The sequence below is a fragment of the Eucyclogobius newberryi genome, unplaced genomic scaffold, assembly GCF_026437365.1.
Source record: "Eucyclogobius newberryi isolate DKJ021-1_F unplaced genomic scaffold, fEucNew1.0.hap1 SCAF_15, whole genome shotgun sequence".
Lineage (NCBI taxonomy): Eukaryota > Metazoa > Chordata > Actinopteri > Gobiiformes > Gobiidae > Eucyclogobius > Eucyclogobius newberryi.
Window position 1 is genome coordinate 33,628,127 of NW_027315779.1, and position 70,805 is coordinate 33,698,931.

The 70,805-nt window shown below is 47.1% G+C and overlaps 3 protein-coding genes across 3 annotated transcripts in view; 1 reads left to right on the plus strand and 2 right to left on the minus strand.

The window, feature by feature from the left end:
- Positions 1-5,701: 5,701 nt before the first annotated feature.
- Positions 5,702-26,574, minus strand: rcc1l (RCC1 like). Its single transcript, XM_072447012.1, has 12 exons — positions 26,450-26,574; positions 24,003-24,334; positions 21,838-21,967; positions 21,627-21,755; positions 21,067-21,133; positions 20,944-20,995; positions 19,260-19,344; positions 18,147-18,328; positions 16,507-16,594; positions 11,915-12,088; positions 8,487-8,572; positions 5,702-6,674 (listed from the first exon to the last, which is right to left on the minus strand). The coding sequence occupies exons 2-12, from the start codon at positions 24,315-24,317 to the stop codon at positions 6,597-6,599; spliced, it is 1,386 nt and encodes a 461-aa protein (XP_072303113.1). The 5' UTR covers positions 24,318-24,334; positions 26,450-26,574; the 3' UTR covers positions 5,702-6,596.
- Positions 26,575-47,708: 21,134 nt separating this feature from the next.
- tlcd5b (TLC domain containing 5b) lies at positions 47,709-51,305 on the plus strand. The gene is made up of 2 exons (XM_072445598.1): positions 47,709-47,898; positions 50,794-51,305. Exons 1-2 carry the CDS (start codon positions 47,709-47,711, stop codon positions 51,303-51,305), a joined length of 702 nt encoding a protein of 233 aa, XP_072301699.1.
- Positions 51,306-51,674: 369 nt separating this feature from the next.
- Positions 51,675-70,805, minus strand: part of arhgef12b (Rho guanine nucleotide exchange factor (GEF) 12b) — a 121,164-nt gene continuing 102,033 nt past the window's right edge. Inside the window, exons 24-36 of the mRNA XM_072445465.1 lie at positions 70,550-70,664; positions 66,257-66,357; positions 66,097-66,174; positions 64,915-64,990; positions 64,668-64,832; positions 64,153-64,240; positions 63,998-64,078; positions 63,861-63,922; positions 62,959-63,201; positions 61,561-61,905; positions 57,556-57,815; positions 53,500-53,569; positions 51,675-52,307 (exon numbers count right to left, since the gene is read on the minus strand). Coding sequence (XP_072301566.1) covers positions 52,294-52,307; positions 53,500-53,569; positions 57,556-57,815; positions 61,561-61,905; positions 62,959-63,201; positions 63,861-63,922; positions 63,998-64,078; positions 64,153-64,240; positions 64,668-64,832; positions 64,915-64,990; positions 66,097-66,174; positions 66,257-66,357; positions 70,550-70,664 — 1,698 coding nt within the window. The 3' untranslated portion in view covers positions 51,675-52,293. The remainder of the gene's footprint in view (positions 52,308-53,499; positions 53,570-57,555; positions 57,816-61,560; positions 61,906-62,958; positions 63,202-63,860; positions 63,923-63,997; positions 64,079-64,152; positions 64,241-64,667; positions 64,833-64,914; positions 64,991-66,096; positions 66,175-66,256; positions 66,358-70,549; positions 70,665-70,805) is intronic.

Below are 70,805 nucleotides of genomic sequence, written 5' to 3' on the forward strand. Positions count from 1 at the left end.
GAGGAACTCCCCCCATGAGCAGGAGGAACTCCCCCCATGAGCTGGAGGAACTCCCATGAGCAGGAGGAACTCCCCCCATGAGCAGGAGGAACTCCCCCCATGAGCTGGAGGAACTCCCATGAGCTGGAGGAACTCCCCCCATGAGCAGGAGGAACTCCCCCCATGAGCTGGAGGAACTCCCACCATGAGCAGGAGGAACTCCCATGAGCTGGAGGAACTCCCCCCCATGAGCTGGAGGAACTCCCCCCATGAGCTGGAGGAACTCCCACCATGAGCAGGAGGAACTCCCCCCATGAGCAGGAGGAACTCCCCCCATGAGCTGGAGGAACTCCCACCATGAGCAGGAGGAACTCCCATGAGCTGGAGGAACTCCCCCCCATGAGCTGGAGGAACTCCCCCCATGAGCAGGAGGAACTCCCCCCATGAGCAGGAGGAACTCCCCCCATGAGGGAAGTCTGCGCCTCTCCAGAATGATGTGGACGAAAATGGATGGAAACAGTCATTGGTCAATAATAGAGAAGAGGAACATTAAAGGTCCCATATCATGCTATCTTTCCCATTCCGTAGTCCACTCTAAGAGCATATCTGATAATAATAAGTGTTGTGCAACATCCATAACATAATAGTTATGAAATTTCACCCATATCTTGGACCCGCCCACAAACCCGGAAATGCAGACTGCTTAGTTTGAGCTTCGTCCCCTCCCCCGCCCAACCTGTGACGTAGCCTAAGGTGGAGATGGTGGTGGTGTAAACAGAGGCTGAGGCGGCACATGTCAGCAGCAGCGTTGGAACAAAAGAAGTAGCGTTTGAAGCTAACTGAGCGTAAATAGCTGTGGTTCCTCTCGAGCGCGGGGGGGAGGGGTGCGTGTTACAGGTACAGAATGTTTCCTGGAGGAGGAGCTGCGGCACTCACCAGGCTGACTCATCCTGGTGAGCAGCCCCTGTACGTCTGCTCATCCGAGGAGAAGGAGAGAGACTGCAGGAATCAATCAAAACACTACTTTGGGCACATATAGCACTGTAAGAAGGTTAAAAGCTCTGAAAAGTTGATTTTGCATATGTGCCCTTTAAACGAATGGCTAATGTCGCAGAACATTCCCTGTCCGTTGACCAGTGGTCCCCAAACTACGGCCCGTTGGGCCTTTCAATCCGGCCCGCCAAGCTTTTTTGCCATAGGCTTTATTAGACAGTAGATGGAATGAGAAAGAAAGGAAGGGAATGATGAGAGAGAAAGGAGGACATGCAGCAAATGTCGGAGTCGGGATTCAAACTCACGATACTGTGGCTGGCATTTTACCTTTTGCCTGTAATGCCCACATTTCCCCAAGAGATGGCACTGTTCCCTCTAAGCTGCGCCTGCGCAGATAGTGCACTGCTCGCACATAGTGCACAGCTCATGGGAGTTCCTCCTGCTCATGGTGGGAGTTCCTCCTGCTCATGGTGGGAGTTCCTCCTGCTCATGGGGGGAGTTCCTCCTGCTCATGGTGGGAGTTCCTCCTGCTCATGGGGGGAGTTCCTCCTGCTCATGGTGGGAGTTCCTCCTGCTCATGGGGGGAGTTCCTCCTGCTCGCACAAGAAAATCGATGGTGCGCAGATAATAAAATTCACCACAAACATCCACCGGGGCCAATCAAGCAGGAAGCGCAAGTGTTTGACACTGAAGAAGACTCTTGTGGACAGTAGAAGACTCTTGCGGACAGTAGAAGACTCTTGCGGACAGTAGAAGACTCTTGTGGACAGTAGAAGACTCTTGTGGACAGTAGAAGACTCTTGCGGACAGTAGAAGACTCTTGCGGACAGTAGAAGACTCTTGTGGACAGTAGAAGACTCTTGTGGACAGTAGAAGACTCTAGTGGACAGTAGAAGACTCTTGTGGACAGTAGAAGACTCTTGCGGACAGTAGAAGACTCTTGCGGACAGTAGAAGACTCTAGTGGACAGTAGAAGACTCTTGTGGACTGTAGAAGACTCTAGTGGACAGTAGAAGACTCTTGTGGACAGTAGAAGACTCTTGCGGACAGTAGAAGACTCTTGCGGACAGTAGAAGACTCTAGTGGACAGTAGAAGACTCTTGTGGACTGTAGAAGACTCTAGTGGACAGTAGAAGACTCTTGTGGACAGTAGAAGACTCTTGCGGACAGTAGAAGACTCTTGCGGACAGTAGAAGACTCTTGCGGACTGTAGAAGACTCTAGTGGACAGTAGAAGACTCTTGTGGACTGTAGAAGACTCATGTGGACAGTAGAAGACTCTAGTGGACAGTAGAAGACTCTTGTGGACTGTAGAAGACTCTAGTGGACAGTAGAAGACTCTTGCGGACAGTAGAAGACTCTTGCGGACAGTAGAAGACTCTTGCGGACAGTAGAAGACTCTTGCGGACAGTAGAAGACTCTAGTGGACAGTAGAAGACTCATGTGGACAGTAGAAGACTCTAGTGGACAGTAGAAGACTCATGTGGACAGTAGAAGACTCTTGTGGACAGTAGAAGACTCTTGCGGACAGTAGAAGACTCTTGTGGACAGTAGAAGACTCTTGTGGACAGTAGAAGACAGTAGATAATGAATCATTATTTAATGCATTTGTTGCTTTGTTACAAGTTACAGGTCAAATCTTGTGTGTTATTTATAGTAACTCATGATGTAGCAGTGTAGCCGGCAGGCGGGCTCTACTGCTAAGCAGAATCTCTATTGGCTGACGGTGACGTCAACCACTCTTAAAAGCGCTTCCGCGCTTACCTTGCGCCCTCTGACCTCGCGCTCTTGCTTCCGGGTTCCCGGTGTTTGCGCCGCACACGCCACTCTCAGGTAGTATTCCCTATATTCAGATGTGAGACCGTTGGCGTCCTTTAACGCTGATTGTAACTTTAATTCAGTGCTTGCTGCCATAGGCCCGCGCGCTCTGTATGCCGCCCATTATGCCGGCTAACGGGCGTGCTATTTAGTCTGTCCAGTCCTCATTTATCCAGCTGCAGGTGCGTGGCCTAGCGGGTAATTCAAATAATAGTTGTACATTTAGTGACCATGTTGTCTTTTATAGATCTGAACCATGGAGCTAGGGTGCACTGTCGCCGCCTTGCCTACTTGCTGCCTTCTTTGTCTTCTTGCCTTGCAGTTGTGTCCTTCCTGCTTGGAGCTGAACACTGAACCACGCGTAATTTATGCAAACTGTAATGTCCGATTAATTTATTGAACATGTACGAATAAACATTTATTTTTGCTAAACCTCAAGTCTCTGCTTATCACGAGGAACCTACGTGCCTTATATTTCGCTGGTCCTGGGCCAACTCCCAGGTGGCGTTGTTGGCTTTTATCAAAACATGAGATGGTTTAGTCTGGTTTAGCCACTGGACAGAGGGCTAAGCTGAACGACCCTCGGAACGCCACAATTAGTTCACACAAACACACCATATTTTCCTGGCCCCGCCCCTCGGCCACATTTTAGAACCCAATGTGGCCCTTGAGTCAAAAAGTTTGGGGACCACTGTCGTAGACCCTCCTTTGGTGAGAAAAAAAAAGTACAAAATCCTGTGGGAGAAAGTACAAAAGTACAAACTTTGGGGAGAACCACAGTGATGGAAAGACTCACGGTTTCCATCCCCAACCGGGTTTGATGAATGGACTAAACAATCTCAGGATTTGTATGACAGGGCAAGAAACCTCGAATCCAATTAAAAACTTTACAATTATCAAAAGAAAAAGGCTTACATTGTTTGAAAAATGACTTTATTTCAGGTGAAATCAGAGCGTTGCTGGTGTGACCAGGAATCTGAAGCTCAATGGAAACATACTGAGGTATGTCATGTACGTCATGTTGTGCCGGGGGTTCCTGTACAGGTCTTATACTGAGAGTAATGTGGTGCCGGGGGTTCCTGTACAGGTCTTATACTGAGAGTAATGTGGTTCGGGGGTTCCTGTACAGGTCTTATACTGAGAGTAATGTGGTGCCGGGGGTTCCTGTACAGGTCTTATACTGAGAGTAATGTTGTGCCGGGGGTTCCTGTACAGGTCTTATACTGAGAGTCATGTGGTGCTGGGGGTTCCTGTACAGGTCTTATACTGAGAGTCATGTGGTGCCTGAAGTTCCTGTACAGGTCTTATACTGAGAGTCATGTGGTGCCGGGGGTTCCTGTACAGGTCTTATACTGAGAGTCATGTGGTGCCGGGGGTTCCTGTACAGGTCTTATACTGAGAGTAATGTGGTGCCGGGGGTTCCTGTACAGGTCTTATACTGAGAGTCATGTGGTGCCGGGGGTTCCTGTACAGGTCTTATACTGAGAGTCATGTGGTGCTGGGGGTTCCTGTACAGGTCTTATACTGAGAGTCATGTGGTGCCTGAAGTTCCTGTACAGGTCTTATACTGAGTCATGTGGTGCCGGGGGTTCCTGTACAGGTCTTATACTGAGAGTCATGTGGTGCCGGGGGTTCCTGTACAGGTCTTATACTGAGAGTCATGTGGTGCCGGGGGTTCCTGTACAGGTCTTATACTGAGAGTCATGTGGTGCCGGGGGTTCCTGTACAGGTCTTATACTGAGAGTTATGTGGTGCCGGGGGTTCCTGTGCAGGTCTCATACCGAGAGTAATGTGGTGCTGGGGGTTCCTGTACAGGTCTTATACTGAGAGTCATGTGGTGCCTGAAGTTCCTGTACAGGTCTTATACTGAGAGTCATGTGGTGCCGGGGGTTCCTGTACAGGTCTTATACTGAGAGTCATGTGGTGCCGGGGGTTCCTGTACAGGTCTTATACTGAGAGTCATGTGGTGCCTGAGGTTCCTGTACAAGTCTTATACTGAGAGTCATGTGGTGCCGGGGGTTCCTGTGCAGGTCTCATACTGAGAGTAATGTGGTGCCGGGGGTTCCTGTACAGGTCTTATACTGAGAGTCATGTGGTGCCTGGAGTTCCTGTAAAGGTCTTATACTGAGAGTCATGTGGTGCCGGGGGTTCCTGTACAGGTCTCATACTGAGAGTCATGTGGTGCCTGAGGTTCCTGTACAGGTCTTATACTGAGAGTCATGTGGTGCCTGAGGTTCCTGTACAGGTCTTATACTGAGAGTCATGTGGTGCCGGGGGTTCCTGTGCAGGTCTTATACTGAGTGTAATGTGGTGCCGGGGGTTCCTGTACAGGTCTTATACTGAGAGTAATGTGGTGCCTGAGGTTCCTGTACAGGTCTTATACTGAGAGTCATGTGGTGCCGGGGGTTCCTGTGCAGGTCTTATACTGAGTGTAATGTGGTGCCGGGGGTTCCTGTACAGGTCTTATACTGAGAGTAATGTGGTGCCTGAGGTTCCTGTACAGGTCTTATACTGAGAGTCATGTGGTGCCGGAGGTTCCTGTGCAGGCCGCACTGGCAGATGACAGACGCTTGAGTCATTTGGAGGAGGAGAATCCCTGGGTCAAATCTGTTCTTACAACATGGAAGGAGCTGAGCAGAACAAACTAAACAAAGATGTTACAATCTTAAACTGGTAAAGTTTTATGACCAAAGGTTTTGAACCAAACAGCACAGATTTGAGATCTAAAGTCTGGATAACTAAAGGAATAACATCTATCACTGGGTTAAAAAAAAGTTTGAGTTGAAAGAATCCTTTGGCTTAAGATAAACAGGACTTTTATAGGTTTTTACAAATAGTAAGTAATTATAATCAAGAAATTAAAGAAAGCACCAACCACCAAAAATGTAAAACTTAAAACAAATGTTCTTGTGTTATTTGTGTTTTATGTATTTTAATTTAGAAAAAAGGAAAATGATCCATAAAGATCCTTTCCTGTTCAACTTTGTTCCATTCTCCTGAAGCAGCTCCAAACCTAATACACCCACGTCACACTTTTATCACATTATGAGCATGTGGCTGAGATCCTGCTCGGTCCTCTCTGCTCGGTCCTCTCTGCTCGGTCCTCTCTGCTCGGTCCTCTCTGCTCGGTCCTCTCTGCTCGGTCCTCTCTGCTCGGTCCTCTCTGCTCGGTCCTCTCTGCTCGGTCCTCTCTGCTCGGTCCTCTCTGCTCGGTCTCTGCTCGGTCCTCACATCGTCACATGACACAAATTCTAAATCTTCCGTCAGCATAAATCACATCACAATGACTTTGCACCATCTTCAGACTTTAAAATATCCTTGTCATTAGAGCTTTTCCCCCTAAAAGGCCGGACTAAAATGACTTTAGTTCAAAGTGAAACTGTTCCTGTATCTGAGTATAAGTATCTGAGTATAAGTTCTGTTCACGCTCTGCACTAAGGAACATCAGATGTATGTGTTTGTGTAAATATAAGTAGTAGTAATGCTGCTGCTGCTGCTGCTTATTTATGAAGACAATATTCAAGACAAAATGACAAGGTTCAACACTTGTGAATCATCAGTTTGAAGATTGTGACCCGCCCACAGTTACACAAGCCCCTCCTTCTGACATGATGACATAATTCCATTGTCCACTCAGGATGTCTTTGTCCATCTCATAGACAGAGGTCCTCCACTGTCCCTGGTTTGACGTCACGGACACAGTCGGGGGCCGTGTGGGAGCAGGTCGCACTGCCCTGTCCATGAAAAGGCCCCTGGGTCAGTGTGAGGGGCCCAGACAAACATTCTGTCTCTTGGTCTCACCAGAGCTTAGATCAAGGATTTGACCAGTGCCACCATGTGGTCAACGCCGCATGCTACATCCACCACCAGCCCAGGAACTGTGACCTGGAACACAAGAGACGAGAAGAGCGGTAACCTTTAGAAACACTCTAGTATCTCACATTCTGTAACGAGCAGCGACAGCTTCTGTGCACTCCAGCTTTCTAATGATGGGCCTTATCCTTCCTCTGAGGCAGAACTGTGGGCAGCACCGAAGAAGAGGACCAGGGAACCCAGCGAAGAAAAGGACCAGGGAACCCGGCGAAGAAGAGGACCAGGGAACCCAGCGAAGAAGAGGACCAGGGAACCCAGCGAAGAAGAGGACCAGGGAACCCATCAAAGAAGAGGACCAGGGAATCGAGAGAAGAAGAGGACCAGGGAACCCAGCAAAGAAGAGGACCAGGGAACCCGGCGAAGAAGAGGACCAGGGAACCCAGAGAAGAAGAGGACCAGGGAACCCAGCGAAGAAGAGGACCAGGGAATCGAGAGAAGAAGAGGACCAGGGAACCCAGCGAAGAAGAGGACCAGGGAACCCAGCGAAGAAGAGGACCAGGGAATCGAGAGAAGAAGAGGACCAGGGAACCCAGCAAAGAAGAGGACCAGGGAACCCGGCGAAGAAGAGAACCAGGGAACCCAGCGAAGAAGAGGACCAGGGAACCCGGCGAAGAAGAGGACCAGGGAACCCAGCGAAGAAGAGGACCAGGGAATCGAGAGAAGAAGAGGACCAGGGAACCCAGCAAAGAAGAGGACCAGGGAACCCGGCGAAGAAGAGGACCAGGGAACCCAGCGAAGAAGAGGACCAGGGAACCCAGCAAAGAAGAGGACCAGGGAACCCGGCGAAGAAGAGGACCAGGGAACCCGGCGAAGAAGACCAGGGAACCCGGCGAAGAAGACCAGGGAACCCGGCGAAGAAGAGAACCAGGGAACCCGGCGAAGAAGAAGACCAGGGAACCCGGCGAAGAAGAGGACCAGGGAACCCAGTGAAGAAGAGAACCAGGGAACCCAGCGAAGAAGAGGACCAGGGAACCCAGCGAAGAAGAGGACCAGGGAACCCAGCAAAGAAGAGGACCAGGGAATCGAGAGAAGAAGAGGACCAGGGAACCCGGCGAAGAAGAGGACCAGGGAACCCAGCAAAGAAGAGGACCAGGGAACCCGGCAAAGAAGAGGACCAGGGAACCTGGCGAAGAAGAGGACCAGGGAACCCAGCGAAGAAGAGGACCAGGGAACCCAGCGAAGAAGAGAACCAAGGAACCCAGCGAAGAAGAGGACCAGGGAACCCAGTGAAGAAGAGGACCAGGGAACCGAAGCGAAGTACAACCGTGGCTCATAGCCCATTGACACAGAAATAAGTGGTTTTGTTGCTGCTGCCTCTGGTGTTTGGGGGATGACAAGCGCTGCATGTGATCAAGATCCACCAAATGTGAAGGAGCTGAACTCGAGTGCACGGAGGCCGCTGCAGGGGGCGCTCTAACACGCACCATTAGATGTCAGGTCCAAACTAAAGAAAAGGCGGAGTTGCAAACCTTTTTATTTGTTATCAGACTGTAGCAGGTCTTTCATCGAGTTCTTACAGGAGAACTTTTCCTCACTCACATTGACACTCAAGAGTTTTGCTAAAATTGCTAAAATTCCGAATGTCATGACATCATCTTCAGAAGCTCTACACGACGTTCACATGCGCTCAGAGAAACCCACCTACTCATGTCTGGGTTTACAGTTATATACACTCGATCATGTTTTCATAGTGCTTTGATTTGGAATGTTATATTTGAACATGGGGGTCCGACACCTTCCCCTCTGACTTGGCCTTGGCCACATGTCACACACAAAAGAAGCACAAGAGTTCATGAAAACTTTAGCTAATAGAAATAGTGTTACCCTCCAGGGGAAGTACTGGTCGTCCCTCTTGCCGATGCCCAGGCAGCCCCTCACGTTCTTGCCCCACACGAACAGCTCCCGTCGCTCTGTGGAGAACACACACTAACATCAGGAACAAATAAATGTTTAAACTGTTCAAAAGTGTTCTTTGTGCATACATAGACTAACAAAGATGGACTTTCTACTTGTGTCATCAATATGTTTGTCTACACATGACCTGCTATAGTTTTATGTTCTTTTTTAACTTGACACGTTGCTGGTGTTAAACTATTTTAGTCGTTTGGGATTATTGCACCAAAAGAAGCATTTTATTTGTAAAGGATTTGGACCATAGGCTTTATTAGAGAGGGCAGCTGTGACATGGGGATGAGAGAGAAGGGAGGACATGCAGCAAACTGTCTGAGCCAGGATTCAAACTCACGACACTGCGGCCGGCTGTACATAGAGAGTGGCATATGTGCTGCCGCCCTAACCACCACCTACTGGGCAGCACAAGGCCTCATTTTTAAAGCTAGCTTGCACACTCTTCAGTGCGTCGGCCGCACAGGGCCATTTGTGGCATTTAGAAAACGTCCACTAGGGGCAGGACTTCTCTGCACAAACTGAGACACTTTAAAGGTCCCATAACATGCAAAATCGACTTTTCAGAGCTTTTAACCTTCTTACATTGCTATTTGTGCTTCATATATGTCCAGAGTGTTTTTTTGATTGATTCCGGCAGTTTTTAGCTATAGTACAGACTATCTCCTTTCCTCCAATCTCCAAACTGACGGGCAGTGGAGACCGCGTCATATGGGCAAGCACGCGTCATCATCCTCCCTCACCCTCCCTCCCTCACCCTCCCTCTGAGGGTGAGGGAGGGAAGGAGACGCTGAGACTACGTCACGGGTTGGGCGGGGCACACACACGCTCTGAGACTACGTCACGGGTTGGGCGGGGGAGCCAGATGGCTCTTCACAAGGGTGGGGGCGAATATCAAACCAAGCCGTCTGCATTTCCGGGTTGGTGAGGGGGTCCAAGGTCTGGGTGATATTTCTTAACTATTATGTTAAGGGTGTTGCACAACCCTTATTATTATCAATTATACACTTAGGATAGACTATGAAATGTGAAAAAAAGCACGTTATGGCACCTTTAAATCAGTGGTCCCCAAACTACGGCCCGCGGGCCACATCCGGCCCGCTGGGCCTTTCAATCCGGCCCGCCAAGCTTGTCCAAGTTATATAAAAAAAATTAAAATAAAAAAAAATGTATATATATATATATATATATATATATATATATTTATTTATTTTTTGCCATAGGCTTTATTAGACAGTAGATGGAATGAGAAAGAAAAGAAGGGGAATGATGAGAAAGAAAGGAGGACATGCAGCAAATGTCGGAGTCGGGATTCAAACTCACGATACTGTGGCTGGCATTTTACCTTTCGCCTGTAATGCCCACATCTTGCGGACAGTAGAAGACTCTTGCGGACTGTAGAAGACTCTTGCGGACTGTAGAAGACTCTTGCGGACAGTAGAAGACTCTTGCGGACAGTAGAAGACTCTTGCGGACAGTAGAAGACTCTTGCGGACAGTAGAAGACTCTTGCGGACAGTAGAAGACTCTTGCGGACAGTAGAAGACTCTTGCGGACAGTAGAAGACTCTTGCGGACAGTAGAAGACTCTTGCGGACAGTAGAAGACTCTTGCGGACTGTAGAAGACTCTTGCGGACTGTAGAAGACTCTTGCGGACAGTAGAAGACTCTTGCGGACAGTAGAAGACTCTTGCGGACAGTAGAAGACTCTTGCGGACAGTAGAAGACTCTTGCGGACAGTAGAAGACTCTTGCGGACTGTAGAAGACTCTTGCGGACTGTAGAAGACTCTTGCGGACAGTAGAAGACTCTTGCGGACAGTAGAAGACTCTTGCGGACAGTAGAAGACTCTTGCGGACAGTAGAAGACTCTTGCGGACAGTAGAAGACTCTTGCGGACTGTAGAAGACTCTTGCGGACAGTAGAAGACTCTTGTGGACTGTAGAAGACTCTTGTAGACAGTAGAAGACTCTTGTGGACAGTAGAAGACTCTTGCGGACAGTAGAAGACTCTTGCGGACAGTAGAAGACTCTTGCGGACAGTAGAAGACTCTTGTGGACAGTAGAAGACTCTTGTGGACAGTAGAAGACTCTTGCGGACAGTAGAAGACTCTTGCGGACAGTAGAAGACTCTTGCGGACAGTAGAAGACTCTTGCGGACAGTAGAAGACTCTTGTGGACAGTAGAAGACTCTTGTGGACAGTAGAAGACTCTTGTGGACAGTAGAAGACTCTTGCGGACAGTAGAAGACTCTTGCGGACAGTAGAAGACTCTTGCGGACAGTAGAAGACTCTTGTGGACAGTAGAAGACTCTTGCGGACAGTAGAAGACTCTTGCGGACAGTAGAAGACTCTTGTGGACAGTAGAAGACAGTAGATAATGAATCATTATTTAATGCATTTGTTGCTTTGTTACAAGTTACAGGTCAAATCTTGCGTGTCATTTATAGTGATTCATTCGTTCACACAAACACACCATATTTTCCTGGCCCCGCCCCTCGGCCACATTTTAGAACCCAATGTGGCCCTCGAGTCAAAAAGTTTGGGGACCACTGCTTTAAATGAATCCTGTTAATGAGTCAGTACAGACACAGCCCCACATCAGTCTCTGCGCTTAAGCCAAAACGGACCTGGTCAACACAATCGTCCTCCTCGCTCCAGGTAAATGTGGCGTGGTTCAAATCCAGTGAGAAGACGCATCCAATCAGAGTCCACGTAAAGTTCAGCCAAAACAGATACTGTCCCGTCTGCCATAACCCTGTCCTCCAGAGACGTGCTGTTCATCTGTGGCGGACACGCATGAAACTTACCAAACTTACCATGTTTGTTCGGAGTTACAATCATAGAAGTATGAGCGCTTTTCAAGATGCTCCTTTTTGCATAATATTGTCCATTGATGTACAAACTGTCACTTAAGCCTGCTGCTATTTGATGTAATATGGTATTACGTGCATTACTATGGGCCTCACTGCAAATACTGCATTCCACGGTGCTGACGCACGCCAAGTTACTGCGAGGGAAATAGTTTAACAGATGCAGATGTAACTTTCTGTAGATGCAAAGTCACCTCCATGATTCCAGAGAAGTAGGGTTCTATGGAAGTAGAAGTATAGGGTTCTAGTTTGGGCCATACTGAAGGAACAACGCTTCCTTGGAAACAAGAGGAGGCTCCTCCAGGCCAAGTATGAGTCAGGTTTGTGGAGATGCAAGCCGCTCAGCGTAAAGATGCATGTTTTATACGATTTCAAGATGAAAAACAAAACCACCCTTTCTGTCTTTTTTTAGCAAGTTATAAATAAATATGAGCGACTACATTTTGGCAGTGAAACATTGAACTGATCCAAGAGTCTGACCTGTGACGGCGGCGAAGTGGTTGAGTCCACAGCTGATCCTGGACACTGCAGCTGAAGGGTTAAAGTCGCTGCGTCCGAACAGTGAGGGGGGGATGTGCTCGGGGACGGAGGACTCGCTCAGGCGGGGGCCCTTACCCAGAATGCCGTAGCCCCACACAAACACCTCGCCCTGGTCTGAGGAGGAACACCAGAAACACATGATCCACACACAAGTTAGAGAGAGCATTCTTCTGCAGACCCCGCCGTCCCAAACAGACCACATCTGTCAATCATGCTCGTCAATCACAAAATGATGTCATTATTTCAGCAGATCAAACGTTCTGTCGGTTGTAGCCTTAGTTCCGGTGGTTTAAACTGTGACAGGTTAGACACATTTCACATTCCATGATTACAGTGCATCTGAGAAGTATCCACAATCATCTTTTTCAACTTTTTGTTATATAGCAGCCTTAGCCCAAAATGATGAAATAAATACATTATTTGCCTCAAAATTCCCCATATTGACAATGTGAAAGAAGCCTTTGCTCAAGCACAGCCTTAAGCCTTTTTGAGTCTAATGCTACAAGCTCTCACACCTATTCAGGACCTATTCACCTATTCAGTTCTTCTGCAGAGCCTCCAAACCTCTGGGCCATTTAAGGACATTCACAGAGTTGTGCAGTAACCACTCATTTGTTCTCCTGCTGTGTGCTGAGGGTCATTGTCCTGGCTGTGTGCTGAGGGTCATTGTCCTGGCTGTGTGCTGAGGGTCATTGTCCTGGCTGTGTGCTGAGGGTCATTGTCCTGGCTGTGTGCTGAGGGTCATTGTCCTGGCTGTGTGCTGAGGGTCATTGTCCTGGCTGTGTGCTGAGGGTCATTGTCCTGGCTGTGTGCTGAGGGTCATTGTCCTGGCTGTGTGCTGAGGGTCATTGTCCTGGCTGTGTGCTGAGGGTCATTGTCCTGGCTGTGTGCTGAGGGTCATTGTCCTGGCTGTGTGCTGAGGGTCATTGTCCTGGCTGTGTGCTGAGGGTCATTGTCCTGGCTGTGTGCTGAGGGTCATTGTCTTGTTGAACATGACCCTTGGCCCCAGTCCCAGGTCCAGAGCCTCTGGAGCAGGACGTCTCTGTAACTGCTGCATTCATCTCTCTGTTGATCCTGACTCCCAGTTCCTCCTGAAGAACACGCCCACAGCTGGTGCTGCCTCCACCACGCTTCACTGTAGTGATGGTGCTGCCTCCACCACGCTTCACTGTAGTGATGGTGCTGCCTCCACCACGCTTCACTGTAGTGATGGTGCTGCCTCCACCACGCTTCACTGTAGTGATGGTGCTGCCTCCACCACGCTTCACTGTAGTGATGGTGCAGCCTCCACCACGCTTCACTGTAGTGATGGTGCAGCCTCCACCATGCTTCACTGTAGTGATGGTGCTGCCTCCACCATGCTTCACTGTAGCGATGGTGCTGCCTCCACCACGCTTCACTGTAGTGATGGTGCAGCCTCCACCACGCTTCACTGTAGTGATGGTGCTGCCTCCACCACGCTTCACTGTAGTGATGGTGCTGCCTCCACCACGCTTCACTGTAGTGATGGTGCTGCCTCCACCACGCTTCACTGTAGTGATGGTGCTGCCTCCACCACGCTTCACTGTAGCGATGGTGCTGCCTCCACCATGCTTCACTGTAGTGATGGTGCTGCCTCCACCACGCTTCACTGTAGTGATGGTGCTGCCTCCACCACGCTTCACTGTAGTGATGGTGCAGCCTCCACCATGCTTCACTGTAGTGATGGTGCTGCCTCCACCATGCTTCACTGTAGCGATGGTGCTGCCTCCACCATGCTTCACTGTAGTGATGGTGCTGCCTCCACCACGCTTCACTGTAGTGATGGTGCTGCCTCCACCACGCTTCACTGTAGTGATGGTGCTGCCTCCACCACGCTTCACTGTAGTGATGGTGCTGCCTCCACCATGCTTCACTGTAGCGATGGTGCTGCCTCCACCACGCTTCACTGTAGTGATGGTGCTGCCTCCACCACGCTTCACTGTAGTGATGGTGCTGCCTCCACCATGCTTCACTGTAGCGATGGTGCTGCCTCCACCACGCTTCACTGTAGTGATGGTGCTGCCTCCACCATGCTTCACTGTAGTGATGGTGCTGCCTCCACCATGCTTCACTGTAGTGATGGTGCTGCCTCCACCACGCTTCACTGTAGTGATGGTGCTGCCTCCACCATGCTTCACTGTAGCGATGGTGCTGCCTCCACCATGCTTCACTGTAGTGATGGTGCTGCCTCCACCACGCTTCACTGTAGTGATGGTGCTGCCTCCACCACGCTTCACTGTAGTGATGGTGCTGCCTCCACCACGCTTCACTGTAGTGATGGTGCAGCCTCCACCACGCTTCACTGTAGTGATGGTGCTGCCTCCACCATGCTTCACTGTAGTGATGGTGCTGCCTCCACCATGCTTCACTGTAGTGATGGTGCTGCCTCCACCACGCTTCACTGTAGTGATGGTGCTGCCTCCACCACGCTTCACTGTAGTGATGGTGCTGCCTCCACCATGCTTCACTGTAGTGATGGTGCTGCCTCCACCACGCTTCACTGTAGTGAAGTTTCATTCCATGTTATTGGAGCTCGTTTCTCACACTCACTCATATTCACACTTTGTCTTTCCTTTGAACCCTCCATTAACAGCTCCTTCATAAGTACATATCTGCCCTCCTTGTCCCCACATTCAACACGTTGTTCAGAAGCCACTCAATTCGAGATCAACACTGCAACTCCCCTCTTGTGATTGCCCCGTATGATGAATACCAGGAATTTCCATTACAAAATATGGTCAGTCGCTCAAATGGGTCTCTTGTAAATATAAAATGTCTATTCTTTTGTTATTTTGGTTACAATCTTTGATTGCTTAATTGTGTTCTAAATGCCGTTAACTTTAAACACTTGTTAACCTCCCAATGCTGATGGGTTGATTTAGCCAATAATCATTTTTTTATGTCTTTACACTCTCTGGTCAAAACATAACATACAAACACAAGACCTGGTACCAGATGAAAGGAGAACATAGAAAACAAAAACGTTCATGCTGAAAACGTGCACCAAACCCAAAACTTGATCATGTAACTCATCAAAAAGTCATCATTCTGGACTCCAGGATCTTGCTTTTCATATTCTTGTTCTCTGCAGCATCATCAGCTGGGCCCCCATCACATCCCTCTCGGCCCCATCACATCCCTCTCGGCCCCATCACATCCCTCTCGGCCCCCCTCTCGGCCCCCATCACATCCCTCTCGGCCCCCATCACATCCCTCTCGGCCCCCATCACATCCCTCTCGGCCCCCATCACATCCCTCTCGGCCCCATCACATCCCTCTCGGCCCCATCACATCCCTCTCGGCCCCCATCACATCCCTCTCGGCCCCCCATCACATCCCTCTCGGCCCCCATCACATCCCTCTCGGCCCCATCACATCCCTCTCGGCCCCATCACATCCCTCTCGGCTCCCCATCACATCCCTCTCGACCCCATCACATCCCTCTCGGCCCCCATCACATCCCTCTCGGCCCCCATCACATCCCTCTCGGCCCCCATCACATCCCTCTCGGCCCCATCACATCCCTCTCGGCCCCCATCACATCCCTCTCGGCCCTCAGTGTCAGCTTCATCTATACGTGCTTCATTTCCTCCATCCTCTTTCAGCTCCCTTATGTCGCTTTCAAACTGGTCAAGTCGGGTCGCTCCGATTGCTGCTCTCACTTTCCTTCTGAGTGATGCCATATCATGCTGCAATTTGCTTTAATGTCACACATCATGAGTAGTGACCGGTGCAGCCTCACCTCTTCTCCTTCCTCCAGCAGTATTATACCGTGAGGCTCTTTATCCGGGCTGGCAGAACCCGTCTCTCTGTGGGTGAAGAGTTGCAGTCTGACCCGCTAGCAATAATAGCCTCGTTAGCTTGTGAGGCGGGCCGTTATTTAATGGGGGCCGTGGGTCGATAGCTTTGTTTGTCTTGATCCCGTAGTTTTACCAGGCTTGTGTTTTCCTTGTCCACTCATTTCTTGTTCGTCTTTGTCTTGTTCGTTTCTGTTACGTGTAAGCACTGAAACTATAAACACTGTAGTCTGACCGGCTGAGATGTGCCACTGACCGGCTGAGATGTGCCACTGACCAGCTGAGATGTGCAACAGTCCCTGACACATGACACATGACACATGAGACACGGCTGCACAATAGATCATCAAATCAAAAATGCAATTTGAATGGATGCAATTAGCAAATCGCCAATACTGCACCACCATTTCCTCCACAAACCACAAAACATACCATTTTATGCTATTCTAAGACCTCCAGCCCTTCAGTATGTGCTAAAATACATGTGATTATTGTAGTAGTTTGTCAGTTCAAAGGCTTATTTCCTGTACGTGTTATCAAAATTAACCTTGAATAGACATTGGCAATTTGATATTTTTCGAGGCTCACGACGTTCACCTGCATCTTATTGCACCACAAGGTGGCGCCACTGATAAAAAAATACACGTGCCGTTTATGCTAGGTATGTTTTTGAGAAGCTAAATGAAGAAAGAAGCATGTTTTGTGTTGACTGACCGTTGAGCACTGCGACCTGGGAGCCTCCACACGCCGCCTGCACCACCCTGCCACAGCCTGTCAGGGGCAGCCTCCGCGGAGAGGTCACCTCAAACACACAAACACAGCACTTCACTTCATCCGGCTCCAGAACCTCATGTGGGTGAGTTAACTGTCATTACCAAGAATCATTAAGAGCACGTCGTCTCTCATTAGTGTCTTCTATAAGTTGAAGTTATTAATAATGAGAGAAAACATGAGGCCCAGATTCTACTTTAGTCTTGTTGGGATGGGCAAGAATGTAAGAAATCAGGAAAGTTTTGGCCCAAACTTTATGCAATTTCAGGTATTTAAATCTATTGCATTTGAACAAATTCCAAGATAATTATTATCATTATCATTATCATTATCATTATTAATAATAATAATAACAATAATAATATTATTATTATTATTATTATTATTAGGCCCGAGCGCCACAAGCTGCGAAAGTGCGCAAAGCGCTCGCCCACTTCCAAACACTCACTAACGCACTCCTCCCTCATGCACGCCCCGTGCAAAAGTGCGCACTAAACAAGCGCTTTACATTGGGATGACGAGCGCGAAAAGCACTCGTTTGCGCAAAGTAGCTCACAAATTGCATGTTCCATGCATATAAACATGTAATGCAAAAATTTAACATTATAACTGTTTAGAGGGCCAAAAACACAAAGTGGGCGGAGCCCACTCTAAATTAACAAAAGTACCCGTCAGTGACCAGGGACCCACACCATGAGGTAGGAGAGCGCGAGCTTTTTGCACACCTCTAAAAATCGTGCCTCTCTACATTCTGGCTATCTCCCTTTTCTAAAATTAAAAAATATTGGCGCGTCAGCGCCCCCAAATGTACCAAAAATGCATTGAGAGATTGGAAATGACCCAAAAAAAATCTGATCGTAGAATCAGGAAATTTGGCGCAGAGGTAGATGGTGACAAGAGAAGTAAAAAAATATTATTACGGCAACGCCGTCTGCCTTTTTCCAAACGTCGTACTTTTACGAACTCCTCCCAGGGCGTTAGACCTATTGACCTGAAATTTGGTGAGACTCATCTTCAGGACCATCAAAAGTTATCCACATTTTTATTCAAAGAGTCACAGTCTCTGAGCGGCGAAGCTGCACATTTTGCCAAGAATTCAAAATAAAATTGCTTTTTGATGGTAAAACAAAGGGTGGAAGATGTGACAGCGTCACAGATTCAGCAGTAGATGTAATAAAAGAACAATTGGGGCGCGTTAGCGCCTCCTCCTCTTGCAGCGTGGCGGCGGCGTGGTGAGGGCCGATCATTGCCGCTTACGGCTATATTTCTTCTTCTTATTACTTAAAAAAAATATGTTTTCATTATTTGCACAAATCAGTTCAGAATCATGTTGCAGGAGCAGGCAGGTGGCAAAAGGAGAAATGATGTTGTTGACTTAAGTAAATTGCACTAACACAAAATTATATTTTGGTTTGTAAAAATAATAATTGTATAAAAAAAACATTGATAATTTAAATGTAAAGCATGACAGCATGTGCCGGGGCCTCAGGAGGGGTGCAGCTGGGTAACCTACACTAAACCATGGGTAACCTGGGTAACCTACACTAAACCATGGTAACCATGGTAACCCTACACTGAAGTACCTGTGTTCGGTCTGTGGCCAGGGCCAGCTGCATGTACTCGGAGTTGCCCCAGCCGAAGAGCTCTCCGTCCTGGGACAGAGCCAGGCTGCAGTCTGCGTACGTGCTGACCTGCTGCACGTGAACCCCAGTGAGTGCCCCCCCCAGCTCCACGGGACAAGGGCTCATGTGGTGGTGTCCAAGGCCTGAGGGGACAGAGACGTGAGGCTAGGGTGGACGTCAAATTGTTCAAGGGTCAAAGGTTATGCAGACGACATCACATTCAATTCAACATTCGGAATATTAGCCATGAGACGCTGACTGCCAGAGGCGGAGCTTCCAGCACTGGATCGTCCCTGTGTAAGCCCAATCACACCTCTCCTACTGCGTTATCACATGGTCTCAAGCTAACAAAACTGACCTAAGGCCATTCGAGTCGATTTACAAGCACATTCTTAAATATCATAACTGTAACATACTAAACAAATATAAAATGCTGTACTTTGATCATTTTGCCTCTTTTTCGGACGGCCAATTGGTCTTTAAGATCGACCACAACCTGGCCCCACCTCCCCTCAAACACTTCATCCATTTGAAGCAGATACTATGTTAAAGTAAGCAGAGCTATCACTAGAGGGCAGTGTAACATCCCTCACAGTCCGCTCTTCTCCTTTAGGACTGTTAAACTTTGAAATGACCTCCATCTGAACTGCTGAGCTGAAATAACATGATTTAGAGAAGTGTTTTTTACAAAACCAGAGACTTAAAATACATTAAATGAGTTTCCTCCGCCGGTTGGCTGGCTTAAAGATAGGGGGAGGAGCTCAGTCACACAGGAGGAGCTCGGAGTAGAGCCCTGACCCTTAAATCTCAGCTCAGTGCAGTTATTGTGGATCATGAGAGAACCAATCATTTGTAATCTCTCATTAAAGACTTCATTTTCTGGGTCTCACCAATACAGCAACGCTCTGATTTGAGCTGAAATAAACCAATCCCCAACCTAATTATTGTCGAGTTTTGAACCAGATATGAATGTTATTACACCTTTTATTTGTATTTAAAGTAATTGTCACACTATATAATCCCCCATCTGAAGGACAGTTGACATTTGAACATAATGTATGGCAGAGTTCTGACCGGTCTGTCCGTCTGCGCCCCAGCCACAGGAGTAGACCTTTCCCTGGTCAGTGAGGAACAGGCTGTGGTCCTGCCCACACGCCACCTGACACAACACAACACGGTTACAAACACAGAGACTGGATTATTTGTTTATCAAGCTTTCAGACGGACACATTACATAATAGTCTTGAGTTAAATGCCTGGAAATCATGGCGGCTAAATTGTGTAGTGTAAAATTGGCACTAAAAATAGATGCTTTTTAGAGAAAGCTACTGTCTCTGTGCATAAAGTCGTCTGGCGAGCTCAGTTATTGATCTAAACCTCTCTGTTTCACCTACATAACTCCAAGAAATGAGAAAACACAAGACGGGTAATGCTTCAGGAGCTAAACAATCACAGCTTACAGGCCTGTGGCAGGAGAACTGGAGGAGAACGTCCGCTTCTCATCGCGGACAAAGTTCCCAGTCTCACAAGCTAACGAGACGATCTATCGCCAAAGTGACTTTAAATGGACTTGAATTTTGCACTTTCCTTCTTTTTATTACTTGGTTGAGTTGTTACTGTAATATTCTTGTGATATTTGTCCTTGGTTGCACTTGACTGTTCACTTGTAGCTCTGCTCGTGTGCTGCTGTTTCACTTGTAGCTCTGTGAACCTGCTCGTGTGCTGCTGTTTCACTTGTAGCTCTGTGAACCTGCTCGTGTGCTGCTGTTTCACTTGTAGCTCTGTGAACCTGCTCGTGTGCTGCTGTTGAGCGTCTGATGTTTTGGATGATTTGAGCCCTTTCTTGGTTGTATTGTTTGAATTGTTTGATTTGTTACAGTTCATAATGTATTGCTCATAGTTTTTTCTAAACACTGAAACACAGACATTCTGAGAAAACGTCTATCCAAGTTCCGAGCTCCGAGGACAATTGGAGTGCAGCATAAGAGTGAGGCAAGAGTGAGCCAAGAGTGAGCCAAGAGTGAGCCAAGAGTGAGTGAAGAGTGAGCCAAGAGTGAGCCAAGAGTGAACCAAGAGTGAACCAAGAGTGAGTCAAGAGTGAGCCAAGAGTGAGCCAAGAGTGAGCCAAGAGTGAGCCAAGAGTGAACCAAGAGTGAGCCAAGAGTGAGCCAAGAGTGAGCCAAGAGTGAGCCAAGAGTGAGTCAAGAGTGAGTCAAGAGTGAGCCAAGAGTGAGTCAAGAGTGAGCCAAGAGTGAGCCAAGAGTGAACCAAGAATGAACCAAGAGTGAGTCAAGAGTGAGCCAAGAGTGAGCCAAGAGTGAGCCAAGAGTGAACCAAGAGTGAGCCAAGAGTGAGCCAAGAGTGAGCCAAGAGTGAGCCAAGAGTGAGTCAAGAGTGAGTCAAGAGTGAGTCAAGAGTGAGCCAAGAGTGAGCCAAGAGTGAGCCAAGAGTGAGCCAAGAGTGAGTCAAGAGTGAGCCAAGAGTGAGCCAAGAGTGAGCCAAGAGTGAACCAAGAGTGAGCCAAGAGTGAGCCAAGAGTGAGCTAGCTAGACGCCATTGTGCAAAAAGCCCATTTCTGTGATTTGATGATGGTGACTGAACAGGCTTTAAAAAAACACCGGTCTGTATAATAATGAATCGCTCTTAAACCCTTGATGCATTGACATGATTATACCATGTTAAATACTCAGGACAAGTAAATACATATAACCCAGACCCCTATTTGTTGAGAGTTGTTTCACTCTAAAGATCGTGGTACCTGGACGACTCTTCCGCTGAAGCCTTTTATATTATGAATGGTGTGACTCCCACTGTGAACACGATAAACACAGTTATTGTCATGTGACTGGGGACAGAGCATATGAATGTACAGCAGACACACCTGTAGACCTCGTCCTCCACGATGGGCCTCCCACACTGGCCATACGCATTGTTCCCCATACTGAAGACTTCAGACAAAAGAAAGAATTACAAGTGACAAACAAGCATCAGTACATCAATCTACACAGGAAAAAACACTGGATCACTCTAGCCTCAAACAGCATCAGTGTATTCTGGTTGAGACAGTGCATGGTAACATGGTAGTGAACATACATAATACACATGTTGTCTGTTGTCCCACAATCTCTCATCCAAGTACTAACCAGGTCCATCCCTGCTCATCCCGGGCACTGACAAGTGTGTCCACATCTGTGACAAATATTGTAAAACATCTCATATTTGTGGCCGTTGACTAATTGAAAGGAAAATCGATCAACACAAAAATCTTCAATTGCAGAACCTACTGTACCGATTATCATCATAATATCCCCATCAGATATTGTATCTGACTTATACAGTATCCCCACCTTCTCCCCTTTGGTAGTCTGTGTCCTCCAACACATCTGTCACTGATCAGAAGGTTCAGACAACAGTCCCACAGTATCAGGATGAGGTCCTTACCTCCCTCGAGGTCGGTGAGCACCAGTGAGTGAGCGCGACCACAGGCCACCTGCAGTACCCGGGTCTGCAGGGGGGAGGTCAGAGGGAGGGCCACGGGGGACGGCTCCAACACGTACTCATAACTCTGCACTGAGGAGGCGCAGAAACAACACGTCAGGTACAGAGAGGAAGGGTCTGCAGGTTCACACTGGCTGGAGAGGATTCTTCTTACAGCGGTCGTGTTGGCTGCGCTGAAAGCCGAGCTGAGAGTCCTTGTTCAGGCCCATCCCCCACACTTTGGAGGCGTCTCTGGTGGAGGAAGCCAGCAGGGTGAAGCCATAGCCACAAGCAGCAGACGTGATCTGGGGAGGAGGGAATATACATACAGAGTCCATTAAAGCACAAGTGGAACTGGGCAATTCCCCGTGTGTCCAGTCGTTAACAGAGCACTTTGCTCTGGACTTCTGGTCCCAAACGTCTCTAAAAGCGCAGTAGGAGGTAAATTGGCTCACACCAGATTGATCTGTGTCTGTACGGTCCAGTCTGGTCCAGTCTGGTCCAGTCTGGTCCAGTCTGGTCCAGTCTGGTCCAGTCTGGTCCAGTCTGGTCCAGTCTGGTCCAGTCTGGTCCAGTCTGGTCCAGTCTGGTCCAGGTCCAGTCTGGTCCAGGTCCAGTCTGGTCCAGGTCCAGTCTGGTCCAGGTCCAGTCTGGGCAGTAAAATTAGTCCAATGCAACACAAAGAGCTTTAAAGGCCAATTCATACTTCATAAGAAGCAAGAGGTTAGTTCGTTTACCTAGAACGTTTGTTTCGGCTCTGGCATTCATATTTCAACAGAAGTCGCTCACTTTTCTTTTTTCAGGCCTGTTTTGTCTTCTCCCTCCTCTCCTTAAACCCTGTGCAGGTGCCACACACTTTCAGTCATAAGCATCTTACCCTCCCATTGCACAGTGAACCGCTTTATTAACTTGGGAGTTTAATGTTTTGTCTTAAGAGAAAGGCCAAGTCTGTGATGTGGTGGTGGAGGGATACAGTCACAGGTGGAGGGATACAGTCACAGGTGGAGGGATACCGTCACAGGTGGAGGGATACAGTCACAGGTGGTGGAGGGATACAGTCACAGGTGGAGGGGGATACAGTCACAGGTGGAGGGATACAGTCACAGGTGGAGGGATACAGTCACAGGTGGAGGGATACAGTCACAGGTGGAGGGATGCAGTCACAGGTGGAGGGATACAGTCACAGGTGGAGGGATGCAGTCACAGGTGGAGGGATACAGTCACAGGTGGAGGGATACAGTCACAGGTGGAGGGATGCAGTCACAGGTGGAGGGATACAGTCACAGGTGGAGGGATGCAGTCACAGGTGGAGGGATACAGTCACAGGTGGAGGGATGCAGTCACAGGTGGAGGGATGCAGTCACAGGTGGAGGGATACAGTCACAGGTGGAGGGATGCAGTCACAGGTGGAGGGATACAGTCACAGGTGGAGGGATACAGTCACAGGTGGAGGGATACAGTCACAGGTGGAGGGATACAGTCACAGGTGGAGGGATGCAGTCACAGGTGGAGGGATGCAGTCACAGGTGGAGGGATACAGTCACAGGTGGAGGGATGCAGTCACAGGTGGAGGGATACAGTCACAGGTGGAGGGATACAGTCACAGGTGGAGGGATGCAGTCACAGGTGGAGGGATACAGTCACAGGTGGAGGGATACAGTCACAGGTGGAGGGATACAGTCACAGGTGGAGGGATACAGTCACAGGTGGAGGGATACAGTCACAGGTGGAGGGATACAGTCACAGGTGGAGGGATACAGTCACAGGTGGAGGGATACAGTCACAGGTGGAGGGATACAGTCACAGGTGGAGGGATACAGTCACAGGTGGAGGGATACAGTCACAGGTGGAGGGATATAGTCACAGGTGGCGGGATACAGTCACAGGTGGCGGGATACAGTCACAGGTGGAGGGATACAGTCACAGGTGGAGGGATGCAGTCACAGGTGGAGGGATACAGTCACAGGTGGAGGGATACAGTCACAGGTGGAGGGATACAGTCACAGGTGGAGGGATACAGTCACAGGTGGAGGGATACAGTCACAGGTGGAGGGATGCAGTCACAGGTGGAGGGATACAGTCACAGGTGGAGGGATGCAGTCACAGGTGGAGGGATACAGTCACAGGTGAATACACACTCTGAATGTGGATAAGGCATTAATAGTCTTTAAACACATTGCGGGTTAACGGAAATGGTTCTCCAATTTCTCCAATAGACAGTCACAGCAGCAGAAAACTTTAAGCCCTGTAGTAGTAGTACTTTGAATTCATGCATTATTTAAATCTTCATAATTGCTTAAATTGGGGCCTCATGAAAAAGGAGAGACTCCGTGTGTGTACCTGGTCTGCAGTCTCGAGGCGGTATGGCGTGAGCTGGTACTTGCGAGGTCTCTTCCTCCCGCTGTCCGGCACCACGAAGCTGGGGATGCCCAGGGCCCCGCTGAAGCTGAAGCCCCACACAAACACTTTGTGGCTGGGCTTTTTGTTGTGGCCCACGAACTGGAACACTGGCTCTCCACTCCGGTCTTTCAGCTTTGACTTGTGCGGTACCTGCGCTGTAGCATATCCACACACCCCAACCAGCCGTGAGGAGAGCGAGGAGCAGAGCGAGGAGGAGCAGAGCGAGGAGGAGCGGCGGAGATGGGCCACAAACATCCTGACACCAACCGCTACTGCAAACAGACAAGACACAATCGCTGTTAGTGAGTGTAACCCTTTGATTAGCCCAATGCACACAAGATCGGGCTAATTGTGAATTAATATTCTGAAGGAAGGACGCAGTGGTCCGCGCCGTGGTCCGCGCCGTGGTCCGCGCCGTGGTCCGCGCCGTGGTCCGCGCCGTGGTCCGCGCCGTGGTCCGCGCCGTGGTCCGCGCCGTGGTCCGCGCCGTGGTCCGCGCCGTGGTCCGCGCCGTGGTCCGCGCCGTGGTCCGCGCCGTGGTCCGCGCCGTGGTCCGCGTCTGTTCGATGAGCTGCAGATCCACTACTCCCAAAATGTTTTCCAAAGCAACGTTGCTTGTAAGTGCCAGCCGTACTTTGGAGTCTCGTTGACCACATGGATCACTTGCTAAAGGCGTTTCCAGCAGCAGTTTGAACTTTGAAAGTGGCGATTGAACCCGTGACAGGCTTTGCAGTGTCGGCGTCGCACTCTTTTTCTCATTGTCACTACGTGATGTGAGCACTTTTCGACCGTCACGCAAAACATCTTCACCTCTGCTACACCGGGCGTGCCTGTCGCCATGGCAGCCAGTGGGTCGGCACTAGATCATACACTCCTAACTCATTCTGACTTCCGTGAGTTAGGAGTGTATGAACTAGTGCAGACCCACCCGGTCTGCACGCTGACCAAAAATGAACATCTGCAAACATGGACACGCCCATAGGTAAAACGACACTGCAGTGATTTTCATATCTTACGATGTCCACAGATGATGCTGTTCATGTGTCATGCAGCTGTGTGAATCTGGCGCCGTGCGCTGCCCAACAGAGGATAAAGGAGCAGGCTTTCATCCTCTGAGCAGTTTGGACAGTTTGAGGAAGGAAACGGTGCAGAAGAGCGCTGCGAGCACGACTACAGTGTTTGTGAGGTGCCCCTTTCAAACTTTGACAAAAACATGCAGTGCTTTTCACTTTCCATACGCAGCAGCGTAACTGTGCAGTTTCAAAAAGCACATTTTCTCAGCAAAATAAGACATGACAGGTTTCACAGGGCCATGGCTCTTTTTATATTCAAGGCACGTGTGAAATTAAATCACCAGCGTTTGTACCTGTAAACAAGTGAAGAGCGTTCTGTGGATGCAATGGGAAACCCTTTCTCTTATTACGGCTGATGGACGACACATTTGGCTCTGAACCTCTATTATGTTTTTAACTAATCAAGGGGCCGTGGCTGCAGAGCCGCGGCGCGGTCAAATAACCCAGCAGCTTCAGGAGCCGCGGCACGGCCATATAGCCTCATGGCTAAACCTAACCCGGCGCGGTCAAATAGCCCAGCAGTTTCAGTAGCCGCGGCACAAAAAACCCATGCAGTTTCGGCCGCGCGCCGCGGCTTTGTAGACACTCCCTAAAATATGTAAACGCACCAGACAAAAAATGTAACATGCATTACTTTGGAGTGAGTGAATCACAAAATCTAAACGTTATTGAACAAAAGCCTTTTTTGTTTCTCATTGAAAATGCTTTTTTATATATAATATAATATAATATAATATATATATATATATATATATATATATATATATATATATATTGCAGTATTCGATATCCCTCATTGTGTAGATCTATTTTACTGAAGAAAAACACATTTCTGACCAAAAACATTTAAAAAAAACTGCAAATGGCGGCATATTCAGAAAAAGGATTCTCATTATGTAAAGATGTTCAGAAATCCTTCATTTTGAATGAGTTACAAAATCTAAAAGTTGTAGGAAGAACATTATTTTTTTCCAGCCCAAAAAATATTTCTACAAAATTGAAAATGCATGTAGTGCAAATATAATTTCTCTGTACCTGATCTCGTATGATTTTTCTGGATTAATTTAGCACGAATGCATCACAAACGAACATGTGCCGCGTTCCGTGCATCTAATCTTGCACAATCGTCTGTGCCAATCGTTAATATATTCTTATATATATTTTGGTGCCAGTAACTACTTCACCGCTGTAGTAATGTTTGCTATGTTCCTTTTCTACGGACTTGTAAGAAACACTTGCCCTTCAATGGATAGTTTCATTTAGCACATTTAGACACGTGCAAATGCAGCTTTAAAACAAAACTGATGAACGCACCTGTTTTTATTGTCCTTTGTCCATTTGTATCACGTTTAAAGTCTTCATTTCACGTAAAGCGCAAACAAACTGCTACAACTGTCTCAATGACAGACTCACGCGGTGTGGGTGTAAACCGGATGTAAACAAACGGACACTTCCGTTATCTCTTCTTCGACGTTCTGTATTTGGCTGCTGCAGCGCCACAAACCCCCGCGGAGCCAGACGGTCCTGAAGTCACGTGTAACTGAAAATATCCAATAGAAAACTCTCGTCAAGAGGAAAACTTTTCAAGGCAAAATCATTACATGTCAAATAATCAAATAATCAATATTAATAATCATATATTATGAAGCAATAAGTAACAAACCAGTCAAGTAATTTCAGTTTAACAACTTAAGGCATAAAGAATACAATGTTTAGAATAAATAACATTTCAAATTCATTTTTAAATCACATAAAATGCTTTTTGTTTTTTTTCATTCGTCATATCCATATAATAGCTGTAAATAATTAGGCCGTGGCTGCCGAGCCGCGGCGCGGTCAAATGGCCCAGCAGTTTCAGGAACCGTGGCACTGCCATAATATAGCCTCATGGCTAACCCTAACCCTGACCCTGACCCTGACCCTGACCCTGACCCTAACCCTGACCCTGACCCTAACCCTAACCCTGACCCTAACCCTAACCCTGACCCTGACCCTAACCCTAACCCTGACCCTGACCCTAACCCTGACCCTGACCCTGACCCTAACCCTGACCCTGACCCTAACCCTAACCCTGACCCTGACCCTAACCCTGACCCTGACCCTAACCCTAACCCTGACCCTGACCCTAACCCTGACCCTAACCCTAACCTTAACCTTAACCTTGACCCTGACCCTAACCCTGACCCTGACCCTAACCCTAACTCTAACCCTGACCCTGACCCTGACCTTAACCCTAACCCTAACCCTAACCCTGACCCTGACCCTGACCCTGACCCTAACCCTAACCCTGACCCTGACCCTGACCCTAACCCTAACCCTAACCCTGACCCTGACCCTGACCCTGACCCTGACCTTAACCCTAACCCTAACCCTGACCCTGACCCTAACCCTAACCCTAACATTAACCCTAACCCTAACCTTAACCCTGACCCTGACCTTGACCTTGACCTTAACCTTAACCTTAACCTTAACCTTAACCTTAACCTTGACCCTGACCCTAACCCTGACCCTAACCTTAGGCCGCGCGCCGCGGCTCTGTAGACACTCCCATAAAAATTATTATAAAGATTATGAGAGTAATTTCTAAGTTATCTGTTTTTATTATTATTATAATAATTATTATTATTATTATAATTATTATATCTCTTATTATCTCTGTGCCGCGCCACTGGAATTGTCCCATTGTGGGACAAATAAAGGTTGATAAGACAAACCTTTTACTTTGCACTTACTTATTACTTAATATGAGATTTACTCAAAATGTTTATGATGTTTACCAAGTTAAAGGTCTCTTTTGTACAGAATACAGAGCTGCCAATGGTGCTTCAATCAGCCAATATCACGTCTTCACTATTGTGATGGTTAAAAATGTATTTAAAAAATAACATGAACAATAAATATTAACAGCAAAAATAAAAAAAAATGACTACAAGAAAAATAAAATAAAATAACAACCAAAAAATCTTGTCCCAGTGGATGCTGCAGATCCCGGTTTGATGGAACCAACAGCAGAGATGAGATCCTGTGGTCCCCAAACCGGACACCCTCTGACCCCTGACCACACCCTCTGACCCCTGACCACACCCTCCGACCCCTGACCAGACCCTCCGACCCCTGACCACACCCTCCGACCCCTGACCACACCCTCCGACCCCTGACCACACCCTCCGACCCCTGACCAGACCACACCCTCCGACCCCTGACCACACCCTCCGACCCCTGACCAGTCCGACCCCTGACCACACCCTCTGACCCCTGACCACACCCTCAGACCCCTGACCACACCCTCTGACCCCTGACTGTGACTAGAAATTCTGTTCATAAAAACTATGAACAGAACCGGTGACAAAGCACAGCCCTGAGGAGCCCCTCATGCACTGGGAACAGGTCTGACTCACTGCAGTGAACACAGCTCCTGCTCCGGTCATACAGGGACCGGACAGCCCTGAGCAAAGGGCCCCGGACCCCGTACTCCAGGAGAACCCCCCACAGGGGATGGGAATCAGCTCCTCCAAATCCGAGGTCATGGTTCTCGACCGGAAAAAGGTGTCTTGCCCTCTCCAGGTGGGTGGGGTGTCCTTGCCCCAAGTGGAGGAGTTCAAGTATCTCGGGGTCTTGTTCACGAGTGAGGGAAGGATGGAGCGTGAGATCGACAGTTGGATCGGTGCAGCGGCTGCAGTGATGCAGTCGCTGCACCGACTGTTGTGGTGAAGAAGGAGCTGAGTCAAAAGACAAAGCTCTCGATTTACCGGTCGGTCTAGGTTCCTACCCTCACCTATGGTCATGAGCTTTGGGTAGTGACCGAAAGAACAAGATCACGGATACAAGCGGTCGAAATGAGTTTCCTCTTCAGGGTGGCTGGGCGCTCCCTTAGAGATAAGGTGAGTAGCTCAGTGACACGGGAGGAGCTTGGAGTAGAGCCTCCAGCTCCTCCAGCTGAGGTGGCTCGGGCATCTGTTCCGGAGCCTCCTGGGCTCCTCCCTCGGGAGGTGTTTCAGGCATGTCCCACCGGGAAGAGGCCCCGTGGAAGACCCAGGACACGCTGGAGGGACTATGTCTCTCAGTTGGCCTGGGAACACCTCGGGATCCCCCCGGAGGAGTTGGAGGAAGTGTCTGGGGAGGAGGAAGTCTGGGAGTTCACAAGAGTCTGTTTCCCTTCTTCTCCCGGACATGTCGCTTGTCGCTGGCTCGTCAGATATGGTGTTAAAACTGTAAAAAAATAATAATACTTGTTTTTATGGAAGACAAAAACTGATTAAAATGCTAAATAAAGAGGGGAGCAGCTATGTGTGGCAAGACGAGTGTTTTTGTATTGTTTTATTATATATATATATATATATATATATATATATATATATATATATATATATATATATATATATATAACAAATCAAAAAAGATCAACAACGCCAATGGAGATGAATCCAGAAAAATAATTCAAATAAAAGGAGACACAGGTGAACGAGGCAGCGCTGGAGGAAAAAGTTACATCATTTATTTTCACTTTGCTGAGGTTTATCTGAGGTTTAACTGAGGTTTAACTGAGGTTTAATTGAGGTTTAACTGAGGTTTATCTGAGGTTTATCTGAGGTTTAACTGAGGTTTAACTGAGGTTTAACTGAGGTTTAATTGAGGTTTAATTGAGGTTTAACTGAGGTTTAATTGAGGTTTAACTGAGGTTTATCTGAGGTTTATCTGAGGTTTAACTAAGGTTTAACTGAGGTTTATCTGAGGTTTAACTGAGGTTTATCTGAGGTTTATCTGAGGTTTAACTGAGGTTTATCTGTCTCTATGTATAAGCTCTATGTATAGCTCTATGTATAAGCTCTATGTATAGCTCTATGTATAGCTCTATGTATAGCTCTATGTATAGCTCTATGTATAGCTCTATGTATAAGCTCTATGTATAGCTCTATGTATAGCTCTATGTATAACTCTATGTATAGCTCTATGTATAGCTCTATGTATAAGCTCTATGTATAAGCTCTATGTATAGCTCTATGTATAGCTCTATGTATAACTCTATGTATAGCTCTATGTATAGCTCTATGTATAGCTCTATGTATAGCTCTATGTATAAGCTCTATGTATAGCTCTATGTATAGCTCTATGTATAAGCTCTATGTATAGCTCTATGTATAGCTCTATGTATAAGCTCTATGTATAGCTCTATGTATAACTCTATGTATAGCTCTATGTATAAGCTCTATGTATAGCTCTATGTATAGCTCTATGTATAACTCTATGTATAGCTCTATGTATAGCTCTATGTATAAGCTCTATGTATAGCTCTATGTATAGCTCTATGTATAAGCTCTATGTATAGCTCTATGTATAAGCTCTATGTATAAGCTCTATGTATAGCTCTATGTATAGCTCTATGTATAACTCTATGTATAGCTCTATGTATAACTCTATGTATAGCTCTATGTATAGCTCTATGTATAAGCTCTATGTATAGCTCTATGTATAACTCTATGTATAAGCTCTATGTATAGCTCTATGTATAACTCTATGTATGGCTCTATGTATAACTCTATGTATAGCTCTATGTATAGCTCTATGTATAGCTCTATGTATAAGCTCTATGTATAGCTCTATGTATAAGCTCTATGTATAGCTCTATGTATAGCTCTATGTATAAGCTCTATGTATAGCTCTATGTATAAGCTCTATGTATAACTCTATGTATAGCTCTATGTATAGCTCTATGTATAAGCTCTATGTATAGCTCTATGTATAACTCTATGTATGGCTCTATGTATAGCTCTATGTATAACTCTATGTATAGCTCTATGTATAGCTCTATGTATAAGCTCTATGTATAGCTCTATGTATAGCTCTATGTATAAGCTCTATGTATAGCTCTATGTATAAGCTCTATGTATAGCTCTATGTATAGCTCTATGTATAGCTCTATGTATAGCTCTATGTATAAGCTCTATGTATAGCTCTATGTATAGCTCTATGTATAACTCTATGTATAGCTCTATGTATAGCTCTATGTATAAGCTCTATGTATAAGCTCTATGTATAGCTCTATGTATAGCTCTATGTGTAGCTCTATGTATAACTCTATGTATAGCTCTATGTATAGCTCTATGTATAGCTCTATGTATAGCTCTATGTATAAGCTCTATGTATAGCTCTATGTATAGCTCTATGTATAAGCTCTATGTATAGCTCTATGTATAGCTCTATGTATAAGCTCTATGTATAGCTCTATGTATAACTCTATGTATAGCTCTATGTATAAGCTCTATGTATAGCTCTATGTATAGCTCTATGTATAACTCTATGTATAGCTCTATGTATAGCTCTATGTATAACTCTATGTATAGCTCTATGTATAGCTCTATGTATAAGCTCTATGTATAGCTCTATGTATAGCTCTATGTATAAGCTCTATGTATAGCTCTATGTATAAGCTCTATGTATAAGCTCTATGTATAGCTCTATGTATAGCTCTATGTATAACTCTATGTATAGCTCTATGTATAACTCTATGTATAGCTCTATGTATAGCTCTATGTATAAGCTCTATGTATAGCTCTATGTATAACTCTATGTATAAGCTCTATGTATAAGCTCTATGTATAGCTCTATGTATAACTCTATGTATGGCTCTATGTATAGCTCTATGTATAGCTCTATGTATAAGCTCTATGTATAGCTCTATGTATAGCTCTATGTATAAGCTCTATGTATAGCTCTATGTATAAGCTCTATGTATAAGCTCTATGTATAGCTCTATGTATAGCTCTATGTATAACTCTATGTATAGCTCTATGTATAACTCTATGTATAGCTCTATGTATAGCTCTATGTATAAGCTCTATGTATAGCTCTATGTATAACTCTATGTATGGCTCTATGTATAGCTCTATGTATAACTCTATGTATAGCTCTATGTATAGCTCTATGTATAAGCTCTATGTATAGCTCTATGTATAGCTCTATGTATAACTCTATGTATAGCTCTATGTATAGCTCTATGTATAAGCTCTATGTATAAGCTCTATGTATAGCTCTATGTATAGCTCTATGTATAGCTCTATGTATAACTCTATGTATAGCTCTATGTATAGCTCTATGTATAGCTCTATGTATAGCTCTATGTATAAGCTCTATGTATAGCTCTATGTATAGCTCTATGTATAAGCTCTATGTATAGCTCTATGTATAGCTCTATGTATAAGCTCTATGTATAGCTCTATGTATAACTCTATGTATAGCTCTATGTATAAGCTCTATGTATAGCTCTATGTATAGCTCTATGTATAACTCTATGTATAGCTCTATGTATAGCTCTATGTATAACTCTATGTATAGCTCTATGTATAGCTCTATGTATAAGCTCTATGTATAGCTCTATGTATAGCTCTATGTATAAGCTCTATGTATAGCTCTATGTATAAGCTCTATGTATAAGCTCTATGTATAGCTCTATGTATAGCTCTATGTATAACTCTATGTATAGCTCTATGTATAACTCTATGTATAGCTCTATGTATAGCTCTATGTATAAGCTCTATGTATAGCTCTATGTATAACTCTATGTATAAGCTCTATGTATAAGCTCTATGTATAGCTCTATGTATAACTCTATGTATGGCTCTATGTATAGCTCTATGTATAACTCTATGTATAGCTCTATGTATAGCTCTATGTATAAGCTCTATGTATAGCTCTATGTATAGCTCTATGTATAACTGTATGTATAGCTCTATGTATAGCTCTATGTATAGCTCTATGTATAGCTCTATGTATAACTCTATGTATAGCTCTATGTATAGCTCTATGTATAGCTCTATGTATAGCTCTATGTATAGCTCTATGTATAAGCTCTATGTATAGCTCTATGTATAAGCTCTATGTATAGCTCTATGTATAGCTCTATGTAAAAGCTCTATGTATAAGCTCTATGTATAGCTCTATGTATAGCTCTATGTATAGCTCTATGTATAACTCTATGTATAGCTCTATGTATAGCTCTATGTATAGCTCTATGTATAGCTCTATGTATAAGCTCTATGTATAGCTCTATGTATAGCTCTATGTATAGCTCTATGTATAGCTCTATGTATAAGCTCTATGTATAGCTCTATGTATAACTCTATGTATAGCTCTATGTATAAGCTCTATGTATAGCTCTATGTATAGCTCTATGTATAACTCTATGTATAGCTCTATGTATAGCTCTATGTATAACTCTATGTATAGCTCTATGTATAGCTCTATGTATAAGCTCTATGCATAGCTCTATGTATAGCTCTATGTATAAGCTCTATGTATAGCTCTATGTATAAGCTCTATGTATAAGCTCTACGTATAGCTCTATGTATAGCTCTATGTATAACTCTATGTATAGCTCTATGTATAACTCTATGTATAGCTCTATGTATAGCTCTATGTATAAGCTCTATGTATAGCTCTATGTATAACTCTATGTATAAGCTCTATGTATAAGCTCTATGTATAGCTCTATGTATAACTCTATGTATGGCTCTATGTATAGCTCTATGTATAACTCTATGTATAGCTCTATGTATAGCTCTATGTATAAGCTCTATGTATAGCTCTATGTATAGCTCTATGTATAACTGTATGTATAGCTCTATGTATAGCTCTATGTATAGCTCTATGTATAGCTCTATGTATAACTCTATGTATAGCTCTATGTATAGCTCTATGTATAGCTCTATGTATAGCTCTATGTATAGCTCTATGTATAAGCTCTATGTATAGCTCTATGTATAGCTCTATGTATAAGCTCTATGTATAGCTCTATGTATAGCTCTATGTATAAGCTCTATGTATAGCTCTATGTATAACTCTATGTATAGCTCTATATATAAGCTCTATGTATAGCTCTATGTTTAGCTCTATGTATAACTCTATGTATAGCTCTATGTATAGCTCTATGTATAACTCTATGTATAGCTCTATGTATAGCTCTATGTATAACTCTATGTATAAGCTCTATGTATATATGTATAGCTCTATGTATAAGCTCTATGTATAGCTCTATGTATAGCTCTATGTATAAGCTCTATGTATAGCTCTATATATAGCTCTATGTATAAGCTCTATGTATAGCTCTATGTGTAGCTCTATGTATAGCTCTATGTATAGCTCTATGTATAAGCTCTATGTATAAGCTCTATGTATAGCTCTATGTATAGCTCTATGTGTAGCTCTATGTATAAGCTCTATGTATAAGCTCTATGTATAGCTCTATGTATAGCTCTATGTATAACTCTATGTATAGCTCTATGTATAGCTCTATGTATAAGCTCTATGTATAGCTCTATGTATAGCTCTATGTATAGCTCTATGTGTAGTTCTATGTATAAGCTTTATGTATAAGCTCTATGTATAGCTCTATGTATAGCTCTATGTATAACTCTATGTATAGCTCTATTTATAGCTCTATGTATAACTCTATGTATAGCTCTATGTATAGCTCTATGTATAAGCTCTATGTATAGCTCTATGTATAGCTCTATGTATAGCTCTATGTATAAGCTCTATGTATAGCTCTATGTATAGCTCTATGTATAAGCTCTATGTATAGCTCTATGTGTAGCTCTATGTATAAGCTCTATGTATAGCTCTATGTATAGGTCTATGTATAAGCTCTATGTATAGCTCTATGTGTAGCTCTATGTATAAGCTCTATGTATAGCTCTATGTATAAGCTCTATGTATAGCTCTATGTATAAGCTCTATGGATAGCTCTATGTATAGCTCTATGTATAGCTCTATGTATAAGCTCTATGTATAGCTCTATGTATAGCTCTATGTATAGCTCGATGTATAAGCTCTATGGATAGCTCTATGTATAGCTCTATGTATAGCTCTATGTATAAGCTCTATGGATAGCTCTATGTATAGCTCTATGTATAGCTCTATGTATAAGCTCTATGTATAGCTCTATGTATAGCTCTATGTATAAGCTCTATGTATAGCTCTATGTATAAGCTCTATGTATAAGCTCTATGTATAGCTCTATGTATAGCTCTATGTATAACTCTATGTATAGCTCTATGTATAACTCTATGTATAGCTCTATGTATAGCTCTATGTATAAGCTCTATGTATAGCTCTATGTATAACTCTATGTATGGCTCTATGTATAGCTCTATGTATAACTCTATGTATAGCTCTATGTATAGCTCTATGTATAAGCTCTATGTATAGCTCTATGTATAGCTCTATGTATAACTCTATGTATAGCTCTATGTATAGCTCTATGTATAAGCTCTATGTATAAGCTCTATGTATAGCTCTATGTATAGCTCTATGTATAGCTCTATGTATAACTCTATGTATAGCTCTATGTATAGCTCTATGTATAGCTCTATGTATAAGCTCTATGTATAGCTCTATGTATAGCTCTATGTATAAGCTCTATGTATAGCTCTATGTATAGCTCTATGTATAAGCTCTATGTATAGCTCTATGTATAACTCTATGTATAGCTCTATGTATAAGCTCTATGTATAGCTCTATGTATAGCTCTATGTATAACTCTATGTATAGCTCTATGTATAGCTCTATGTATAACTCTATGTATAGCTCTATGTATAGCTCTATGTATAAGCTCTATGTATAGCTCTATGTATAGCTCTATGTATAAGCTCTATGTATAGCTCTATGTATAAGCTCTATGTATAAGCTCTATGTATAGCTCTATGTATAGCTCTATGTATAACTCTATGTATAGCTCTATGTATAACTCTATGTATAGCTCTATGTATAGCTCTATGTATAAGCTCTATGTATAGCTCTATGTATAACTCTATGTATAAGCTCTATGTATAAGCTCTATGTATAGCTCTAAGTATAACTTTATGTATGGCTCTATGTATAGCTCTATGTATAACTCTATGTATAGCTCTATGTATAGCTCTATGTATAAGCTCTATGTATAGCTCTATGTATAGCTCTATGTATAACTGTATGTATAGCTCTATGTATAGCTCTATGTATAGCTCTATGTATAGCTCTATGTATAACTCTATGTATAGCTCTATGTATAGCTCTATGTATAGCTCTATGTATAGCTCTATGTATAAGCTCTATGTATAGCTCTATGTATAGCTCTATGTATAAGCTCTATGTATAGCTCTATGTATAACTCTATGTATAGCTCTATATATAAGCTCTATGTATAGCTCTATGTTTAGCTCTATGTATAACTCTATGTATAGCTCTATGTATAGCTCTATGTATAACTCTATGTATAGCTCTATGTATAGCTCTATGTATAACTCTATGTATAAGCTCTATGTATATATGTATAGCTCTATGTATAAGCTCTATGTATAGCTCTATGTATAGCTCTATGTATAAGCTCTATGTATAGCTCTATGTATAGCTCTATGTATAAGCTCTATGTATAGCTCTATGTGTAGCTCTATGTATAGCTCTATGTATAGCTCTATGTATAAGCTCTATGTATAAGCTCTATGTATAGCTCTATGTATAGCTCTATGTGTAGCTCTATGTATAAGCTCTATGTATAAGCTCTATGTATAGCTCTATGTATAGCTCTATGTATAACTCTATGTATAGCTCTATGTATAGCTCTATGTATAACTCTATGTATAGCTCTATGTATAGCTCTATGTATAGCTCTATGTGTAGTTCTATGTATAAGCTTTATGTATAAGCTCTATGTATAGCTCTATGTATAGCTCTATGTATAACTCTATGTATAGCTCTATTTATAGCTCTATGTATAACTCTATGTATAGCTCTATGTATAGCTCTATGTATAAGCTCTATGTATAGCTCTATGTATAGCTCTATGTATAACTCTATGTATAGCTCTATGTATAGCTCTATGTATAAGCTCTATGTATAAGCTCTATGTATAGCTCTATGTATAGCTCTATGTATAGCTCTATGTATAGCTCTATGTATAACTCTATGTATAGCTCTATGTATAGCTCTATGTATAAGCTCTATGTATAGCTCTATGTATAGCTCTATGTATAAGCTCTATGTATAGCTCTATGTATAAGCTCTATGTATAGCTCTATGTATAACTCTATGTATAGCTCTATGTATAAGCTCTATGTATAGCTCTATGTATAGCTCTATGTATAACTCTATGTATAGCTCTATGTATAGCTCTATGTATAACTCTATGTATAGCTCTATGTATAGCTCTATGTATAACTCTATGTATAGCTCTATGTATAAGCTCTATGTATAGCTCTATGTATAGCTCTATGTATAACTCTATGTATAGCTCTATGTATAGCTCTATGTATAACTCTATGTATAGCTCTATGTATAGCTCTATGTATAACTCTATGTATAAGCTCTATGTAAAGGCTCTATGTATAAGCTCTATGTATAGCTCTATGTATAGCTCTATGTATAAGCTCTATGTATAGCTCTATGTATAGCTCTATGTATAAGCTCTATGTATAGCTCTATGTGTAGCTCTATGTATAAGCTCTATGTATAGCTCTATGTATAGGTCTATGTATAAGCTCTATGTATAGCTCTATGTGTAGCTCTATGTATAAGCTCTATGTATAGCTCTATGTATAAGCTCTATGTATAGCTCTATGTATAAGCTCTATGTATAGCTCTATGTATAGCTCTATGTATAAGCTCTATGTATAGCTCTATGTATAGCTCTATGTATAAGCTCTATGTATAGCTCTATGTATAAGCTCTATGTATAAGCTCTATGTATAGCTCTATGTATAAGCTCTATGGATAGCTCTATGTATAGCTCTATGTATAGCTCTATGTATAGCTCTATGTATAAGCTCTATGTATAGCTCTATGTATAGCTCTATGTATAGCTCTATGTATAAGCTCTATGGATAGCTCTATGTATAGCTCTATGTATAGCTCTATGTATAAGCTCTATGGATAGCTCTATGTATAGCTCTATGTATAGCTCTATGTATAAGCTCTATCTATAGCTCTATGAATAGCTCTATGTATAGCTCAATGTATAGCTCTATGTATAGCTCTATGTATAAGCTCTATGTATAGCTCTATGAATAGCTCTATGTATAGCTCAATGTATAGCTCTATGTATAACATGCTCAAAGTTCCCCACTGACCCTGACACATAAAGACTTCTTTTACATTCCTCTGTCTCTGTCATGGACACGTCTCACGTTAGCTCCGCCTTGTTCACTTGGAGGTAGTTAGTGTTGGACATATGTCAGTGGGAGGAGCAGGTGCAGGAGTAATCCCATAAGAAGATCACAGCTGAGGGCGAGGAGCAGGTGCAGGAGCGGGAGCAGCAGCAGGAGCAGGAGCAGGAGCAGCAGCAGGAGCAGGAGCAGCAGCAGCAGCAGGAGCAGGAGCAGGAGCAGCAGCAGGAGCAGCAGCAGGAGCAGGAGCAGGAGCAGGAGCGGGAGCAGGAGCAGGAGCAGCAGCAGGAGCAGGAGCAGGAGCGGGAGCGGGAGCAGGAGCAGGAGCAGCAGCAGGAGCAGGAGCGGGAGCGGGAGCGGGAGCAGGAGCAGGAGCAGCAGCAGGAGCAGCAGCAGGAGCAGGAGCAGCAGCAGGAGCAGGAGCAGCAGCAGCAGCAGGAGCAGGAGCAGCAGCAGGAGCAGCAGCAGGAGCAGGAGCAGGAGCGGGAGCAGGAGCAGGAGCAGCAGCAGGAGCAGGAGCAGGAGCGGGAGCGGGAGCAGGAGCAGGAGCAGCAGCAGGAGCAGGAGCAGGAGCGGGAGCAGCAGCAGGAGCAGGAGCGGGAGCGGGAGCGGGAGCAGGAGCAGGAGCAGCAGCAGGAGCAGCAGCAGGAGCAGGAGCGGGAGCAGGAGCGGGAGCGGGAGCAGGAGCAGGAGCAGCAGCAGGAGCAGGAGCGGGAGCGGGAGCGGGAGCAGGAGCAGGAGCAGCAGCAGGAGCAGGAGCAGCAGCAGGAGCAGGAGCGGGAGCGGGAGCGGGAGCAGGAGCAGGAGCAGCAGCAGGAGCAGCAGCAGGAGCAGGAGCAGGAGCAGGAGCGGGAGCGGGAGCAGGAGCGGGAGCGGGAGCAGGAGCAGGAGCAGCAGCAGGAGCAGGAGCGGGAGCGGGAGCGGGAGCAGGAGCAGGAGCAGCAGCAGGAGCAGCAGCAGGAGCAGGAGCGGGAGCGGGAGCAGGAGCGGGAGCAGGAGCAGAAGAGGGGTACAGCTCTGTGTTCCAGTCTGCAGCCGCTCACTCACTGGACACTGTGTCAGGGCCCACTTAGACCATAGAGAGCCTGGACCACCTGGGATGAAGGCTCGCACTGGGGCCCGATGCAGGAGGACCGGCCCCTGAACCAGAGGTCAGTGCTTTTAGGTCTAACCATTATTTTTGTCAATGAGTCAAATATTTCTTTGTTATTGAGACATTTTAAATATTCGTTTGATCAAATAAAGGTGTAACTTTGGTGACTCGAGGCTTCTAGATAAAGAATCTTGAATGAATGAAATATGAATGAAAAACAGACAAAAGGTCTTTTAGTAGGTGTTTTAGTCCATAAAGTCCAGAGGAAAGGTCATAATTGACCGGTCATAGTTGACCTGGTTAATTCCACCTGTTTTAAAAGTGCAGATCTCTTTCGTTCTTTGTTGTAATTAGTCTTGCTCAGATAAATCTAAATATAAAAGATCTGACGGCAAAAAGCCAGTTCCAGACGGATGGATCACTGGCAGCTTATTGCATGTTAGCATTAGCGCATTGGCTTACTTACTTTTATAAACATATAGATGTAGTATTTACATATAGGTCTGAACGCGCTGCTGTGATTATCATCTGGAACTCACGCTCCGCTTCCTGTTCGTTAAGTATTGATTCATTTGTGGCGAGATTGGGCTGATTCTCCTGAAGTAACAGGAGCAGGAAGTGGAGCTCTGCATTTTTAAGGTCATTTTCGTGAAAAAGGCTTATTAGTCATTTAAGTGCATATGATTTTCTGATTCTGGCTTCGTTTAGTGGGTTAATTCCTGTCTATAATTATAAATGTGCTGAAAAATGACCAAGAGTAACAAATAAATTTTCGGACCCTTAAAATATGTGTTAATGTTTTCATACATTTGTGTTTGTTAAATATTTATATTTTGTGACTTTAGAGGAGTTTGGGCCAGTGCACGATACGCAATGTCATGTTTTTACAATCAAGTCAAATAATAAACCTAAACAATATTGACTGGGATGAAATTAGCAAAATGTTCAGATATAATTGTGTCGAATGTTCCACAGTGTGGTATTTATCTTAATTACAAAAAAGAAAAGCTTGAAAATGGGTTACACAGATATGTTATAGATGTGTTATAGATATGTTATAGATGTGTTATAGATGTGTTATAGATGTGTTATAGATGTGTTATAGATGTGTTATAGATGTGTTATAGATGTGTTATAGATATGTTATAGATATGTTATAGATATGTTATAGATGTGTTATAGATGTGTTATAGATGTGTTATAGATGTGTTATAGATATGTTATAGATGTGTTATAGAGGTGTTATAGATGTGTTATAGATGTGTTATAGATGTGTTATAGATATGTTATAGATATGTTATAGATGTGTTATAGATATGTTATAGATATGTTATAGATGTGTTATAGATGTGTTATAGATATGTTATAGATATGTTATAGATGTGTTATAGATGTGTTATAGATGTGTTATAGATATGTTATAGATATGTTATAGATATGTTATAGATATGTTATAGATGTGTTATAGATGTGTTATAGATATGTTATAGATATGTTATAGATGTGTTATAGATGTGTTATAGATATGTTATAGATATGTTATAGATGTGTTATAGATGTGTTATAGATATGTTATAGATATGTTATAGATGTGTTATAGATGTGTTATAGATATGTTATAGATATCTTATAGATGTGTTATTGATATGTTATAGATGTGTTATCTATAACTGTTGACAGTGTGTGTGCTTGTGTTGTAGTTGTGTTGACAGTGTGTGTGCTTGTGTTGCAGTTGTTGACGGTGTTTGTGCTTGTGTTGCAGTTGTGTTGACAGTGTGTGTGCTTGTGTTGTAGTTGTGTTGACAGTGTGTGTGCTTGTGTTGCAGTTGTTGACGGTGTTTGTGCTTGTGTTAGAGTTGTGTTGACAGTGTGTGTGCTTGTGTTGTAGTTGTGTTGACAGTGTGTGTGCTTGTGTTGCAGTTGTTGACGGTGTTTGTGCTTGTGTTAGAGTTGTGTTGACAGTGTGTGTGCTTGTGTTGTAGTTGTGTTGACAGTGTGTGTGCTTGTGTTGCAGTTGTGTTGACAGTGTGTGTGCTTGTGTTGCAGTTGTTGACGGTGTTTGTGCTTGTGTTGCAGTTGTGTTGACAGTGTGTGTGCTTGTGTTGCAGTTGTGTTGACAGTGTGTGTGCTTGTGATGCAGTTGTGTTGACAGTGTGTGTGCTTGTGTTGCAGTTGTGTTGACAGTGTGTGTGCTTGTGTTGCAGTTGTGTTGACAGTGTGTGTGCTTGAGTTGCAGTTGTGTTGACAGTGTGTGTGCTTGTGTGGCATGTGTTGACAGTGTGTGTGCTTGTGTTACAGTTGTGTTGACAGTGTGTGTGCTTGTGTTGCAGTTGTGTTGACAGTGTGTGTGCTTGAGTTGCAGTTGTGTTGACAGTGTGTGTGCTTGTGTTGCAGTTGTGTTGACAGTGTGTGTGCTTGTGTGGCATGTGTTGACAGTGTGTGTGCTTGTGTTACAGTTGTGTTGACAGTGTGTGTGCTTGTGTTGCAGTTGTGTTGACAGGGTGTGTGCTTGTGTTGACAGTGTGTGTGCTTGTGTTGCAGTTGTGTTGACAGTGTGTGTGCTTGTGTGTGTGCTTGTGTTGTAGTTGTGTTGACAGTGTGTGTGCTTGTGTTGCAGTTGTTGACGGTGTTTGTGCTTGTGTTGCAGTTGTGTTGACAGTGTGTGTGCTTGTGTTGTAGTTGTGTTGACAGTGTGTGTGCTTGTGATGCAGTTGTGTTGACAGTGTGTGTGCTTGTGTTGCAGTTGTTGACGGTGTTTGTGCGTGTGTTGCAGTTGTGTTGACAGTGTGTGTGCTTGTGATGCAGTTGTGTTGACAGTGTGTGTGCTTGTGTTGCAGTTGTGTTGACAGTGTGTGTGCTTGTGTTGCAGTTATGTTGACAGTGTGTGTGCTTGTGTTGCAGTTGTGTTGACAGTGTGTGTGCTTGAGTTGCAGTTGTGTTGACAGTGTGTGTGCTTGTGTGGCATGTGTTGACAGTGTGTGTGCTTGTGTTACAGTTGTGTTGACAGTGTGTGTGCTTGTGTTGCAGTTGTGTTGACAGGGTGTGTGCTTGTGTTGACAGTGTGTGTGCTTGTGTTGCAGTTGTGTTGACAGTGTGTGTGCTTGTGTTGCATTTGTTCACAGTGTGTGTGCTTGTGTGGCAGTTGTGTTGACAGGGTGCGTGCTTGGGTGGCAGGTGTGTTGACAGTGTGTGTGCTTGTGTTGCAGTTGTGTTGACAGTGTGTGTGCTTGTGTTGCAGTTGTGTTGACAGGGTGTGTGCTTGTGTTGCAGTTGTGTTGACAGTGTGTGTGCTTGTGTTGCATGTGTTGACAGTGTGTGTGCTTGTGTTGCAGTTGTGTTGACAGTGTGTGTGCTTGTGTTGCATGTGTTGACAGTGTGTGTGCTTGTGTTGCATGTGTTGACAGTGTGTGTGCTTGTGTTGCAGTTGTGTTGACAGTGTGTGTGCTTGTGTTGCATGTGTTGACAGTGTGTGTGCTTGTGTTGCAGTTGTGTTGACGGTGTGTGTGCTTGTGTAGCAGTTGTGTTGACAGTGTGTGCTTGTGTTGCAGTTGTGTTGACAGTGTGTGTGCTTGTGTTGCAGTTGTGTTGACAGTGTGTGTGCGTGTGTTGCAGTTGTGTTGACAGTGTTTGTGCTTGTGTTGCAGTTGTGTTGACAGTGTGTGTGCTTGAGTTGCATGTGTTGACAGGGTGTGTGCTTGTGTTGCAGTTGTGTTGACAGTGTGTGTGCTTGTGTTGCAGTTGTGTTGACAGTGTGTGTGCTTGTGTTGCATTTGTTCACAGTGTGTGTGCTTGTGTGGCAGTTGTGTTGACAGGGTGTGTGCTTGGGTGGCAGTTGTGTTGACAGTGTGTGTGCTTGTGTTGCAGTTGTGTTGACAGTGTGTGTGCTTGTGTTGCAGTTGTGTTGACAGTGTGTGTGCTTGTGTTGCAGTTGTGTTGACAGTGTGTGTGCTTGTGTGGCATGTGTTGACAGTGTGTGTGCTTGTTTTACAGTTGTGTTGACAGTGTGTGTGCTTGTGTTGCAGTTGTGTTGACAGTGTGTGTGCTTGTGTTGCATGTGTTGACAGTGTGTGTGCTTGTGTTGCAGTTGTGTTGACAGTGTGTGTGCTTGTGTTGCAGTTGTGTTGACAGTGTGTGTGCATGTGTTGACAGTGTGTGTGCTTGTGTGGCAGTTGTGTTGACAGGGTGTGTGCTTGTGTGGCAGTTGTGTTGACAGGGTGTGTGCTTGGGTGGCAGGTGTGTTGACAGTGTGTGTGCTTGTGTTGCAGTTGTGTTTACAGTGTGTGTGCTTGTGTTGCATGTGTTGACAGTGTGTGTGCTTGTGTTGCAGTTGTGTTGACAGTGTGTGTGCTTGTGTTGCATGTGTTGACAGTGTGTGTGTGCTTGTGTTGCAGTTGTGTTGACAGTGTGTGTGCTTGAGTTGCAGTTGTGTTGACAGTGTGTGTGCTTGTGATGCAGTTGTGTTGACAGTGTGTGTGCTTGTGTTGCAGTTGTGTTGACAGTGTGTGTGCTTGAGTTGCATGTGTTGACAGGGTGTGTGCTTGTGTTGCAGTTGTGTTGACAGTGTGTGTGCTTGTGTTGCAGTTGTGTTGACAGTGTGTGTGCTTGTGTTGCAGTTGTGTTGACAGTGTGTGTGTGCTTGTGTTGCAGTTGTGTTGACAGTGTGTGTGCTTGTGTTAAAGTTGTGTTGACAGTGTGTGTGGTTGTATGACATGTGTTGACAGTGTGTGTGCTTGTGTTGCAGTTGTGTTGACAGTGTGTGTGCTTGTGTTGCAGTTGTGTTGACAGTGTGTGTGCTTGTGTTGCAGTTGTGTTGACTGTTTGTGTGCTTGTGTTGCATGTGTTGACAGTGTGTGTGCGTGTGTTGCATGTGTTGATAGTGTGTGTGCTTGTGTTGCAGTTGTGTTGACAGTGTGTGTGCTTGTGTTGCATGTGTTGACAGTGTGTGTGCTTGTGTTGCAGTTGTGTTGACAGTGTGTGTGCTTGTGTGGCATGTGTTGACAGTGTGTGTGCTTGTGTTGCAGTTGTGTTGACAGTGTGTGTGCTTGTGTTGCATGTGTTGACAGTGTGTGTGCTTGTGTTGCAGTTGTGTTGACAGTGTGTGTGCTTGTGTTGCAGTTGTGTTGACAGTGTGTGTGCTTGTTTTACAGTTGTGTTGACAGTGTGTGTGCTTGTGTGGCAGTTGTGTTGACAGGGTGTGTGCTTGGGTGGCAGTTGTGTTGACAGTGTGTGTGCTTGTGTTGCAGTTGTGTTGACAGTGTGTGTGCTTGTCTTGCATGTGTTGACAGTGTGTGTGCGTGTGTTGCAGTTGTGTTGACAGTGTGTGTGCTTGTGTTGCATGTGTTGACAGTGTGTGTGCGTGTGTTGCAATTGTGTTGACAGTGTGTGTGCTTGTGTTGCAGTTGTGTTGACAGGGTGTGTGCTTGTGTTGCAGTTGTGTTGACAGTGTGTGTGCTTGTGTTGCAGTTGTGTTGACGGTGTTTGTGCTTGTGTTGCATGTGTTGACAGTGTGTGTGCTTGTGTTGCATGTGTTGACAGTGTGTGTGCGTGTGTTGCATGTGTTGACAGTGTGTGCTTGTGTTGCAGTTGTGTTGACTGTGTGTGTGCTTGTGTTGCATGTGTTGACAGTGTGTGTGCGTGTGTTGCATGTGTTGACAGTGTGTGTGCTTGTGTTGCAGTTGTGTTGACAGTGTGTGTGCTTGTGTTGCATGTGTTGACAGTGTGTGTGCTTGTGTTGCAGTTGTGTTGACAGTGTGTGTGCTTGTGTTGCATGTGTTGACAGTGTGTGTGCTTGTGTTGCAGTTGTGTTGACAGTGTGTGTGCTTGTGTTGCAGTTGTGTTGACAGTGTGTGTGCTTGTGTTGCAGTTGTGTTGACAGTGTGTGTGCTTGTGTTGCAGTTGTGTTGACAGTGTGTGTGCTTGTGTTGCATTTGTTCACAGTGTGTGTGCTTGTGTGGCAGTTGTGTTGACAGTGTGTGTGCTTGTGTTGCAGTTGTGTTGACAGTGTGTGTGCTTGTGTTGCAGTTGTGTTGACAGTGTGTGTGCTTGTGTTGCATGTGTTGACAGTGTGTGTGCTTGTGTTGCAGTTGTGTTGACAGTGTGTGTGCTTGTGTTGCATGTGTTGACAGTGTGTGTGCTTGTGTTGCAGTTGTGTTGACAGTGTGTGTGCTTGTGTTGCAGTTGTGTTGACAGTGTGTGTGCTTGTGTTGCAGTTGTGTTGACAGTGTGTGTGCTTGTGTTGCAGTTGTGTTGACAGTGTGTGTGCTTGTGTTGCATTTGTTCACAGTGTGTGTGCTTGTGTGGCAGTTGTGTTGACAGTGTTTGTGCTTGTGGCATGTGTTGACAGGGTGTGTGCGTGTGTTGCAGTTGTGTTGACAGTGTGTGTGCTTGAGTTGCATGTGTTGACAGGGTGTGTGCTTGTGTTGCAGTTGTGTTGACAGTGTGTGTGCTTGAGTTGCAGTTGTGTTGACAGTGTGTGTGCTTGTGTCGCAGTTATGTTGACAGTGTGTGTGCTTGTGTGGCATGTGTTGACAGTGTGTGTGCTTGTGTTGCATGTGTTGACAGTGTGTGTGCTTGTGTTGCAGTTGTGTTGACAGGGTGTGTGCTTGTGTTGACAGTGTGTGTGCTTGTGTTGCAGTTGTGTTGACAGTGTGTGCTTGTGTTGCATTTGTTCACAGTGTGTGTGCTTGTGTGGCAGTTGTGTTGACAGGGTGTGTGCTTGGGTGGCAGTTGTGTTGACAGTGTGTGTGCTTGTCTTGCATGTGTTGACAGTGTGTGTGCTTGAGTTGCAGTTGTGTTGACAGTGTGTGTGCGTGTGTTGCAATTGTGTTGACAGTGTGTGTGCTTGTGTTGCAGTTGTGTTGACAGGGTGTGTGCTTGTGTTGCAGTTGTGTTGACAGTGTGTGTGCTTGAGTTGCAGTTGTGTTGACAGTGTGTGTGCTTGTGTCGCAGTTATGTTGACAGTGTGTGTGCTTGTGTGGCATGTGTTGACAGTGTGTGTGCTTGTGTTGCATGTGTTGACAGTGTGTGTGCTTGTGTTGCAGTTGTGTTGACAGGGTGTGTGCTTGTGTTGACAGTGTGTGTGCTTGTGTTGCAGTTGTGTTGACAGTGTGTGCTTGTGTTGCATTTGTTCACAGTGTGTGTGCTTGTGTGGCAGTTGTGTTGACAGGGTGTGTGCTTGGGTGGCAGTTGTGTTGACAGTGTGTGTGCTTGTCTTGCATGTGTTGACAGTGTGTGTGCTTGAGTTGCAGTTGTGTTGACAGTGTGTGTGCGTGTGTTGCAATTGTGTTGACAGTGTGTGTGCGTGTGTTGCAGTTGTGTTGACAGGGTGTGTGCTTGTGTTGCAGTTGTGTTGACAGTGTGTGTGCTTGTGTTGCAGTTGTGTTGACGGTGTGTGTGCTTGTGTTGCATGTGTTGACAGTGTGTGCTTGTGTTGCAGTTGTGTTGACAGTATGTGTGCTTTTGTTGCATGTGTTGACAGTGTGTGCTTGTGTTGCAGTTGTGTTGACAGTGTGTGTGCTTGTGTTGCATGTGTTGACAGTGTGTGTGCTTGTGTTGCATGTGTTGACAGTGTGTGTGCTTGTGTTGCAGTTGTGTTGACAGTGTGTGTGCTTGTGTTGCATGTGATGACAGTGTGTGTGCGTGTGTTGCAGTTGTGTTGACAGTGTGTGTGCTTGTGTTGCAGTTGTGTTGACAGTGTGTGTGCTTGTGTTGCAGTTGTGTTGACAGTGTGTGTGCTTCTGTTGCAGTTGTGTTGACAGTGTGTGTGCTTGAGTTGCAGTTGTGTTGACAGTGTGTGTGCTTGTGGCATGTGTTGACAGGGTGTGTGCGTGTGTTGCAGTTGTGTTGACAGTGTGTGTGCGTGTGTTGCAGTTGTGTTGACAGTGTGTGTGCTTGTGTTGCAGTTGTGTTCACAGTGTGTGTGCTTGTGTTGCAGTTGTGTTGACAGTGTGTGTGCTTCTGTTGCAGTTGTGTTGACAGTGTGTGTGCTTGTGTTGCAGTTGTGTTGACAGTGTGTGTGCTTGTGTTGCATGTGTTGATAGTGTGTGTGCTTGTGTTGCAGTTGTGTTGACAGTGTGTGTGCTTGTGTTGCAGTTGTGTTGACAGTGTGTGTGCTTGTGTTGCAGTTGTGTTGACAGGGTGTGTGCGTGTGTTGCAGTTGTGTTGACAGTGTGTGCTTGTGTTGCAGTTGTGTTGACAGGGTGTGTGCATGTGTTGCAGTTGTGTTGACAGTGTGTGTGCTTGTGTTGCATGTGTTGACAGTGTGTGTGCTTGTGTTGCAGTTGTGTTGACAGTGTGTGTGCGTGTGTTGCAGTTGTGTTGACAGTGTGTGTGCTTGTGTTGCAGTGCGATGCGGGTGCTGTGTGTCCTGTGCAGTCTGCTGGGCTGGCTCTCTCTCTACTTGCTGCTCCGCGCTGCATTCAGGGGCCACACTGCGGAGTGGAGCTGTCGCCTGGTCACTCTGTCTCATGGAGTGGTCATCGTGCTTCTGACTGCCTATGTGGTCTTCATCGATGGACCGTGGCCCCTCACACACGCAGGTCCGTGGCCCCTCACACACGCAGGTCTGTGGCCCCTCACACACGCAGGTCTGTGGCCCCCCACACACACAGGTATGTGGCCCCTCACACACACAGGTATGTGGCCCCTCACACACACAGGTATGTGGCCCCTCACACACGCAGGTCTGTGGCCCCTCACACACGCAGGTCTGTGGCCCCCCACACACGCAGGTCCGTGGCCCCTCACACACGCAGGTCCGTGGCCCCTCACACACGTAGGTATGTGGCCCCCCACACACGCAGGTCCGTGGCCCCTCACACACGCAGGTATGTGGCCCCCCACACACACAGGTATGTGGCCCCTCACACACACAGGTATGTGGCCCCTGACACACGCAGGTCCGTGGCCCCTCACACACGCAGGTATGTGGCCCCCCACACACACAGGTATGTGGCCCCTCACACACACAGGTATGTGGCCCCTCACACACACAGGTATGTGGCCCCTCACACACGCAGGTCTGTGGCCCCTCACACACGCAGGTCTGTGGCCCCCCACACACGCAGGTCCGTGGCCCCTCACACACGCAGGTCCGTGGCCCTCACACACGTAGGTATGTGGCCCCCCACACACGCAGGTCCGTGGCCCCTCACACACGCAGGTATGTGGCCCCCCACACACACAGGTATGTGGCCCCTCACACACACAGGTATGTGGCCCCTGACACACGCAGGTCCGTGGCCCCTCACACACGCAGGTATGTGGCCCCCCACACACACAGGTATGTGGCCCCTCACACACACAGGTATGTGGCCCCTCACACACGCAGGACCGTGGCTCCTCACACACGCAGGACCGTGGCCCCTCACACACGCAGGTATGTGGCCCCTCACACACGCAGGTATGTGGCCCCTCACACACGCAGGACCGTGGCTCCTCACACACGTAGGTCTGTGGCCCCTCACACACGCAGGACCGTGGCCCCTCACACACGCAGGACCGTGGCCCCTCACATAGCAGGTATGTGGCCCCCCACACACGCAGGTATTTGGCCCCGCACACACGCAGGTATGTGGCCCCCCAAACACGCAGGTCCGTGGCCCCTCACATAGCAGGGATGTGGCCCCTCACACACGCAGGTATGTGGCCCCTCACACACGCAGGTATGTGGCCCCTCACACACGCAGGTCTGTGGCCCTTCACACACGCAGGTCTGTGGCCCCTCACACACGCAGGTCTCTGGCCCCTCACACACGCAGGTCTGTGGCCCCTCACACACGCAGGTCTCTGGCCCCTCACACACGCAGGTCCCTGGCCCCTCACACACGCAGGTATGTGGCCCCTCACACACGCAGGTCTCTGGCCCCTCACACACGCAGGTCTGTGGCCCCTCACACACGCAGGTCTCTGGCCCCTCACACACGCAGGTCCCTGGCCCCTCACACACGCAGGTCTGTGGCCCCTCACACACGCAGGTCTCTGGCCCCTCACACACGCAGGTCTCTGGCCCCTCACACACGCAGATCTCAGGTGTGGCCCCTCACACACGCAGTTCTCTGGCCCCTAACACGCGCAGGTCCCTGGCCCCTCACACACACAGGTCTCTGGCCCCTCACACACGCAGGTCTCTGGCCCCTAACACACGCAGGTCCCTGGCCCCTCACACACGCAGGTCTCTGGCCCCTAACACACGCAGGTCCCTGGCCCCTCACACACGCAGGTCTCTGGCCCCTAACACACGCAGGTCCCTGGCCCCTCACAAACGCAGGTCTCTGGCCCCTCACACACGCAGGTCTCTGGCCCCTCACACACGCAGGTCCCTGGCCCCTCACACACGCAGGTCTCTGGCCCCTCACACACGCAGGTCTCTGGCCCCTCACACACGCAGGTCCCTGGCCCCTCACACAAACAGGTCTCTGGCCCCTCACACAAGCAGGTCTGTGGCCCCTCACACACGCAGGTCCCTGGCCCCTCACACACGCAGGTCTCTGGCCCCTCACACACGCAGGTCCCTGGCCCCTCACATACGCAGGTCTCTGGCCCCTCACACACGCAGGTCTCTGGCCCCTCACACACGCAGGTCTCTGGCCCCTCACACACGCAGGTCTCTGGCCCCTCACACACGCAGGTCCCTGGCCCCTCACACACGCAGGTCTCTGGCCCCTCACACACGCAGGTCTCTGGCCCCTCACACACGCAGGTCTCTGGCCCCTCACACACGCAGGTCTCTGGCCCCTCACACACGCAGGTCCCTGGCCCCTCACACACGCAGGTCTCTGGCCCCTCACACACGCAGGTCCCTGGCCCCTCACATACGCAGGTCTCTGGCCCCTCACACACGCAGGTCTCTGGCCCCTCACACACGCAGGTCTCTGGCCCCTCACACACGCAGGTCTCTGGCCCCTAACACACGCAGGTCTCTGGCCCCTAACACACGCCTCACAGAAGTGTCTGGGGCCCTCACTGTGTTTTTCAAGTGGTAAAAACCTCTTTTGTGATGTTCTTTATGTGGAATAAAAGGTTTGTGATGATGGATTCAAAGACTTTGTGTAAAAGTCTCTCTTTGGGCCTCAAGACCAAAGACCAAAACCTCAGTTTTCTGCCAATCCAGGATTTTATCTCTAAAATGTGTTTTAAAAAAGCGTTTGGATGTAAAGCTGTGTGTCCTTCAGTCCACGTCTCCTGAGGACACCACCGAGAGCCAGCACCAAAGGGTTAAAAAGCACAGGGTCTAAAATGGACCCCTGGGGTACACCAACTGTGATTGTATGGCGCTCGTATCTACATCTAACAGCACCAGAGGAACAAGGTGTTTAAACACATTTACATGTACTTAACATAACAGGGTTCAGTCTAATCCCGTAGAGACACTTTCTAGAGTCCTAGCCTCCTAATCTGACCCGAGTCTTGACCCTCACACTCTTCTGCCCCAGGCTCAGAGAACACCGAGCTGCAGGTCCTCGCCCTCTGCGTGTGTTTGGGCTACTTCCTCTTCGACTTGTCCTGGTGCGTTCTCCACCACAGCGAGGGCGTGGTCATGCTGGCCCACCACGCGGCCAGCGTCCTGGGCATCCTCCTCACGTTGTGGCTGGGCTCGTCCGGCTGTGAGACCTGCGGCGTCATCTTTGGCAGCGAGCTGACCAACCCGCTCCTCCAGAGCCGCTGGTTCCTGCGCGAGTCGGGCCGGTACGACTCTCTGCTGGGCGACGCCGTGGACGTGCTGTTCATCGTGCTGTTCGCCGGCGTGCGCGTGGGCGTGGGCACCTTCATGTTCCACCACCAGCTCACGTCGCCACGCCCTGCCCTGGTCATGAAGCTGGGCGGGGTGGTCATGTATGCACTGGCGTGGGTCTTCATGGTGGACATCGCACGCTTTGGGTACAAGAAGAGCAGGGGGAGGTACAGGAAGTGGAAGGAGGCGCGGCTGAGGGCGGGGCAAGACTGACCATGGGGCGAGACTGACCACATGGGGTGAGACTGACCACACGGGGCGAGACTGACCACACGGGGCGAGACTGACCATGGAACACTTTTGGGTGCGTTTTTATGATAAATGGAATTCGATTTTTTTGGATGATTTTCTAATAATGACCTTGTTGTCCATCATTGTGGCAGCTTTAGCTTTAGCTTTAGCTTTAGCTTTGGGGCTTTTCGCTGTTTGTTTTGTACAAAAATGTGAGAATATAAAGCAGTGATGTTTGGACTGAAATAAAAATGAATAAAACAACGTCATTGTTTCTCTTTTTAATAACCTGTGTCAGGATCTGTCATCAGGGTTAATTATAACTTCATAAAAGGTCCATATCCAGAATAACACAAGTATTACATGTTAAAAGCAAAATGCATTAAAAAATAAATCTAAGGCTTATAATATATATTTATGTGCTACTCTTTAAAATCACTCATATTTTCTCACTGTTTACATATTGTGTACAATTTGAGCATATTTCCACCTCTGCGCAGTCGCAGGAACGCTGCGCAGTCGCATGGAACGCTGCGCAGTCGAATGGAACGCTGCGCAGTCGCATGGAACGCTGCGCAGTCGCATGGAACGCTGCGCAGTCGCATGGAACGCTGCGCAGTCGAATGGAACGCTGTTTGATTCCGGTAATGTCCAAATGATACAGATATTTGAGTTGATCCTGGAATCGTAGCTCTTGCAGTCCTGAAGTGGGGCCCCCTGGTGGTGTAGATGTGTCCAGTGTTTGACTCTGCAGTCCATTTCAGTGTCCGGGGGTCCGGGGGTCCGGGGCTGCGAGGGCCCGAGGGTCCGGGAGTCCGGGGGTCCAGGAGTCCGAGGGTCCGGGGGTTCGAGGGTCCGGGGGTTCGAGGGTCCAGGGGTTCGAGGGTCCGGGGGTCCGAGGGTCCGGGGGTTCGAGGGTCCGGGGGTCCGAGGGTCCTTGGGCGGGTACAGCGCCCTCAGTGGTCAGTGCTCATATGACTGAATCTAAAAACAGATAAAGTTGAGCAAAAACAGACATAAATGAAACATTTACATTTTTAGAGTGAAAGGTTCTGCTCCTTATCCAGAAGCTTCTTCAGTGGGCTCCATGTGTTTGGGGGCCTGGGGGCCTGGGGGCCTGGGGGCCTCACGGCGTGTTTAGACCAGGCCACGTACCATTAAACTAGTTAAACATTACTTCAATAATCAGTTTTCACCTGGTTAAATAAAGGTTTATATTAGGATCAAGTGCATTATGGGACGGCCTGAAGGAGACTCCTCCCTCTCTCTGGCCCCTCCCACTACACTGATGTCACACTCAGGTGCTGTTTGTATGAGTGATGATGTCATGTGGGCGTGGTCACGTTTGCAGATCTCACATTGGGGGGATTATGAAACTTGGCAGAATTGAAGACGACCAAGAAACGGTTCATTTCCATTTAGGACCAACTCTGAAACGCCCCCTAGTGGCAGTAAACGGACATTGTGACATATGGATCCTTTTTTGACAGATTCCTGGCTTCTGTATGTTCCACGTCTTATACAGCCAGTAGATCATTGTAATAGTTCCAGATGATCATATTATAATTTACTCATTAATAAATGACAAATGCTTGAACATGGTCATAACAGTCGTGGACATGACTCAAACCAACTCTGAACAGAAGCAAAGACAAGATTTATGACTCAAGAATGACCGCGCCCTCTTTTCTCGACTTTATGTTGCAAGTCAACGAAGAGAAGGAGATCTCAACGAGTTCTTTCACCATGGAAACCAACCACGCCCGAGGTCAAAGGAGGTCAAATGAAGCAAGGAGACAAATACCTCTCACTCGACTGTCTAGGAGACGACATTGTGCAGCGAGAGGAGGGCCCCCCAGCGAGAGGAGGGCCCCCCAGCGAGAGGAGGGCCCTGAGTATCAGCCACTGTACGGCCCCCAAGCGAGAGGAGGGCCCTGAGTATCAGCCACTGTAGGGCCCCCAGCAAGAGGAGGGCCCTGAGTATCAGCCACTGTACGGCCCCCAGCGAGAGGAGGGCCCTGAGTATCAGCCACTGTACGGCCTCCCAGCGAGAGGAGGGCCCCCCAGTGAGAGGAGGGCCCTGAGCATCAGCCACTGTACGGCCTCCCAGCGAGAGGAGGGCCCCCCAGCGAGAGGAGGGCCCTGAGGCAAAGGAGAGCTGTGTCAGAGCGTGTACCAGTGTAGTCCGAGTGTGTGGTGGCCCCGCTGAGGCCCCGCTGCAGCCGCCTGTACTTCTCCTCCACCTCCTGAGGAACACACAGAGACATCATCACCACAGGGTTCATTTAGCCCTGATCCCCCATGATCCCCCAGACCGGGCCCCCGATCCCCCAGACCGGGCCCCCGATCCCCCAGACCGGGCCCCTGATCCCCCAGACCGGGCCCCGAGGCAGAGCTCTGCATTAGTTTAATCCTGATGCCCCGGGCGGCACACTGGGGGTCACAACACACAGTTGTAGTGATTATGTTGTAAAGTCATGTTAGCTGCCCGAGGTTGTGCCGGGACAGAAAAGATCTGTAGTTTTCCACCTGACAATGTGAAACACAAACACAATCAGTTTATTGCCATTTGTCAATGAACAAAATTCACAAACATAGGAACTTGTTCTGGTGAATCGATGCAACCCAAAACAATAAAACAATGAACAATGAATAAGTCATAACAATAAGCTATCAGATATATATATATATATATATATATTAAAGAATAAAAAGAATACTCCGAGGGGAGTGGCCTCCTGCCCGAGGGGAGTGGCCTCCTGCCTGAGGGGAGTGGCCTCCTGCCTGAGGGGAGTGGCCTCCTGCCTGAGGGGAGTGGCTCAAATAGTCCGTGTCCAGGGTGTCCAGAGTCCTGCAGATGTACAGGTCCTGCAGAGATGGGAGTTTGCGGCCGATCACCTTCTCAGCAGAGGGCGCTGTAGTCTCTGTTTGTCCCTGGCTGTGGCTCCAGCGTACCACACGGTGATGGAGGAGGTGATGGAGGAGGTGATGGAGGAGGTGATGGAGGAGGTGATGGAGGAGGTGATGGAGGAGGTGAGGATGGACTCGATGATGGCCGTGTAGAACTGCTCCATCATCAGCTTGTCTTTCCTCAGCTGCTGCAGGAAGTTCATCCTCTGCTGGTTCTTCTTGATGAGGAGCTGATGGTGGCTCCTCCCACTTGAGGTCCTGGTGATGGTGGCTCCTCCCACTTGAGGTCCTGGTGATGGTGGCTCCTCCCACTTGAGGTCCTGGTGATGGTGGAGCAGAGGAGATGGAGGAGTCCACAGTGGAGATGGGGGAGTCTGAGATGGTGAGGGGGGGTGACTTCCCTGAAGTCCACGATCATTTCCACTGTCTTCTGGACGTTGAACTCCAGGTTGTTACCGCTGCACCAGGACACCAGCCGCTCCGATGAGGGTGGTGTCGTCATGGTGATGAGGGTGGTGTCGTCATGGTGATGAGGGTGGTGTCGTCATGGTGATGAGGGTGGTGTCGTCATGGTGATGAGGGTGGTGTCATCATGGTGATGAGGGTGGTGTGGTCATGGTGATGAGGGTGGTGTCGTCATGGTGATGAGGGTGGTGTGGTCATGGTGATGAGGGTGGTGTCGTCATGGTGATGAGGGTGGTGTCGTCATGGTGATGAGGGTGGTGTCATCATGGTGATGAGGGTGGTGTGGTCATGGTGATGAGGGTGGTGTCGTCATGGTGATGAGGGTGGTGTCGTCATGGTGATGAGGGTGGTGTGTCGTCATGGTGATGAGGGTGGTGTGGTCATGGTGATGAGGGTGGTGTCGTCATGGTGATGAGGGTGGTGTGGTCATGGTGATGAGGGTGGTGTGGTCATGGTGATGAGGGTGGTGTCGTCATGGTGATGAGGGTGGTGTGGTCATGGTGATGAGGGTGGTGTGGTCATGGTGATGAGGGTGGTGTCATCATGGTGATGAGGGTGGTGTGGTCATGGTGATGAGGGTGGTGTGGTCATGGTGATGAGGGTGGTGTCGTCATGGTGATGAGGGTGGTGTCGTCATGGTGATGAGGGTGGTGTGGTCATGGTGATAAGGGTGGTGTGGTCATGGTGATGAGCGTGGTGTCGTCATGGTGATGAGGGTGGTGTGGTCATGGTGATGAGGGTGGAGTCGTCATGGTGATAAGGGTGGTGTCGTCATGGTGATGAGGGTGGTGTGGTCATGGTGATGAGGGTGGTGTCGTCATGGTGATGAGGGTGGTGTGGTCATGGTGATGAGGGTGGTGTGGTCATGGTGATGAGGGTGGTGTGGTCATGGTGATGAGGGTGGTGTGGTCATGGTGATGAGGGTGGTGTGTCGTCATGGTGATGAGGGTGGAGTGGTCATGGTGATGAGGGTGGTGTGGTCATGGTGATGAGGGTGGTGTCGTCATGGTGATGAGGGTGGTGTCGTCATGGTGATGCGGGTGGTGTCGTCATGATGATGAGGGTGGTGTCGTCATGGTGATGAGGGTGGAGTGGTCATGGTGATGAGGGTGGTGTCGTCATGGTGATGAGGGTGGTGTCGTCATGGTGATGAGGGTGGAGTGGTCATGGTGATGAGGGTGGTGTCGTCATGGTGATGAGGGTGGTGTGGTCATGGTGATGAGGGTGGAGTGGTCATGGTGATGAGGGTGGTGTCGTCATGGTGATGAGGGTGGTGTCGTCATGGTGATGAGGGTGGTGTCGTCATGGTGATGAGGGTGGAGTGGTCATGGTGATGAGGGTGGTGTGGTCATGGTGATGAGGGTGGAGTGGTCATGGTGATGAGGGTGGAGTGGTCATGGTGATGAGGGTGGTGTCGTCATGGTGATGAGGGTGGTGTCGTCATGGTGATGAGGGTGGTGTCGTCATGGTGATGAGGGTGGAGTGGTCATGGTGATGAGGGTGGTGTCGTCATGGTGATGAGGGTGGTGTCGTCATGGTGATGAGGGTGGTGTCGTCATGGTGATGAGGGTGGTGTCGTCATGGTGATGAGGGTGGAGTGGTCATGGTGATGAGGGTGGTGTCGTCCGTAAACTTCAGTTTTACAGAGTCATGGCTGGAGGTGCAGCAGTTTGTCACAGGGAGAAGAGCAGAGGAGAAAGTACACGAATCCATGTTCAATAAACCATCTGTGATTAATAATATCACTCCAAAAATACTGCAGTGTTTTTTAGTTAGTTTTCACAATTGTATGAAGACACGTGGGCTCCATCTGGTGGTACAATTGTGTAATTACAAGTCCATAACGAGGCAAAATGTCACACCTCTTCTGAGGTCGATTTGAGCGATTCACAAAAAGACATTTGTGTGAGGGGCGTGGCTAAAGCGAGCGTGTGTGTGAGGGGCGTGGCTAAAGCGAGCGTGTGTTTGAGGGGCGTGGCTAAAGCTAGTGTGTGTGAGGGGCGTGGCTAAAGCTAGTGTGTGTGAGGGGCGTGGCTAAAGCGAGCGTGTGTGAGGGGCGTGGCTAAAGCAAGCGTGTGTGAGGGGCGTGGCTAAAGCGTGCGTGTGTGAGGGGCGTGGCTAAAGCTAGTGTGTGTGAGGGGCGTGGCTAAAGCGAGTGTGTGTGTGAGGGGCGTGGCTAAAGCTAGTGTGTGTGAGGGGCGTGGCTAAAACGAGCGTGTGTGAGGGGCGTGGCTAAAGCGAGCGTGTGTGAGGGGCGTGGCTAAAGCGAGCGTGTGTGAGGGGCGTGGCTAAAGCGAGCGTGTGTGAGGGGCGTGGCTAAAGCGAGCGTGTGTGAGGGGCTTGGCTAAAGCGAGCGTGTGTGAGGGGCGTGGCTAAAGCGAGCGTGCACAGGAACAGTTTTGCCTCATTTCTTTGACTTCTCTCAAAGCCTCGACGCCGCGGTTGAACATCTCTTTATGTCTTTGGCTTTGGATCATGTCAGACGCTTTATGAGCTGGAAATATCAGATTGTGGCTCTTGACAAAGCGAGTGCTGTGCGGCCATGAACAGGAAACGGCTGTTGCGAACGCGCTTTGCTAGCTTTGTGTCGCTAATGCTCCACATAGTCGTTAGCATCAGTGGAAACACGGCACTTTAGCTCGAGATCAAGACAGAGTTTGGAGACAAATGATTCTTTTGTGTTTCTCTGCTTCATGACTCTCGTTTTGGCCTGAGTCTGAGTTCTCTCTCGTCCAATCATCTCGCGCTTAAGTGTTCGAGGAGCCAAAAGAGAACCAAACCTCTCTTAATAGACTGTAGAAAGTTTTGGAAGTTACCAATCTGCTCCAGAGTGACCGGTGGAAACATGGTCCAGTACCTTTAAGTAGTGCAGATCCGCCTGGAGCAGCCTCAGGTGGGTCATGAGCTGCCTGCTGAGGTTTGGCCCAGCGCCCCCTGTCTGTGAGGAGGATGACAGCAGCTTGCTCATGTCGATGCCCACGTCGTCCTCAGCACCGTCCTCAGCACCGTCCTCAGCACCGTCCTCAGCGCCGTCCTCAGCGCCGTCCTCAGCGCCGTCCTCAGCGCCGTCCTCAGCACCGTCCTCTGGTCCATTGCACAGGTCCAGGACCACAAAACCTCCGCCAACAAAACACAAGAAGCGTTAGCACATGTTTTAGAAGGAGCTTGTACCATGGACATTGTCTCCATTATGATTCCTACAGTTTAGAGCTTTCCAGGAGCGACGTGTTTAGACTCTGCACATATTCTACTGATGCAAATGTTCAAATGCATTATTTTTATATTAAACATAAAAGACAGAAAGCAATGATTATTTCTAATTCAAATACACATTTGTTGGCAGACTTTGGGTGGGACTCTGGTCACATTCTGTTCTGTTTTTTATTGGGAAAACAGAAATATTGTGAGGGAGACTCCTACAGAGAATCCTTCTGAATAAACTTTAGTATATAGTCTTTTTGTATGAGTTTTAGAGCCTATAAACCAGAGAACAATCACATTATCAAATATGACAATTATTTTTTACAGTTGACTAGTTATGATTAATAGATGAATCCCAGTGGTACTAATAACATAGTGTATAAGGTAATCCTTTATTGTCCCACATGGGGAAATTCCATTGTTGCAACGCAGGAAGATACAGAGGTAGATACAGAAGAACAGATCACTTATAGGAAGTTTGAAAAACACTTTCAGTAGAAGATCTCCTATAAATAAATGAAAACTCCCATAGACAAATAAATAAATAAATACATAAATACCATTGCATGTGATCACGACAGTAATTGCACATGAATATGTGTCACGATTTCGAGTGTTCAGGACTAACAGTGTTTGTTATAAAGTCTGACAGCAGCAGGAAGGAAAGACCTACGAAACCTTTCCTTCACACATCGAGGGTGGATCAGTCTCTCACTGAAGCTGCTCTCCAGAGCGGACAGAGTGTCCTGCAGGGGACAGAGTGTCCTGCGCCAGTCCTCTGTACTCCGCATCATCGTCGTCCGTGATGAGTCCGATGATGGCAGAGTCATCAGAGAACTTCTGCAGGACACAGCTGTCCATGTCGTGCCTGAAGTCTGCAGTGTAAAGGGTGAAGAGAAAGGGCGCGAGGACAGTGCCCTGGGGCGCCCCCACACTGCAGGTCCGAGTGTCAGACACACAGTCCCAGGCTCTCACAAACTGGGGTCGGTCTGTGAGGTGGTCCAGGATTCACTCTGCCAGGTCATACTCCACACCAGCCGTCTCCAGCTTGTCCCTCAGGAGCCGTCTCCAGCTTGTCCCTCAGGAGCTGTCTCCAGCTTGTCCCTCAGGAGCTGATGGTGTTGAAGGCGCTGGAGAGATCAAGAACAGGATCCTCACAGAGCTGCCAGGCTTTTCCATGTGAGAGAGAGAGCGGTGCAGCAGGGAGATGACGGCGTCCTCCACTCCGATGCCAGGCCGGTATGCAAACTGCAGCGGGTCCATGGCTGAGCTCACGGTGGAGCGGAGGTGGTCCAGGACCAGCCGCTCCAGTGTCTTTATCAGGTGGGACGTGAGATCACTGGCCTGAAGCTGTTGAAGTCTTTGGTGCGCGGTGTCTTAGGCACAGGTACAGGACAGGAGGTCTTCCAGACCTGTGGTACCACCCTCAGCTTCAGGCTCATGTTGAAGACATGCTCCATAACTCCACACAGTTCATCTGCGCAGGACTTAAGGAGCCTGGGGCTGATGCCATCAGTTCCTGCTGCCTTCCTCACTTTAATCCTCTTCAGCTCACTCCTCACCTGTGCTGCTGTGACAGTCAGTGGTTGGCAGGGGGACCGTGTGCTGGGGGGATGGGTGAGTCCAGGCGAAGTGGGGAGCTGATGGTCCGGGGCAGATAAGCGAAGAGGAACAGATGCAGGGCATTGTCCAGCTGTGGAAGAGGGAGCATGCAGCTGTGCAGGGGGAGGGGCGGGTGACCGATCAAACCTCAAGAAGTGAGCATTTAAATCATTCACCCACTGTAGATCCCCCTCTGTCTGGGCAGGGGGGATTTTGAAGCCCGAGATGGTTTTCAGGCTCCTCCACACTCCCTGAATGTTCTTTTGCTGCAGCTGCTCCTCCATCCTCCTCTTGTAGCCGGCCTCAGCCTGCCTGATCTTCCTCCTCAGCTCCTTCTGCACAGTCCTCAGCTCCTCCTTGTTCCCTGACCTGAAGGCTCTCTTCTTCTCCTTCAGCAGAGCCTTCAGTTCACGGTTAATCCATGGCTTGTTGTTTGGAAAACACTGCACCGTCCGGGAGGGAACAATGTTCTCAAAACAGAAGTTGATGTAGTCCGTGATGCACTCTGTGATGGTGTTGATGTCCTCCCCATGTGGGCCATAGAGTTCAGTCCAGACAGTGGTGCTGAAGCAGTCCCTCAGAGCCTCCTCGCTCTCAGCAGACCACATCCTCACCACACGGGGCCCCACAGGCTGCCTGCGCACGATGGGTTCATACACAGGCCTCAGATGTACAAGGTTGTGGTCCGAGCTGCCCAGGGGAGGGAGGGGGGAAGAGGAATAAGCCTCCTTGGTGTTGGCAAAAAACAAGTCCAATGTTCTATTGTCTCTGGTGGGGCAGGTAACATACTGGGTGTATGTTGGTAGAGCAGAAGAGGGAGAAGCGTGGTTAAAGTCACCAGAGATGAGGAAGAGAGCCTGTGGATGCTGTGTTTGCAGCCTACAAGTGCAGGAGAGCAGTGCTTCACAAGCATTTTCAGCATTGGCAGACGGGGCCACATAGACTGCGATCAAAATCACATGTGAGAACTCCCGGGGCAGATAATATGGCCTCATGCCAATAGCCAATAGTTCAATATCCTTGTTACATAGCTGCTGCTTCACTGTGCAGTGTTCGGGTTTGGACCAGCTCGTGTTCACATACACCGCCAGACCTCCACCTCTTTTCTTCCCGTATTCTCTCGTTCTGTCCGCCCGCAGCAGATGAAATTTGTCCAAACCTACAATAGAGTCTGGCATTTCTGCTGTTAACCAGGTCTCTGTGAAAATCAAGACGCTGCTGTCCCTATAAATCCTCTGGGACCGTATGAGGCTCGCTATTTCCGTCATTTTATTTTGAAGGGATCTCACGTTACCCATGACTACGGCGGGAACCGACTTCCTGTTTGTCCCTCTCTTCTCTCGGAGTTCACGTCCAGCCCGTCTGCCTCGTTGCGTTTTCCTTAGGATGTCCGCCGGGATAACGTGACGATCCCCGGGTAAGACGACTGTTCTCCGCAGTTTCATGAGTTCCTCCTTTGTGTAAACGCGGTACGGCGCCGGGCGGGGGGCGGGGCCGGAGCCGGGGGACACAGCAAAGACACATCGCAACGACACGACTAAAACACTCAATCCAGCCGAATAAAGTCAAAACACGTTAATTTAAAGCGATTCCAGTGCGTGTCCCGATCGTTCGTGAAGTTCCTCTTTCATATAAACGTGTATATAAACGTGTACCGACGACACGCCGTACTTTAGCGCGGCCGGAGGGCGCGGGGGGGGGGGGGGGGGGGGGGGCTAGCTCGGAGCTAGCTCACATCACAACAACACAACGAAAAACGCTCAAATCCAGCCGAAAAAAGTCAAAAACAGTTGAATTAAAAACGATTCCAGTGCGTGTCCCTATCGTACAGTAAAATAGAAAAAATATACTAACTATATTTACAAAATATAGGAGATAAAGCACAATAAGTGTGAGAAAGAAGAGAGAGCGTTTACACCGGGCTGCTAGCTGTACCAGCGCCTTATGACATATGTAAGTATTATATACTTTTGTAATAATACTGTATGTACAGTAAGTATTATATACTTTTGTAATAACACTGTATGATGTAAAAAGGGTTGGTTGCCGTGGTCCTCACCGTTGTGGTGGCGCTGCTCTGCTGGGGCCACTTCAGCCTCAGGGCTCTGGTCCCACACTGTAGCGGGGTCCTCTGGATTTTCTGCCGGGGACACAGGGCCCCCCAGGGCCCCTGAGGACACGGCACAGCTCAGGGTCCATGCAGGCATGTCCTCTCTGCGGAGGGCCAAAGGTGGGTCTCTCACTGTGTCCTCTCTGTGGGCTTCTGCTACCAATGGCTCCTCTCTGAAGGCCCCTGCAGGTGGGGTCTCTCTGGGGGCCCCTGCAGGTGGGGTCTCTCTGGGGGCCCCTGCAGGTGGCTCCTCCCTGCTCATGTGGTTGAGCAGCAGCTGCTTGAGCATGGACACTGCGACACAGCCGTACATCACTGTAAGTGTCATAAACACTGCTCTGCTGCATCAGAGAAATCTGTCAATCTCTGGATCAAGTGGATTCAATGAAGAAGAAAACATCTAACGTCTTGTGTTGAGAGGCACGACTGACATAAAAACCTGTTGTTTTGCCTTGAAAAGGGGAAAAGCATCATCATTTTAAAAAGCCGTGGCTGGAGAGCCGCGGCGTGGTCAAATGGCCGCGCAGTTTCAGGGACCGCGGCATTTCCCTTATAGCCCGTTATAGCCTCATGGCTAACACTAACCCTAACCTTAACCCTAACCCTAACCTTAACCCTGACCCTAACCTTAACCCTGACCCTAACCTTAACCCTAACCTTAACCCTAACCTTAACCCTAACCTTAACCCTGACCCTAACCCTAACCCTGACCCTAACCTTAACCCTAACCCTAACCCTAACCCTAACCTTAACCCTGACCCTAACCTTAACCCTAACCTTAACCCTGACCCTAACCTTAACCCTAACCTTAACCCTAACCTTAACCCTAACCTTAACCCTGACCCTAACCTTAACCCTGACCCTAACCTTAACCCTAACCTTAACCCTAACCTTAACCCTGACCCTAACCCTAACCCTGACCCTAACCTTAACCCTAACCCTAACCTTAACCCTGACCCTAACCTTAACCCTAACCTTAACCCTGACCCTAACCTTAACCCTAACCTTAACCCTGACCCTAACCTTAACCCTAACCTTAACCCTAACCTTAACCCTAACCTTAACCCTAACCCTGACCCTAACCCGGCGCGGTCTAAAACAGCGCTAAAACGCGGTCAAATAGCGGCGCAGTTTCAGGAGCCGTGGCGCGAGCGGCACAAAAATAACATGGCAATTTCGGTTGTGTCGTGTCCCGTGGGACTCACGTGTGTCGTGTCCCGTGTGTCATGTCCCTTGGGACTCACGTGTGTCGTGTCCCGTGTGTCATGTCCCTTGGGACTCACGTGTGTCGTGTCCCGTGTGTCATGTCCCTTGGGACTCACGTGTGTCGTGTCCCGTGGGACTCACGTGTGTACAGCGCGTCCTCAGCCTTAGATGTGCTCATGTTCAGTTCATGTGTGCTGCTATTGTCCCGCTGCTGCAGCTGCTGCAGCTGCTCCTGGTTCTCCTGGTCCAATCGCTCTGCTAACTGTCCATCCAAGAAGGCCTCCAGCTCAGCCTCGTCCACCTCCTGCTCCTCTGGGTGCTCGGGCTCCTCAGGGCCCCTCACACCGTCCTCAGGGCTGATGGAGCTGTCCTCACAGAGAACATCTGGGAAGCACAATATGGAACATTCAAACACTATCAAGCAACTTATTATGCTGAAGAAGAATAGCTCTGGTTTTGTGTCTTTGGTGAACGTTGTCGTGATGCGCTCAGGGCGGGGCTCAGTGATGGCTCCTCCTCCTCCTCCTCAGTGATGGCTCCTCCTCCTTTGGCCTCGCATCATATTGGGCGCTTTTTTAGGCTTTAGCCACAGAAGTGAGTGCAACTTTTGTCTGGTTGATTGTGGTCATTTGTGTTTTATTATATCTTCAGACCTAATAGTTTGCAGGGTAAAAATAAAGATTAAAGTAAATCTATTTGGATTCCAAACTGAGTCTGTGATGTGGCTCTGCTGTCAATCATCAGGCTAATGTCACTCATCGTGCTTTTAGCATTGTGCATATATATATATATATATATATATATATATATATATATATATATATGTGCATATACTGCAAAGAGAGCTGCTGCAGGTGTGCTCAGATGTGGGCCATGCATGCCTCGCACCATCAGCTGAGGAGCAGCCGCCCGCTCTGCAGCCGCCCGCTCTGCAGCCGCTCTGCAGCCGCTCTGCAGCCGCTCTGCAGCCGCTCTCTGCTGATATGGAATGTGTTACATGTGATGCCTGGTGTAGGGCCTGGTCTGAGCTGAAGAGTTCTGACCTGTGACCCTGGACTCTTTGGTCTGGTCCAGTCCATTACTGATGATGTCATGACGTTCATCACTGAAACACAAGCATCTTAAATATTCATGATAATTCTGAGTTCTAAAAGCCTGAAACAGAAGGAATGAGACGCACTGAGACTGGGAGACGTCTGTGTCTCTGCTGTGGAGCCGCGCCTTCATGAAGTCTGCACACTGAGTGATCAAACGCTGCCACCTGCAGGACACACAGGGAGCCACACGTCTGAGTTACACTTTCAGATCCACTGCCTGAGTAAAAAGTGCACTCACGTCCGCTGGTCAGAGATGGTCTGTGCGGTCAGCTCGTAGATCTGAGCCACGTTATCAGACATGGACAGGACGAAGAAGGACCTGTGGTCTGCACAGCACAACACACAGTGTCTTTAGTCATCACATGTCAGCCACATCATCAAGAAGCTCCAAAGATGACATGGAATATGGAATACACAGGGCTGAGCATATTTCATTCACTTGTGTTCTACAAACAAGATGCTCTTTTCCAAATATAATCAGGAATGTAAAATATAATCTGAAATATGTTCTTGTTAATATACCGACCATTTCAGAAGTCAACTAGAGTGTTTTTTTTAAATACTTTATCAACCAAATGAAAATAGTTTAGTATTTTTGACATTTTGATTTAATAATGCCACAATCTTTGTCATAAAAGGTCTCTTTGTGTGTTGTTTGTGTTTTAGAGTCTGTATTGTCCAGAGAACCATCACCATGACCAAAATATGACGACATCACCCTCACAGCTCTTCAGTGGGTCAGACTTTACTGACCTGTGGCCACCGGGCGCACCAGCACCGTGCTCAGCCTGATGACCGGGCTGAACACCTGTTTGGAGTCTGCACTGGTCAGGTTTTTCCCGTGGAGCTTCAGGATCAGGCGCTCGTCCTGTTTCTGCAGAAGGACCAGGACGTCCTCCAACAGCAGTGTGTAAATCTCTGAGGAGGACGAAGCGCAGGCTCTAGAACATGTGTGAAGGGACAATACAGGACATCAAATCCAAGTTTGAAATATTTATACCAATAGCCTTGTCTTTGGTGAACTTCCAGGACAGTGGCCCCTCGTGAATCAGCTTCTTCTTGGTCAAGTCTAGATTCTGTGGGACAAAACATGAATTTAAAATGTGTGCGATTAAGAATTGTTCAGGGTCAATGTAAGAAGTGCTTGTTTTCACGTGGATGTGACGCTTGTGCTCCAAATAGAGCCCAGAACCAGAACCAGAACCAGAACCAGAGTCAAGTGTGCTTGGGTCAAATGGTAAAAATGCAAAACTTTATAACAACATATGTGGGTCGTCTTCCTGTGGACAGGGTTTGGTTTAGTGCAGGGGTCTCCAAAAGGCGGCCGCGGACCAAATGCTTTAGTCCTGCTTTAGACCTGCTTTAGACCTGCTTTAGTCCTGCTTTAGACCTGCTTTAGACCTGCTTTAGACCTGCTTTAGACCTGCTTTAGTCCTGGTTTAGACCTGCTTTAGACCTGCTTTAGACCTGCTTTAGTCCTGCTTTAGTCCTGGTTTAGACCTGCTTTAGACCTGCTTTAGACCTGCTTTAGACCTGCTTTAGACCTGCTTTAGTCCTGGTTTAGACCTGCTTTAGTCCTGGTTTAGACCTGCTTTAGACCTGCTTTAGACCTGCTTTAGACCTGCTTTAGACCTGCTTTAGACCTGCTTTAGACCTGCTTTAGTCCTGGTTTAGACCTGCTTTAGTCCTGGTTTAGACCTGCTTTAGACCTGCTTTAGACCTGCTTTAGACCTGCTTTAGTCCTGCTTTAGTCCTGGTTTAGACCTGCTTTAGACCTGCTTTAGACCTGCTTTAGACCTGCTTTAGACCTGCTTTAGACCTGCTTTAGACCTGCTTTAGACCTGCTTTAGACCTGCTTTAGTCCTGGTTTAGACCTGCTTTAGTCCTGGTTTAGACCTGCTTTAGACCTGCTTTAGACCTGCTTTAGACCTGCTTTAGACCTGCTTTAGACCTGCTTTAGTCCTGGTTTAGACCTGCTTTAGTCCTGGTTTAGACCTGCTTTAGACCTGCTTTAGACCTGCTTTAGACCTGCTTTAGACCTGCTTTAGACCTGCTTTAGTCCTGGTTTAGACCTGCTTTAGTCCTGGTTTAGACCTGCTTTAGACCTGCTTTAGACCTGCTTTAGACCTGCTTTAGTCCTGGTCTAGTCCGGGTTTAGTGTGTGACCTTGTGTGACCTTGACCTTGAGCTCCAGGACCAGCGGGTTCTCGGTGGGCTTCAGAGAGGACAGGTCCAGTCTCCTCTGGTACTCCTTCAGCCTCTGGAGGAAACACAAACACATTGAATTAGCAACGACATCATTGAAAGCTGGAGTAAGGGGCGGAGTAAGGGGCGGAGCTCACCTGTCTGTTCTCCGCCTCCTTCACGGCCTGGTTGATGTGGTTCAGGATCTTCTTGCAGCTCTCAGCCGCTGTCTTCACCCTCCTCCTCTCCTCCACCTCATCTATCAACACAAGCACAGTGAGGAAGCTAGCTTTCAGCTACGCTATGATGAAACACAGACCAGACCAGGAAGTGAACACTTCCACTTACGGCCCATAGCTAAAAACAATATTATTCTGTCAACTGGACAAAAGTTATAAGAGCTAATATGTTTAGCCTCTTCAGTTCATCTGATAGAACACGCCTCTAAGTGTCTGAGGGGAGGAGCTAAACACAGACTGTAGTCTTCATAGTCTGTGGTCCAAGGTCACGTTCTTCTGGAGCTTCAAGGTGAAGGAACCACACGCACTCAAACACCAGAGCAACACTGGGGGCGAGGCAGATGAAGTGTCTTGCCCAAGGACACAACAGCAGTGTTCACCTGAGGCAGCTGCGATCGCACCACAACCTGAGGGTCAGTGGATCTGTCCGGTTCCATCGGTCTAGAGGTCAGAGGTCAGCAACCTTTAACCATCAAAGAGCCAAATCGTATATATAATTAGCCTTATATGAAGGGCACAAAGGCTGTAAGTGTATATTAGATATAATATATATAATCTATATATGAGCCACGAGCCTCATTAAATGTTATTGTCCCTGCAGCGCCCCCTGGAGAGACACCACGTGACTCCGCCCCCTGGAGAGAGACACCATGTGACTCCGCCCCCTGGAGAGAGACACCACGTGACTCCGCCCCCTGGAGAGAGAGACACCATGTGACTCCGCCCCCTGGAGAGAGAGACACACCATGTGACTCCGCCCCCTGGAGAGAGAGACACACCATGTGACTCCGCCCCCTGGAGAGAGAGACACACCATGTGACTCTGCTGTACCATTGGTGCTTTAAGTTTAACTTCCATTACAATGTGAATGTATCATATTGTGTTGAATTCCAAAAATTATAGAAATACAATTAAGAAATCAGATTTTTGGTGTCATTTTTATTTTGAGTATTATAAAAACACCTCATCAACACATCTCACACAGGAAAAGGCATCACACAAATTGGGTCGATGATAAAAACTGGACCAACGTTGTAAACGAAAAAAGAAAAAAAAGACCCATTTGGACATAATTTGAAAATGGATGAATTTGACCTCCAGGTTTTGGACTTTGTGCCTTCCTTTTATTTTCTTTGGACGTCCGCTTTATGTTTTGTCCTCACTATTGCGGCGATGGAGTCCAAAACCAGACCAACGCCGCGGCGAGCGAAGACACGGGAAAATCATACTGAAGACGCGTACGACAGGTGCAATGGCAGGTGCTTTATTGTACCAAACCGCAGAACACATCAAAGCCGACACTTACTTTGATGACGACACACGACATGGACTCAACAATGACACCTGCACCGTCTGGAGTGATGAAACGATCGACTCAAACCAGGCGTAAAACGTGAACGAAGACAAAAACGTGACAAATTAAACGATCAAAACGGTCAACAAAGTCTGCCTCCCCGCGCTCACCCCGCCGCCATTAACCAAGCCCCTGACGCAGGTGAGCGCTCGCCCCAATTAACCTTACACACACCTTAGCTCCGCCCCCAACACGCTAACCCATTCATCCAGCTTTGCAATCAAGAACTCAAGCCCTGGGGGAGATATGTGTACTTGTACCTGTGTACTTGTACTACCTGTGTACTTGTACTACCTGTGTACTTGTACTACCTGTGTACTTGTACTGTGTACTACCTGTGTACTTGTACTACCTGTGTACTTGTACTGTGTATTTGTACTGTATACTTGTACCTGTGTACTTGTACTGTATACTTGTACCTGTGTACTTGTACCTGTGTATTTGTACTGTATACTTGTACCTGTGTACTTGTACTGTGTACTTGTACCTGTGTACTGTGTACTGTATACTTGTACCTGTGTACTTGTACCTGTGTATTTGTGCTGTACACTTGTACCTGTGTACTGTATACTTGTACCTGTGTACTTGTACTTTGTACTGTGTACTTGTACCTGTATACTTGTACTTGTGTACTTGTACTGTGTACTTGTATCTGTGTACTTGTGCTGTGTACTTGTACCTGTGTACTTTTGCTGTGTACTTGTACCTGTGTACTGTGTACTGTATACTTGTACCTGTGTACTTGTACTTGTACTTTGTACTGTGTACTTGTACTGTGTACTTGTACCTGTATACTTGTACCTGTGTACTTGTACTGTGTACTTGTACTGTGTACTTGTACCTGTGTACTTGTACTGTATACTTGTACCTGTGTACTTGTACCTGTATACTTGTACCTGTGTACTTGTACCTGTGTACTGTGTACTGTATACTTGTACCTGTGTACTTGTACTTGTACCTGTGTACTTGTACTGTGTACTTGTACCTGTGTACTTGTACTGTGTACTTGTACCTGTGTACTTGTACTGTATACTTGTACCTGTGTACTTGTACCTGTGTACTTGTACCTGTGTACTTGTACCTGTATACTTGTACCTGTGTACTTGTACTGTGTACTTGTACCTGTGTACTTGTACTGTGTACTTGTACTGTGTACTTGTACCTGTGTACTTGTACCTGTGTACTTGTACTGTGTACTTGTACCTGTGTACTGTGTACTGTATACTTGTACCTGTGTACTGTATACTTGTACCTGTGTACTGTATACTTGTACCTGTGTACTTGTACTTGTACCTGTGTACTTGTACTGTGTACTTGTACCTGTGTACTGTGTACTGTATACTTGTACCTGTGTACTGTATACTTGTACATGTGTACTGTATACTTGTACCTGTGTACTGTGTACTGTATACTTGTACCTGTGTACTGTATACTTGTACATGTGTACTGTGTACTTGTACCTGTGTACTTGTACCTGTGTACTTGTACTGTATACTTGTACCTGTGTACTTGTACCTGTATACTTGTACCTGTGTACTTGTACCTGTATACTTGTACCTGTGTACTTGTACCTGTGTACTGTGTACTGTATACTTGTACCTGTGTACTTGTACTTGTACCTGTGTACTTGTACTGTGTACTTGTACCTGTGTACTTGTACTGTGTACTTGTACCTGTGTACTTGTACTGTATACTTGTACCTGTGTACTTGTACCTGTATACTTGTACCTGTGTACTTGTACCTGTATACTTGTACCTGTGTACTTGTACTGTGTACTTGTACCTGTGTACTTGTACTGTGTACTTGTACTGTGTACTTGTACCTGTGTACTTGTACTGTGTACTTGTACCTGTGTACTGTGTACTGTATACTTGTACCTGTGTACTGTATACTTGTACCTGTGTACTGTATACTTGTACCTGTGTACTTGTACTTGTACCTGTGTACTTGTACCTGTATACTTGTACCTGTGTACTTGTACTGTGTACTTGTACCTGTGTACTTGTACTGTGTACTTGTACTGTGTACTTGTACCTGTGTACTTGTACTGTGTACTTGTACCTGTGTACTGTGTACTGTATACTTGTACCTGTGTACTGTATACTTGTACCTGTGTACTGTATACTTGTACCTGTGTACTTGTACTTGTACCTGTGTACTTGTACTGTGTACTTGTACCTGTGTACTGTGTACTGTATACTTGTACCTGTGTACTGTATACTTGTACATGTGTACTGTATACTTGTACCTGTGTACTGTGTACTGTATACTTGTACCTGTGTACTGTATACTTGTACATGTGTACTGTATACTTGTACCTGTGTACTGTATACTTGTACCTGTGTACTGTATACTTGTACCTGTGTACTTGTACTTGTACCTGTGTACTTGTACTGTGTACTTGTACCTGTGTACTGTGTACTGTATACTTGTACCTGTGTACTGTATACTTGTACATGTGTACTGTATACTTGTACCTGTGTACTGTGTACTGTATACTTGTACCTGTGTACTGTATACTTGTACATGTGTACTGTATACTTGTACCTGTGTACTGTATACTTGTACCTGTGTACTGTATACTTGTACCTGTGTACTTGTACTTGTACCTGTGTACTTGTACTGTGTACTTGTACCTGTGTACTGTGTACTGTGTACTGTATACTTGTACCTGTGTACTGTATACTTGTACATGTGTACTGTATACTTGTACCTGTGTACTTGTACTTGTACCTGTGTACTTGTACTGTGTACTTGTACCTGTGTACTGTGTACTGTGTACTGTATACTTGTACCTGTGTACTGTATACTTGTACATGTGTACTGTATACTTGTACCTGTGTACTTGTACTTGTACCTGTGTACTTGCAGATGTTGTCCAGGAGCAGTGGGTACTTGGTCAGCCTCTGCATTTCCATTGGGATGATGTCTTTGAGCTGAAGCCTCCGGCACAGTCGGTTACTCTCCGCCTCCTGATGCACACGGCCAGAAGACTTTATATTTGTACAAAATATATTCCTCCGTCCGGAAGCACACAAAAGCCCCGCCCACTGCCCCGCCCACAGCCCCGCCCCGCCCACAGCCCCGCCCGCTGCTGTTAAGTGTGTTTTTAA

Coding starts and splice junctions, on each gene's coding strand:
- rcc1l (XM_072447012.1), bottom strand. CDS start 24,317: ATGTTTGTGGCCCATCTCCGCCGCTCCTCCTCGCTCTGCTCCTCCTCG. Junction 20,996..21,066: donor GTGGAGGACGAGGTCTACAG/GTGTGTCTGCTG, acceptor TCGTGTTCACAG/TGGGAGTCACACCATTCATA. Junction 18,329..19,259: donor GGGCGCAGACGGACAGACCG/GTCAGAACTCTG, acceptor CTGTCCCCTCAG/GCCTTGGACACCACCACATG.
- tlcd5b (XM_072445598.1), top strand. CDS start 47,709: ATGCGGGTGCTGTGTGTCCTGTGCAGTCTGCTGGGCTGGCTCTCTCTC. Junction 47,899..50,793: donor GTGGCCCCTCACACACGCAG/GTCCGTGGCCCC, acceptor CTTCTGCCCCAG/GCTCAGAGAACACCGAGCTG.